Raw genomic sequence first — 72,089 nt, 5'->3', positions numbered from 1 at the left:
ACCCAATGTTTCACTGCCTATGATTTTGTTATTTAATTCCAAGCAGGCTGACAGCACGGGAAAGCAGATGCATTGTCACGCTTGGGTCATGAAATAGAAGAACAGTAATCTGAATGCCCTTCAATCATAACCTCTGACCATATTTTAGGGGCTGTGACTCTGAGAAATCTTTTCTGGCAGGTGTGTCTGCTGCACAGCATAGTAAAGAAGCACAAGAGATGCTACGAGGCAAGAGAACAAGGTTATAAATAATATGCATCATGTAAAGAATAGATTATTTGTTCCCAGTTCAGTTTTACAGCAAAATGCATTATACTGGTGTCATGATCATATTATGACAGGGCACACAGGAGAAAAGAAGACACTAGAGTTGGTTAGACGTAATTTTTGGTGGCCCACATTGCTGACAGACACAAAACAGCTTGTACAATGGTGTGCTATTTGTGCTCAGAACAAAAATCCACATCAGGCACCTGCTGGGTTATAACGTCCCTTACTAATTCCTCTGCACCCTTGGCATACAATCTTTCTACATTTTATAGTGGAATTACCCAAGACTGATCACAGTTATACTACAGTGATGGTCACAGTGGACATGTTCTCTAAAATGGCTCATTTTACACCATTGTTAGGTATACCTACACCTAAAGCACTTACAGATATCTTTTTGCAGTCAATTTTATGTTTACCTGGTTTACTTTCCATCATTGTGAATGATCGGGCCTTCAATTTGTTTCTAAATTTTGAGAGGCCTTGTGTGGAGTATTGCAGATAGATATCCATTTGTCACCTGGCTACCACCCACGGTCAGATGGTCAAACGAAAAGGGTAAATCAATGTCTGGAGTAATATATTAGGTGCCAAGTATTGAGTAACACTACAGAGTAGGAAACATTTATCTGGGCTATGGAGTTTGCCTACAATAATGCACAACACAGCTCTACCAAAGTAACTAATTTTCAATGTAATTATCATCTACACCCTTTATTTCTATTACTGCCTTCCACTTCTAGTACTAATGTTCAGGCTGTTCAAAAGTATATGGATCAGATACAAAATATACAACGAACAGCACATATTAATTTGGATCAAGCAAAGCTGACATATAAACAGAATGCAGGAGAACACTGAAGAGCAAGTCCTGAATATCAGGTGGGAGATCAAGTACGGTTATCCACAATATATCTTAAGTTGAAGGAACCACAAAAGTTTAAACCACAATACATAGGCCCTTAACCAATCCTCAAAAGAATGAATGATATTGCCATGAAACTGGAATTACCGCCGCAGTTAAGAGTGCACCCTATTTTTCATGTGAATTTGTTAAAACCTCTTACTACTGGAACTGTTCTCCCTAAAGAAAAACTCAGTGGTGATGATAGAAGACAAACCTGGATTTGAAGTGAGTGCAGTACAGAATACATGACTGATTCATTGGTAGGGATATGGGCCCAAGGATCGCACATGTGAGCCTTCGTGTCATTGACGGTACCCTGACAAATCCAAACCTGTAGAAGGCATCTTGTGGGGGTGTACTGTCAGGCACTGCAACATAATGCAGCAGCCCCTTTAAGGTGGAGTGTGTAGTCTTTAAGGGTATGCGCTCCACCATGACGACTCCTCGTCGTCAGCTCCCCTTCCCCCCATGCTCACCTGTGTGGAGCCGTTGTCTTCCTTCAATTTGCTTTCCTCTGAGTGCTTAGCGTTCTCTCACGGCAAATTTCTTGCTATCCGTCATAGTCATCTGGTTCCTTTTCTTCCATTACACTTCCACTGCCAAAAACCTGGAAAAGACAAGACAGAGCCATTATTCAAGCTGCAAACCTTACAGATCGTATCATTTACAGTTTATACCAAAAACAATGAAGGACTACTAATCTGAAGGAATCCTGTTGTAAAAGAATGGTTAAGTCAACCATTATTTTCTGCTGTTGTTTCTACCTAAGGAAAGAAAATACATTTATTATTATTTTTCAGCAGTGTTTGTTATACATATATCAAGGACTCTCAATAAGGTTGCTAGTTGTACTTGTTTAGACATTACTTACGGCACAGTGACTTTTTAGTTAGACTAATGACACAGAGTGTTTGTGTTTTAGAAGCTGAAAGACTATTACGCCTAATTATCATTATTTGAACCCTGACCCATTATAAGGGATATATGTTTGATTACCTAGGTGTGTAAAGCACATATACTTCAGTAGATGCTATTTGTTATTTGCTTACCAATACCTGAGACAATTACCTGTGGAATTAATTGCCTTGAAGGTGCTTTTAGAAGCATTGCATAGCCAATTCAGCCTACAGGAACTAGCACCTAGAAGAAAGGGAGAAGGGGCATTAGGGAAATCAAGAGTGGAGTACTTAAAATTGTGAAGAATTTAAACTGAGTATTCTACGTACTAAAGGTTTTTCTTATGTTTACAGAAAACTGAAAAGACACCTGACCACACGGTGGGAGTCTGGTCTGGTCAAGGTTCATCCCTTCATCCTGGTAGGTCAGGCATGACTTCTTTTGGAGTCCGTTTGATTCATGGGGAAGTTGGGAACCACGTTGTGTCCATTTCACTCCTGCAGAAAGGTACAAGCCTGACAGTGTGTCTCACCCTGTTTGTGTTCCCTACTGACCAGTATGCTGGGTTCTTTGACAAAAGCAAAAGGAACAGATGATCAATGGAGTGCCGAAACCGGCCCCAGGACGCTTGATTCCAGTCCAGGGAGGACCTGGCCTAGCAGTTTGTGTGGACTATTCCCATGGGGAACAGGGTCAAGACTGATTTGCGCATGGCTGGGTCCAAACTGGGGTGGCATGGTGAGCAAAAAGACGATGGATTAAACCTAGATCTTTGTGACTGGAGTGAATGTTTGCATTGTTCAGCATTCCGTCCATCATCTGTTCTTTTTGTTTTTGTCACCATAAGTGGGAAGGTTATGCCCAGACGTGGTACCCATGCTCACTGCATCGCTGGGTTCAAGGTAGCCTGGCTGATGAAGGGTGATACCCTGAAACTGGTCCCAGGACCCTTGATTCTGGTCCAGGGAGGGTCTTGCCATTCAGGCTGGACTGTTCCCATGGGGAACAGGGTCAAGGCTGATTTGCATATGGCTGTATCCAAACTGGAGTGGTGTGGTGGACAAAAACACAATGGATTAAACCCAGATCTTTCTGACTGGGGGTGAATTTGCATTGTTCAGCATTTCATCCATTTTCTGAGGCAGAGAGCAGGGCCAATAAAACCTTCTTGGCTCTCTGTCAATGACTGGTTCATGGGAAATGGTGTGAATTATGAGGTTAGATACAGTATAACACAGATCTTATAATCTCATTGAAGATTGAATGCCAGTCCAGAGTCCTTAACTGTGAAAAACCCCAACACAATACTAATATCGTACATGTATATGCACAGTAAAAAGCAATGCAAATAGTAAGAAATCACACTACATAAAAAACACAAACTGTGAACACTGGCCTCTTAAAAGTTACTGTTGATATTAATTCCAACATCATGCTCACTGTCTGTTTGTAATCTAAGGTTCCCAAACAATATTATAGAGATCACTTTTTACCTTTCATACGAAACAATGAACTAATTTTATACTAATGTTAGGGACTAGTTGTTATTGGACTAACAATTTCTGTGCTGGAAGGATGCCAGACACCATACTCACTCTTTAGACCATTAGACCCATCAGCCTGTATCTTCAATCCACAATCTTCAAAGCAATTGGGACGTCATTCATGTCTGGATTAAGTCCACCCTGTCCCAGGCATCACTCCATAGACAGGATCATGCACTACCTACCCAACGGAACTCAAGGCTACTCACCTTGGCTCAGTGCAAATATCAAGTGTGGGGGGGTCTGCAGTGTCATAGGATACACTTTGCTGGTTTGTTTTTAATATACAAAACATGCAGGCCAAGATGATACGGTGGAACACCCTTAATTTATTTTTACTTATTTATTTCACATTTTTATTGATACATGTACAGCATATCATAGGTATAAAAACATGGGCCCTCATTACAGCCCTGGCGGTTGGTGTTAGGCCAGCGGTAAAAAAAATGGAATCACGACCGTGGTGGAAACCGCCAACATAGACAGCCACGGCAGTACAAACAAACAGTGTGGCGGTAACCGCCAACTGACAGGCGGAAGACAATGTACCGCCCACAGTATCATGAGAGGCCAATCCGCCACCTTTTCCGGGGCGGATTCACCGTGAACAAAAACACGGCGGAAACAGGACTTGGAAGGGAAAACGCTCACCTCTACACACCCCACGAGGAACCAGGACGCCATGGAGCCGGAACTCCAAATTCTACCTGCCATTGTCTTCCTGCTCCTCTACCAGGAGCACAAACGCCGGCGGCGACGCCCACAGTGAGTACTGCACCTACGACACAGGGGAGGTGGGAGGGAAAAGAGAGTGACACACACACGCAACATGCAAAAACCCTACCCCCACCCTCAACCACTACAATACACACACAAATACATGTTGATACATTACATTTACACCCCCCAACCCCCCATGGAAGAACGCAAGGACAAAAGGAAATGAGGTGAACAATTGTAATCAATAAAAATCCATTACTCAAAAATATATGTACACTATTAACAAATATATACACCAAGAATTCAAGTCCATGTACTGCACCTACATAGTCCGTGGACCACCTGGCCCTAAATGCATGGGCGAGGCCCACACAAGATACCCGATCAAAACAGAGAGAACACTGCAGGGGCATCAGATCTAAATAAAACAGGCACCTCAGGGGGGAGGGAAGGGGTGGCATCTCAGCCGGATGAGGGCACAACGCCAGCTCCACGAGGGGTCACCATGCCCATTGATGTACCCTGGGGAGTGCAAAGCCACGGTCTCTCAAGTCTCTCCAGTGGGTGGTTTGCCCACTGCTTTATCCTGGGGAGTGCAAAGCCACAGTCTCTCAAGTCTCTCCAGTGGGTGGTTTGCCCACTGCTTTATCCGGGGGAGTGCAAAGCCACAGTCTCTCAAGTCTTTATAGTGGGTGGTTTGCCCACTGCTTTATTCTGGGAGTGCAAAGCAACAGTCTCTCAAGTCTCTCCAGTGGGTGGTTTGCCCACTGCTTTATCCTGGGGAGTGCAAAGCCACAGTCTCTCAAATCTTTACAGTGGGTGGTTTGCCCACTGCTTTATCCTGGGGAGTGCAAAGCCACAGTCTCTCAAGTCTCTCCGGTGGGTGGTTTGCCCACTGCTGCATCCTGGGGAGTGCAAAGCCACAGTCTCTCAAGTGGATAACAGTTCTCCACTGGTTCTGCAGGGGGCTGTGTGTCCAGAGTGCTTCATCCTGCCAAGGACTGAGGTAGTGGATGCCTTTCTCCACTGGTTCTGGAGGGGGCTTTGTGCCCAAAGTGCTTCATCCTGCCAAGGACTGAGGTAGTGAATGTGATACTCTACTGGTTGTGGAGGGGGCTTTGTGCCCAGAGTGCTTCATCCTGACAAGGACTGAGGTAGTGGATGCCTTTCTCCACTGGTTCTGGAGGGGGCTTGGTGCCCAGAGTGCTTCATCCTGTCAAGGACTGAGGTAGTGGATGTGACACTCCACTGACGGTGGGCCTACATGGAAGCTGTCTAGGCCCCTGAAACTGACCACCAGCTTCGTACGACTGACCACAGGGGATGGCAGCCATGTCTGCGGTGGGGCCACTGGCACATGATGTGACGTGGCCGCTGGCGGTGCTTCAGGCGGCCTCTGTAGCGGCGGTGCTTGCGGCGCTCATTGGCCAGCGGTGCTTGTGGGAGGCTCAGTGAGCGTGCTGCTGGCGGCGGTGTCCTGGGCAGCGGTGCTGGTGGCGGCAGTGTCCTGGGAAGTGGTGCTGGTGGCAGCGGTGCATGTGGCGGTGCCGGTCTAGTCCGCCGTGCAGGTTGGCGGCGACTTCCCTTTCTTTCTCTGCCCCTTCCCCACCTTGGATGGTGGCGCAGCTGTCTTGCCACTCACAACTGTAGTCCTGGGAGAGGCCTTGGTGGCAGGTGTTTTGCCCTTCTCCCTCCAGGCTGTGGCCAACTTCTTATGTTTCTGAGGTGGGGGACTGTCCTTGGCCTGGCTCCTTGGCACACTGGCTGCCCTGCTTCTTGGCGCACTCCAGAAGCCGGTTACTGCTGGCACCACGGTTTCCAGTGATGTGGTGGCTGAGGTGCTGGGTTGGGACCTGGAAAGGCGTGCCCTAGGGGATGGAAGGGGTGGGGGAGGTGTAGGGAAGAGGTCACATTTAAGAGGAAAAGTTTTTTTGACTCACTGGGATGGGTAGATGGAGGGGGTTTGGGAGTGGAGGAAGAGGTAGTGGTTGTAGGAGGTGTTCGTTTGCTGACTTTGGGTGAAGGTGCATGGACTGTCGGGTGGGTGTGTGACTGCGTTTGTGTAGTTTGGGAGGTGGGCTCACAGACACACTGGTAGAGGACACAGGGGATGTGTGAATGGTAGTGGGGGTGGTGAGTGCACGTGAGCGGTGTGTGGTGATGGGCGTGCTGGTGATGGACGTAGTGGCTGAAGATGTAGTGCATGCAGGTGTGAGTGGAGACGTGACAGGGAGGGAGGAGGAGGACGAGGGGGACACAGTGGAGGCAGTGGATGTTGGTATGTGTGCATGGGTATGATGCTTGTGTGAGTGCCTGTGGGATGTGTGGTGCTTATGTTTGCCAGAGCTACCCTTGTGTGTTAAGGTGTGTTCATGCTGGTCTGATGGTGTGCTGAGGTACTGGGGATTGGGGCTGGGTGGAGGAAGTTGGAGGGGGGAGGCTGGACACAGGGACAATGGCTGCCATCAGTACTGAGGCCAGAGTCTGAAAAGCTCGCTGTTGGGCTGCCTGACCAGAATTAATGCCCTCCAGGTATGTATTTGTCTGTTGCAACTGCCTCTCTATACCGTGGATGGCATTCAGAATGGTAGACTGCCCAACAGTGAGGGATCTGAGGAGGTCAATGGCCTCCTCACTGATGGCAGCAGGGCTGACAGGGGCAGGGGCTGAGGTGCCTGGGGCGAAGGTGATGCCCACCCTGCTGGGTGAGCGGCCACGGGGCACACGCTGAGGGGCTGCTGGGAGGGCGGTGCTGGTAGGGGGGGGGGCGGCTGTACCTGTAGATGCGGGGGCACAGTGGGGCCTGCCACCGCAAGGGAGCTCCCATCAGATGAGGAGTCGGTGTCGCTGGTCTCAGCTCCTGTCCCCGCCGTGGAGCTCCCCTCGCCCTCCATCCCACTGGTGAATTCGGAGTCCGTAGTGTCGCCCTCCAGGGCCATGTGGGATGCAGCTCCCTCCTGCTCTGGTAGCACTGCTCCTCAGCGTGATGATGCCAATGCACACAAGAACAGGGAGACCACAAAAAGGGGGGGAAGAAAGTAGAAACACATGTTCAGTGCATGCAATACCGCAACCGTTGGCGGACACTACAGACACAGCAGCCCTCTGCACTACGCCATGCACTTAGAGTTCCCTAATTAATCACAGGGCCATGGGGTACAAGGCCTATGCCTGATTGCTGCACACATGGAAGTCACAGGAGCCTGACTAGGGGTAGATGGCTCTGAACACTGGTTGGGGGGGGGGTGCCACATGGCCTGCCTTACGAAGGGACCTTGCCTACAAAACTCGCCCTGGCCTAGGGGTACCCACAGCCCACCTCCCCCACCCAGTCACCTCCCATGTGAGCTGAATCAGATGAATGTGACTGTACTCACCCTCTTGTGGCTGCTGTGATGCCCTCAAGTGCCCAGCCAACTCCGGATATGCCACCGCCAGGATCCGGAACATCAGGGGGGTCATGGTGCGACGGGCACCCCTCCCACGTTGGGAGGCCATCCCCAGTTGGGCCTTCGCCGACTTCTTGCTCCAGCGGCGAAAGTCCTCCCATCTTTTACCGCAGTGGGTGCTCCGTCTGTTGTGGACCCCCAGGGTCCGGACTTCCTTGGCGATGGCATGCCAAATATCCTTCTTTTGGTGGGCGCTGACCTACAGGAATAGTACAGGGGAAAGGAGAAGATATAACCGTCCAGACCGTCACAGTCATTGGCCCACGTTCCTACCCTTGCCATGACGCACATACACTCACCGTCGTTCCATGCATGCCTCATTCCCCCCCCATCTCCCATCCACACCACTCCAAACAGGCATTGCCCATACAGCATGCTCACAGTGTACTCACCTGTTTGTCTGGAGGACCGTAGAGTAGCGTGTACTGGGGGAGGACCCCATCCACTAGTTTGTCCAACTCCTCCGATGTGAAGGCAGGGGCCCTTTCCCCAGACACTTGAGACATTGTCGCTTCCAGACTGAGGTCACAGCAGCACTTGCAGTGTAGGTCCTCTCCTGTCGAAGACCAGGTATCAAGTGAGTGAACAGAGAGAAAATGGCGGTCACGTCTGCGGCAGTGCGTACCGTCACCGCCGGCGTACATCGTCGTTGGCTCCTGGGACCCATAGGGTCCAATGTTAACCAATGCAGGATTGCGCCACGGTCTTCGACCGCCTACCGCGACGGTGTACAACGCCAGCGATGTTACCTCATATCCCCTTGTCCTACCTTACAGGTCAGGAAGCTGCCATTTCAGGGGGCCACATGGCATTAATAATAACTGTGTCACACATATCTAGGCCTAGAATACACACTAAGACAGGCACATAGCGGATTGACAAATGTGTGGAATAAAGTTGCTTATTTCGTACCTCAGTGTTGGCTCACCCTCTTCTCGCTGTTCTCATCCATAGAGCACGTCCGCTGGGGCACGTGAGGAGATCGCAGCATCCTCTGATGTACAGACCGCTGGTGGACCTGTCGACAATGGAAGAGCGACATGTAATTGTCAACCTACAGACTTGACCCTGCCACAATCCATGAACTGTGTGCCCAGTTGGAGCCAGACCTGATGTCAGCTATCCACCATCCCACAGGTATCCCCCCTCTAGGGCAGGTCCTGTCAGTACTCCATTTCCTGGCAAGCGGGTCTTTTCAAACTACAGTGGCCATAGCATCAGGCATGTCCCAGCCTATGTTCTCCAACGTGTTGTCCAGAGTGTTGTCTGCCCTGCTGAAACACATGCGCAGCTACATCGTTTTCCCTCAGGTGGAGGATTTGCTTACAGTGAAAGGTGACTTCTATGCTTTGGGACATATCCCCAACATCATAGGTGCCATTGATGGGACACATGTGGCCTTGGTCCCCCTCCCCGCAGGAGTGAACAGGTGTACAGAAACTGGAAGAGTTACCATTCGATGAATGTGCAGATGGTGTGTTTGGCCGACCAGTACATCTCCCATGTGAATGCCAAGTTTCCTGGCTCAGTGCATGACGCTTATATTCTGAGGAATAGCAGCATCCCTTATGTGATGGGACAACTCCAGAGGCACCGTGTGTGGCTATTAGGTGAGGACATGGACTCTATACAATGTGAATATTTGTCTGGGTATGGGGTTGTCCCTAAGGATTAGTGTGTTTCTAACAGTTGTCCCTCGACATTTGCAGGTGACTCTGGCTACCCCAACCTGTCATGGCTACTGACCCCAGTGAGGAATCCCAGGACAAGGGCAGAGGAACGCTACAATGAGGCACATGGGCGAACTAGGAGGGTTATAGAGAGGACCTTCGGCCTCCTGAAGGCCAGGTTCAGGTGCCTTCATATGACAGTTGGTTCCCTATTCTACTCACCAAAGAAGGTGTGCCAGATCATCGTGGCTTGCTGTATGCTGCACAACTTGGCTTTGCGACAACAGGTGCCTTTCTGCAGGAGGATGGTCCTGAAGGAGGTGTTGTGGCTTCTGTGGAGCCTGTGGACAGTGAAGAAGAGGAGGCAGAAGAAGAGGATATCGACAACAGAAACACTGTGATTCATCAATACTTCCAGTGAGACACAGGTAAGAAGACATCACTGCCTCCTACATCTGATACACTTGTTCTACCTCTCATCTGTCTGTCACTTTCACCCAGTGTATGGACCTTGATTTGTCACTTTCCCTTTCAATTTCACAGATGTGGGTCCCACTGTGTGACCTCTGCTATGTTACCTCATGGACTAGAGCTGTGTGACATCGGTATGTTGACAATACAATGGACATTGCTATTTCCCTCAGTTATTGCAAATACACATTTGTGAAAGCACAGACTGACTCCAGATAGTTTTGTGATTTAAGGGTGTTTATTTAAGTGCTAAATAGTGGAGGGGTCGTAAAATGGTCAGGGGTGATGGTGGAGGAATGTCCATGGCAGAGTCCAGTCTATTAGTCTCACAGGTGCATTGTCCAAAGGGGCATAGGAAGTGGAGCTGGGGCAGTTTAAGGATGGACAGGGTGACTAAGTGGGACAGAAGGATGACAATCAGGGTCGTCTCATTTCTTGGCGGGGTCTTGGCATTGTTCTCTGTCTTTGTCCTGGATCTCAGGGACCGCATGTGGAGTGGTTCTCCATCTGCAGGGGGTGGGGTGCTGGTGTCGTGGTCCTGTGGCGGTGCCTCCTGTCCACTAGTGCCAGCGGAGGTGGTGCGCAGTTCATCGTCAAGGCTAGTGTCAGGGGCCCCTTGTTGTGCCACAGTGTCCCTCCTGGTATTCACGAGTTCCTTCAGCACCCCTACAATGGTGCCCAGGGTGGTTTTGATGGATTTGAGTTCCTCCCTGAACCCCAAATACTGTTCCTCCTGCAGCCGCTGGGTCTCCTGAAACTTTGCCAGTACCATTGCCATTGTCTCCTGGGAATGGTGGTAGGCTCCCATGATGTTGGAGAGGGCCTCGTGGAGAGTGGGTTCCCTGGGCCTGTCCTCCCCCTGTCACACAGCAGCCCTCCCAGTTCCCCTGTGTTCCTGGGCCTCTGTCCCCTGAACTGTGTGCCCACTACCACTGCCCCCAGGTCCCGGCTGTTCTTGGGGAGGTGGGTTAGCCTGGGTTCCCTGTAGTGGTGGACACACTGCTGCTTGACGTGTCCTGGGGACAGAGGTATGGGCCCGCTGGGTGGGTGCTGTGCTGGTGTTTTCAGAGGGGGGAGGCTCTGTTGTGGCTCGTGCCAGTGTGAGCGGAACCGACTGTCCCGAGGTCCTAGATGGGCCGGGCTGGTCATCTAGATCCAGGTGGACAGAGCTGCTGTCATCACTTGGGCCTCTTCTGTGGGTGGAGTGGACATGTCTGGGACCTCCTGTCTGGTGACGTTGGGTAGGGGTCGTGCAGGGGTGTAAAGGCATGATTATTGCATCTGTGTGTGCCATGGTGTGCAATGGGTGTGTGACCCTGTACCCCAGTGCTTCCATTCCTGTGTAGGACCTTGTGTGCTAACTGTGTAGGGGTCTGTGTGGGTATGTGTAGTGGCCATGCATTGGTGATGGGTGTCCATGCTTTGTTGTTGCATGCAGGGCTTGGTGTTGGGATGTGTGGTTTGTGATAGTGGGACATATGTGAGGAGTTGGAGTGATGGGGGTGAGGGCGAGGGTGGTGGTATGTGATAGCATGCAGGTAGGGTGGGGGATGTAATAGTTAAGAGTTGACTTACCAGAGTCCATTCCTCCAGCTACTCCTGCGAGGCCCTCAGGATGCAGTATAGCCAAGACCTGCTCCTCCCATCTTGTTAGTTGTGGGGGAGGAGGTGGGGATCCGCCGCCAGTCCTCTGAACCGCAATGTGGTGTCTTGAGACCACGGAATGCACCTTCCCCCGTAGGTCGTTCCACCTCTCTCTGATGTCATCACTAGTTCTTGGGTGCTGTCCCACTGCGTTGACCCTGTCCACAATTCTGTGCCATAGCTCCATCTTCGTAGCTATGGTGGTGTGCTGCACCTGTGATCCGAATAGCTGTGGCTATACCCGGATGATTTCCTCCACCATGACCCTGGGCTCCTCCTCTGAAAACCTGGGGTGTCTTTGTGGTGCCATGGGGTGGTGTGGGTGATGTGTGAGGTAGTGTGTGTTGTGATGTGTGGGGTGATGTTTAGAGGTGTGTTGTGTTTTGTGCGTGGATGTGTATGTGTGATGGTGTTGTGTGCCTCTGTATGCTGGTGTTGTCTTTGCTGTGCTGTCTCTCTGGCCTTCGTCTAAATTTGTGGTAGTAAGGGTTTGTGGGTGATGTGGGCGGGTGTTTTATATTGTATTGGGTGTGTGGGAGTGGTGTGTGTATGTGTATCAGGTGTGTGTATTTCGAATCGTCCAATGTGGTAAATGTGTGTGTATTTTGAACGCGGCGGTGTGTACGCCAGTGGTTTACCGCGGTTGAAAGACTGCCGCGTGGATTCGTGGGTCGTGATAGTGTGGGCGTATTTCTGTTGGCGTGACGGTGGAGGTTTTGTTATCGCCAGTTTATCACTGACCTTTGGTGTGGCGGACTTATGTGGGTGTCTGGATTTTGGCGGATTCCGAGCTGTGGGTCGTAATAGCTGTGGCAGAATTCTGCGGCGGTGTGTTGGCGGTCTTCTGCATGGCGGTAAGCGGCATTTACCGCCAATGTTGTAATGACCCCCATAATGGCTATGTTTGATTGTGATATCTGAATAAGAATAAGAACAATATTAAGAAAGCCAAACATATTAGTAAGGACATATAAGTGTGGCAAGATGGTAAAGTTGCTTCTACACTTATGAGAATTGTTAGAAATGGGGTCTCTAGTTGGCCGTCAGTTTACACCCTGTCCAAGAATGGACCCTCACGTTAGTCATGGTAAGGGGGTTAGACTCCTAAGATAACACTTGCTCACCCCATTAGTAGCTTGGCTCAGGCAGTCGGGATTATCTAAGAGGCAATTTGTAAAGTATTTGTACACACACACACGCACACACACGCACACACACACAGTAACACAAGGAAAACACCACAAAAGTACTCCACATCAGTTTAGAAAAATAGCCAATATTTATCTGAATAAAACAAGACCGAAACAACAAAGATCTAACATACACAAGCAAAGATATCACTTCTAAAAAGTAGCAAAGAGTCTTAATCCAGAGGAATCAATGGTTGTCTCTTTTTAAAACACATTACCTGGGATAGGTAAAAAACAAAGACGATGCAGGCGACAGAGGAGGTGAGGCGCTGGAAAACAAGGCAATGCATCGGTTCCTTTCTGCACAGGGGAGGTGATGCGTTGGTTCCTTACTGACAGGGGAGGTGATGTGTACATTCTCTCCTCGCAGGAGAGGTGATGCATTGGTTTCCAGTTATGCAGCCTTGGCTCCTTGCTGTGGTGCAGGGTCGATGCGAATATGACGCCCATGGACGATGCATGTGAAAATCCAGGTGCACTGTGACAATAGAGCTGTGGTGGAACAGGTGCTGCACCGGTCCTACACGTGCTGCATTGATCCTTCCACTGTAATGCAGGCACTGCGCTCAGTCCTCAGCCGGAAGGCAGGCGCTGCGTCAATTCATCTGCTGCAAGTCAGATGATGCTTTGCTTTTCAGCCGTGGTGATCCGATGCTTCTTCCTCAGGACACTAGTTTCCACTTCCAAGGGCCCATGGACTGGACTTGGCACCACTTGACAAGACAGGCCTCTCAGCAGAAGAGTTTAGGCACTGGCAGGTGAAGTCTTTGATGTCCCTGAGACTTCTTAAGAGGAGGCAAGCTCAGTTGAAGCCCTTATACAACCTTGGAAAGCAGGATGTAGAAAGCAATGTCCAGTCCTTTCACTCCCAGGACAGAAGCAGCAAGCAGCAGGCCAGCACAACAAAGCAACAGACAAAGTGGCAGCTCCTCCTACAGCATACAGTTCTTCTTCCTGTCAGAATGTCCTCAGTCCAGAAGTGTTCTGAAGTGTTCTGAAGTGGAGGCCAAAACTTACACTCATTTCTGCCTTTGAAGTAGGCAAACTTCAGGAATTCTTTGTAGTGCACCAGACCCTGTCTTTCTTGCCCTATCCCCAGACACACCCCAAGGGGTTGGAGACTGCTTTGTGTAAGGACAGGCACAGCCCTATTCAAGTGTAAGTTTCAGCTCTTCCTACCTCTCTAGCTTAGGAAGACTCATCAGAGTATGCAGGGCACACCTCAGCTCCCTTTGTGTGACTAGACAGTCACACAAAGGGAGCTGAGGTGTAGACACACTGAATTCACACTGTGTAGACACACTGAAATCACAAACAGCCCAACTGTCATCCTGCCCCAGGTGTGTATTCCATAGCCAGACAGAGGCTCAGAACGGTTAAGCAAGAAAATGCCCACTTTCTAAAAGAGGCTTTTTCAAACTTACAATTTAAAAACCGACTTCACCAAAAGATGTATTTTTAGATTGTGAGTGCAAAGACCCCAAACTCCATATCTCTATCTGTTCCCAATGGGAAATAACACTTAAAAGATATTTCAGGACAATCCCCATGTTAACCTATGGGAGAGACAGGCCTTGTAATAGTGAACCCCGCATTTAGCAGTATTTCACTATCAGGAAATGTAAAACACAACAGTACATGCCCTACCTTTTAAATACACTGCACCCTGCCCATGGGGCTGCATTGGACCTACTTCAGGGGTGACTGACATGTATGAAAAAGGAAGGTTTGGACCTGGCAAGTGGGTGCACTTGCCAGATCAAACTGGCAGTAAAAGCTGTCCACAAAGACACTGCAGTGGCAGATCTGAGACATGTTAACAGGGCTACTCATGTGGATGGCACACTCAATGCCGCAGGCCCACTAGTAGCATTTGATTTACATGTCCTGGGCACACATGGTGTACTTTACTAGGGACTTACTGGTAAATCAAATATTTCAATCATGGATAAACCGATTATCAATACAATTAAGACAGAAAGCACTTGTGTTTTAGCACTGGTCAGCAGTGGTAAAGTGCCCATAGTCCTAAAGCCAGCAAAAACGATATTCATCACAGAATCAAAAACAGGAGGTCTGAAGCAAAAAAAGACAGGGGGAAGCTGCAGAAAGGGCCATTTCCAACAAGAATGTTTTGCTGAAAATGCTCCAGGAAAAGAATAAACAAGCATCCAATCCAAATATGATGATCAGTCTCCCTCCTGACTAGTGTAGGCAAAGCCTCTGCCGCCCCACAGCACAGAACAAAAGCTAGGGTCTAATGACCTCAAAGCGTAAAACACATGGCATTGCTTCTAGCAAGACACCTGTATTTGCCCCAGTGGAGTCCTGTCTAGTTTTATGTTTTGTATTTGTGTTTTGCCAGTTATGCATAACTTCCAGATAATAAAGAAATTACAATTTCATTGAAAAGAGAGAAATATGATTATATGTAAAATGTCAGACAGCTCTGGTAATACATTGTATACATATTTTAATTCATACTACATTTTTGGAAACCCACTGTCAGTTTTAAAGCTATGAAGCTACCCACTGCAGACAGGGGCCCATATTTATGAGACATTTGCTTTGCCTTGCATCACGCAAGGCGACAAAAGGACAATGCAAAGGCTTCAGTAATATTTACAAAGCAACGCAAAGCCTGATGTGTGTGGCTTTGTAAAGAAATGTAATGCAAGGCAGCTGCTTGCTCTGCGTTACGTTACATTTCAGCTTGGGAGACATTCCATGGGAGGAGCATGGACATTCCTAGGCACCCACCCATGGACTTTGGCAGATTCCCAGATTTACAAAGATGCAGCACGTGGGAATGCGTCAAAATGCTACGCCTTCCTGAGTGAGGAGTAAGGAGGAGGACTTATACTTACACGAACTCTTACTCCTACTTATGTCCACTGTTTCTCTTAATTTCACTTATAATTATTCCTGTTTGCTCTTATGAACTTTTAATAACTTAATAATACTTCCATACACTCCTTCTCTTAAATCTGCTTCAGCCTCTTACACCAACATACTACTGCCGTTACTCATGCTGGCTCCTAATGTTATTCCTACTTCTACTCTTACTCCTTCTTATGCTTACTCTTATTCCTTCTCTTCACGCCAACTTACTCTTGTGCCTACTCTTTCTTACACTTTTTCGCACGTACTCCTACTCTTGCTTTTACTCACGCCTAATCTTGGTCCAGGTTATTCTTTCTGCCACTTCCTTCCCTTCATGGAGGTACATATCCATCCACCTGCATGCAAACATTCATCCACCAACCCATAACCAGCAGTCCTCCATCCACCCACGTGTCCATCCAGCTATGCATTGACAGCCATCCATCTTCTCACCCACCCACAAGCAGCTAACCATCCATTCATCCCAGTATACATCACAAGGATGTAAATCCATCCATACTTCCAACAAACATCTACCTGTCAATGGATATGTGTTGTGTGTGTTGTGTGACTGTCAACACACCATACAGCCCTTACAATGAGGAACATATACAGACGGCACAAGTTGGGGATGGGTGCTGGCTTTAGGAGAGGCTCCCCATTTCCGAATACCCCGAGGAAGGGGGAGGCTGGGAGGTGTTTGTGGTGTCATTTTTTTCGTCAGCAGTGTGACTGGTTTACATATGCAAACATTTTATGGTATCTCGTTCATTTGTAGGGTGACCCCACGATGTTGCTAACACTAACAAACTATCGACCCCAGTGCTTAATTTGTAAATAAAAAGATGCCGGTGCCCAAAGCCCTCCACCTAAACACACGGCTGCTGCAATTGAATGTGTGAACACGGAATCCTGAGGCAGCATAATCCTGAGGCCATCTCGGGCCTCTTCAATCGATGTAAAGCCACTCACTGCCCCTTCTTGCAGCTTTCTTCTTTCTCCCTTTGTGGCGCTTTTTCGGTTTTCCCTTCCTCCGTCTTTCCCATATGTGTCTTTTGCCGGCAGCAAATGCTGGAGGCAGAAGCATAAGCCCTGGCCTTCAAAAATAAGTGCTGGTGCTTAGCACCGGAAACAACAAGAACAAATTAAGCACTGATGATTCGACCCTTAAGTTAAATGTGTCTGTCAAAGTAGCTTATGGAAGATTGTAACATTGTGTCATTAGTAAGCTAAGCCACATATTGATATGTGGAAACACACATGTGATTTATAAAACGTAAGTGTGAAATCAAAAATGTTCGGCTCTTATTCATGTGTGATTACGTTTTTGTAAAGCACACAATGAATCTGAAGCCAGTTTGGAGTGCTGATGAAATTTACAAATGGTAACAAATCGTATGTACCTTTTCACACGTTTTTATGTATCACAAACAAGTGCCTTTGACTTCAAGTCTTCCCTAATACCACCATGATGGGTTCCAAATTTAAATGCTATCTTCAAGAGTGTGTACCATTTTAATAAATGTCTGAATTCCTTTGTTTTATATTTATTTACACACCATGTATGTCTGTCGCCATCATTTCATAAAGTGGCAATACTTAAATGTCTATTAATGCCCAGATTACGCTTCAAATGTAGACTCGCTAGGGGCTTATTTAGGTCAATTTTTATGGGTTTTTGGTGCAGGGCATCGCAGCAAGTCACCTGGGTCAAAGGGAAAGGGCAGAATGCACTGTATCTATGGCATACAGCACATTCTGTCCTTTCCCACTGTGCTGGCGCTGTGTTGGCAGCCTAGCGCCGTCATGCAGAACGCAGCACACATAGAAAGAGGTACAAAAACAAGGAGAAATTAAGATATTTCCCCTAATTGTGCCTCCCCTGGGGAGGTGTAAGGTGTTGGCACATCCCCAGGTTTACAAGGTCTTGTAAATCTAGAGATGTGTCAAAATCCATGGGTATTGCCCACCACCACTCCTGTGGAACGCCTCCCTTGCGCAGAGTAAGGCAATGCAGTGATTTGCGCTGCTTTGCCTTATTCCATATCTATGAGGCCCCTCAAAGCCAGGCAAAATGGCTTTGTGTGGCCTCATAGATATACTTTTGCGCTTTGGACCACCATTGAATCACAAAAGTGATGTGCAAGGGAATCGTAAATATGCCCCTAAGTGTTCAACAGATGGAGTAAAGACAGACAAGCTGGAGGAGGACTTTATGTGCGCCACCCTTGCTTTACTTCGACCACAAAATTTACAGATATCCGTCAGCCCCATAGAAATTTGAATACTTTGGCAGGAGCTGCTGTAATGGTAGCTCCTGTCAATGTAGGAAAAGTTTGAAGGGCAGCTCCGTCAAACATGATGGCCAGCCATCAAACATTTCCCAAGTTTTTTATTCTTTAAAAACCAACCCCAATGTGTGAGTTTGTATTTAAAATAATAAATAAACAAATGTCCCCAAAATCATGAGAGTTTGCTCCTATAGTGTGGGTTTAATTTTTCTTTTTTACTCCCTCTCATCATGACGGACAGGAAAAAAAATAAGTCTTCTGACTGCCCACCCTTAAGAGGGTGGACAGTGGGATGGCTTACCTCTGACAGCAAGCTACTGCCTCGGGCCGTCAGAGGAAGGTTTTACGCCAAGTAGTAAACTTTGGTTCATCGACGTAAACTTGGCAGTCTACCCACCTCTAAATTGGGATGCGAACCAAGAGTCTGGCAGAAAGAGTACTCCATCATGGTTGCGATGGAGTACTTACTCCTACCAAACTCTAAATCTGCTCCTTAATAGCTAAAATATTCAATCAATCTATCCCTATCCATAACACTAGAGTAAATGCATGAGATCACAAGAGCCCAAACTTAACAAACGTAAGGGAAAAGGAAGCATATATCCCTAATCTCCCACATATATACATTTTGTCTCGGGTCCGAGAGTAGTGTGCTACTCGCCGCAAAATGCTTCAACGCCTCATCAAGGGTAGTAGGCGCCATATAAATACAACTTACAATTACAGTTAGAAGGCTTTGGATTCACATAGAAGTAAATGTATATGTATATTTATTTTCCATACGAATATCTTCCATTCATTTATAAAGTAAAGACTTTATCTCAGCTTTGACTGTACCAAAGGCCCATTCCGTTTTAAATGAGGCATACGATAATCTTGTGGCATTACTTCCTGTGACATCATCGCATCATGTGACGCCGTTGTGTATTACCCATGGTAATTAGTCTCCTCACTCATTTTATGTGACTCGCGCCCTAGCACACAGCTAAAACAGTCCGGACCTATTAGTTTGCCTCTGCTTGTTTATTTCTTGCACTTGTAATTCATACGCTCCTCTCCAGGGACGTAGATCACGCACGTGCAGCCCTTGTGTCGCAGGTTCAAATCCTTCAGGGGGTTCCGATTTAAGCCCAAGGCCAAACATTAATAAGAGATATGGGGGAATCCGTGAGAATGGATGAGAAAGGGGGGTGTAGGACTGATTCTTCGTATGTGCTCAGGAAGGCGAATATGGGGGTTAAACTGACTGAAAATGAAATACGTTGTTTAGAATGCTCTCTTGAGCAGGTAAACGCAGCAAGAGGGCGGCGCCCGCCTTTCCCGCACTTCCCTGTCCAGAATCAGAACTTCCCATCACTGGATGACACCCCCTCAGCAGAGTCTGCGGGGTCACTGAATCCCGTCACCTCGTGAGCTCAGCAGCCCCCACTGACTCACCCTGAGCGCTCAGAGCCAAACCTCTCGAGGTGCCTGCAGCCTGGCCCTGGGATTGGATGACGGCATTTATACATCGGGGGGCTCTCCGTGACTCTGGGGTGAGGAGAGGTGTTCTTTGGTTGTAGGACTGCACAGGCTACACCTTTCCCCTCAGGCCCGACAGCCTGACTTTGAGATTGGGAACGGGGCACACCCTGGCCCCTGAGCACTTCTGTAACTAGAACAGCACAGACAGGGGCGTAGATTCAAGGGGCGTGCTTTCAGTGTGGCACACCCCACGTATACATGTCTTTTCTGACAAACAGTTGGGTAATGGTGCTTTCAGTCGAGTATGGTGAGATGTCAGTTGGGTTTCGCTACTGATTTTTGCATACACACAGACAAAAGCACACACACTCTCTCTCTGTATTTAAAGTCATTACAAATATCGGTTATTTGAGAAAATATTGTGTTTTCTGTATTAGTACTCCTACCTGCCCGCATGCCACTTCATTTCCACTACCCCATAGACCCCTCTCATCACCCCGCTTGTCCTATAAAGTATTTACACAAATGCCAGCCTCATTGTCGGAAGATCTGATGCTGCCCCCCCCCCCCCCTCCCCCAATCTTACTGACCAAGCTACGCCCCTGCGTACAGGCGGAGGAGGGGACAGTCCAGGGCCCTCAGCGCGTGTATTCTACACAGTGGGATCAGGTAAGGAGCGCGCATTAACACCCCAGGATCTGCGGCTCTGACTGTGGTGTGTGACTCTAGGTGCCCACAGGGTGAAGAGGGGGTACCTCCCCGGGCTCTCAGTGTCTGAAATCTGTGACTGGGCTTGGGGGTGAGGCGAAGGCACCGTGGGCCCCTTGTCTCTTGCAATTTGTGATTATAGGTCTGCACCCACAGACCGCCTCATTGCCAGCAGTCAGAAACTTTAGGAGTGCACCTGGTGGGGAAAGGCAGTGGGGCACTTCAGTGCCTGTAGTCAGTGATTCTAGGATCGCACCGGGTGGGGCACCCTAGAACCTTTCGGTGCCAGCAGTATGAGACTCTAGGACTGCTATCTGTGACTCTGGGACTGCGCGGGCGAGGAGGGTCGCCCCAGATATCTTTATCGCCAGAAGTTTGAGACCCTAGGATTGTACCAGGTGATGAGGGGGCCCTAGATACCTCCGGTGCCAGCCGTCTGAGACTCTAGAACTACACCGGGTGAGGAGGGGGACCCTAGATCGCTTCAGTGCCAGCCGTCTGAGGCTCTAGGACTGCACCGGGTGTGGAGAGGCACCCTATAACCCATCAGTGCCAGCAGTCTGCGATTCTTGGATTGCAACCCCGAAGGAGGGGGGGACCCCCGACCCCTCCAGTGCCAGCCGTCTGAGACTCTAGGGTTGCGCCAGATTGGAAGGGGAACCCTACATCCCTTCAGTGCCAGCCGTCTGAGACTCTAGGGTTGCGCCGGATTGGAAGGTACATCCCTTCAGTGCCAACCTTCTGAGACTCTGGGACTGCGCCGGGTGGAGAGGGGGCAGTGGGGCACCCCGACCACTAAAATGCCAGCTGTCTGAGACTCTAGGATTGCAACGGTTGAGCCGGGAAGGGGGCACTCCGACCCCTCCAGTGCCAGCAGTCTGAAACTCTAGGGTTGCACCGGATTGGAAGGGGCACCCTACATCCCTTCTGTGCCAGCCGTCTGAGACTCTAGGGTTGCACCGGATTGGAAGGGGAACCCTACATCCCTTCAGTGCCAGCCGTCTGAGACTCTAGGGTTGCACCGGATTGGAAGGGGCACCCTACATCCCTTCAGTGCCAGCCCTCTGAGACTCTAGGGTTGCACCGGATTGGAGGGGGCACCCTACATCCCTTCAGTGCCAGCCCTCTGAGACTCTAGGGTTGCACCGGATTGGAGGGGGCACCCTATATCCCTTCAGTGCCAGCCCTCTGAGACTCTAGGGTTGCACCGGATTGGAGGGGGCACCCTATATCCCTTCAGTGCCAGCCGTCTGAGACTCTAGGGTTGCACCGGATTGGAAGGGGCACCCTACATCCCTTCAGTGCCAGCCCTCTGAGACTCTAGGGTTGCACCGGATTGGAGGGGGCACCCTACATCCCTTCAGTGCCAGCCCTCTGAGACTCTAGGGTTGCACCGGATTGGAGGGGGCACCCTATATCCCTTCAGTGCCAGCCCTCTGAGACTCTAGGGTTGCACCGGATTGGAGGGGGCACCCTACATCCCTTCAGTGCCAGCCCTCTGAGACTCTGGGACTGCGCCGGGTGGGGAGGGGGCAGTGGGCCACCCAGACCCCTCCAGTGCCTGCAGCCTGACAGCGCGGCTGCAGCTCCCAACAGGTCCCTGCTCCTCCCGTCATGCAGAGAGCCTCCTCTCCAGCGGGGCAGGTCTGTGGTGTCACGTTTCACTTCCCCCAGTGGGCTGCTCCACACTCCTCCCCGCCTGGCCTCGCGGCGGAGCCTGTTCTGCGGCGCAGGTAGCTCGCTGAGCGCACAGCAGGCGCAGCGCTCACCAGGACCGGAGGATGGAGGCGGCAGCGGTGCTGGCGCTCTGCGCCCTGGCCTTCCCGCACCCCCTGCACGCCAGGGTGCTCCGGGCCGACGAGGACGGCTTCGCCGAGTGCAGCCTCTTTTTCAAGGAGCAGAGCCCGCCGGAGGGCTTCGCCGATCCCTCGTCCGTCAGGATCTGCCAGAAATACAACGGGGAACCGCGCTTCGCCACCCTGTACAGCACCGAGCACAAGATCCCCTTGTACTCCGCCTTCAAGTACATCGAGGCCGCCGCCGGCAAAGATGAAGGCTGGCTCGTCGAGCCCCAGGTAAGAGTATCTCCTGCCTGGCAATAGGCCCTGGCGACAGGGGGGGGGTCTATTGATATAGCGCCCAGAAGGTCACTGTGAAAGTTATACCTTTCATTGTAATGTTTCTCCCTCACGTACCCTGTGTAAGAGCAATTACATTGCTAAATATTACTTCTTGAGTTGACTTTAGAGGGGTGAGAGTTTAAATCGACATCTGGATTACAACCTGTTAGTACTGCATGGTGCAAAGACGCTTGAAGCAAGTGCATGCACCCCATGGACTGTCTCTGACGCTTCCTTTGGAAGATCACGTCTTTGTGTAGGGAGCGCATTTGGCCTGGCACGTAATCTTGTGCCCGGGGGTAACAGGCGCTATATAAATGTGATTACCATACAATACAACTGTCTGCCTTCGACCTGAGAGTCCGCATCTGCCCCTCCCTGTTCCACTGAAACACATAAACCCGCACAGGGTGTGACAACCGGGGGAATTTAGCACTTCCCCGAAGCTGCTCGCACCAATAAATCATCTACCTGAGGCACCCCTATTGCAGATGACACCCCAACCCCGGCCCTAGTAATCCACTCACTGCATCGAGGGTGCCACAGAAGCGAGGGCAGTAGGCCTCGCTACCTCCTGGGCAGTAGCAAACGGCGGTGCAGAGGCCATCTTTCATCCATGAGACCCCGACACTAAATAGGTGCAGGCCCGCGGCGCCCTAACGGAGTGCATTTGAAAGGCTGGGGTTAATATATGAAACTGTCTCACAAAGTGATCCCTGAGTCACCTCTCAACAGATTCCGCCGTTCCTCTTGTTACAAGCTGTGACTTATTACTGGCAGGGGGGCTTGTACCACGCGCCCTGAAGTATCCCTTGCAAGTGCATCTTAGCGCTGTATCTTAAAAGGGGGTTAACATGACAGACAAACTGGTACACATGGAGCTGGCATCCTCTCAGCTGTGTCTCTGTTCCATCCTCCGTGGTTCTCACGAGCCAGTAGGACACTAACCAATATGTGCGACATCATTGGACTTCTCTACCCTTACACACACCCCACAACATTCTAAAATCCGCTTTTTTGCATAGTGCTTAAATTCCGGGTTAAACGGCGTCTTGACGCCACTGCTTTATGCTTACCCTGTTAGGGCACGTTTGTCAAGTATTTGGGCATCTTCCATTCTTCACGGCCTTACATCCTCATTCTTTACATATGTTGTGTATCATCCCTCACAAGGATGCCTCAAAAATACACATTCTGCTTCTGCCAGGCATGGGCCTGCTGACTGTTGTGGTAAACCTGCCCAGCGCCAAGAAGCATAGCTGAGTCGACTTTCCCATTTTAGCAGCTGCGTTTCTTCCCTGCGCAGTGCTGGGAGGAACCCACTGCTGGGCGGCTGCCTCCCCATCTCCCTCCCAGGCCTGCCAGCCATTTCTTGGATCGCGTGACGTGACAGTGTTGAAAAAGCATGTTTTTGTCGGGTCAGGAATTTTATAGGCGAGCCTGCCTCCCACTCACGCCGGTAGAAAGCCGAGTAATCAGCCCGCAGCCTGCACTGGGTGGGGCTGGCTGCAAAAGCACTGCAGCGAAGAGCAGCTGACAGGCCCATCGGCCCAGCATCCCCGCTCCCAGGCTGCAGCAGGCGCACAGAGCTGGTATTGTTCTGCAACAGTGGGGACGGTGCACGTTTTGTACCTCGGAATACGTGACACAAATACTGCGTGCAGTTAGCTGTGGCAATGCGTGTGTGTTTGGGCTTCTCAATAAAGCTGTATTGTGTCTGTAGACCGCAGGGAGCTCGAGAAAAGGATGGCTTTCCTTTGGTGTGTGGTCAGTCCCCCTTTAGATAAGCCCCATTGTCTGGGCTGGCGAGCTGTATGTAGGCCGCCCTGACCTCCCCTCCCACCCTGGCTGAACGCATCCCTGACCTGGGAAGTGTTTTAATAACCCTCAGGGGAGCCTTGGCAACGCAGTAGGTCTCACCTTTGTGACCTATTGGCTTTGCCAATGCTTTTTGCCGATGCTGTACAGCATCAGTAAAAAAGAAAGACGGAACATGCGCTGTGCTTATGAGCATGTATGCGTCATGATGCCATGTGGCTGCAGCCACATTAAATAGGCACGCACATGCTTCAACAAATATGCATACACCAAGCGAATGACGAGGTGGCCATTTTATTTTTTAAATTACCAATTGAAGATGGTGTACTCCACCTAAGCAGTAAATAGAAACAAGTTTTTTACAATGCAATAGGTCTTGCATTTACTTGAGTAGGAGCTATTGGCATTGTAAATGTGGACTTTTTTGCCTCATTAATTGGTCAACCCTGCCGCATATTTTGGTCCTTTCTGCCACATAATTCCAGTGGTCCTGCATATAACTAAAGGGCTAGTAGGCCTACTGAATAATTTTTTTAAACAAGGCCCTTTAAACACAAACTACTCCCAGGTGCAAAACATATTTACTTGGCAGCTGGTACAGGCGACTTTGCCTGCGGGGCAATTAATAAATAATTGTATTCCAAGAATGCATGCTTATTGGATCACTGCCCCTTTACTGCAGACTGGTGAGTCAAACAAAACGCCCATGATTTTTCACATGCTTGCGGAGAGTCACCTCACATGATATTAATGATCCTCAGTCAGTCTTGAACTGAAATATTAGTTATAAAATATTGACCATTGTACAGCATAATCAACTGTAAGCTTTCTTCAAGGTTAGTTTTATAAATACACGCACACACATCTCAAGTTTCACAGACTCAAACATGTGCAGTTCATCTAGTCAGGTTTCTGCTTTGTATTCGCAGCTTGTATCAAGTTATAAAAATAAAACAAGTCCCAGAATGCAAAGCTGAAACATAAACTAAATGAGCGAATCACGCATCGAACTAGAGAGCTGGACAACTTTACGAATACTACTCCAAGGGCTAGTTTCCAGCTTGCATCACATTATAAAAATAAAACTACAAGTCCCAGAATGAATATATTTACTGCAAAGAACTTGTACTAAGCAGATCAGATCATATAATGTATAAATGTCAAAATAACTCTTGTGATTAATGTTCTTTTTGGAGAGAGAACGTACTTTTGTCTAGTGGAAGTTTGGACTCATTATAAAGTAGCGCAGAGGGTTAATGTTCTTTCTGGAGAGAGAACATACTTTTGTTTAGTGGAAGCTTAGACTCATTATGAGGTAGCGCAGAGGGTTAATGTGCCTCCTGCAAAGAACATGTGCTAGGCAAATTACAAAGTGCATATAATGTAAAAATGTCAAAATAACTCTGGCGATTTATGTTCTTTCTGGAGCATAAACATGCTTATGTCTGGTGAAAACTTAGAGTCATCATAAGGTAGCACATAGGGTTGAAATGCCTGCTGCAAAGAACGTGTACTAAGCAGATCAGAATGAATAAATGTAAAAACGATACAGTGGATCGAGTTTGCGCTCTGAGCACCATGGCAGCCAAGAGAATGTACTTTTGTCTAGCGGAAGCTTGGAGTAATCATAAGGTAGCACACAGGGTTAATGAGCCTGCTGCAAAGAACGTGTACTAGGCAAACCACAAAGTGCATGTAATGTAAAAACGTCAAAATAACTCTGGCGATTTATGTTCTTTCTGGAGAGAGAACATACTTTTGTCTTGTGGAATCTTGGAGTCATCATAATATTGCGTACAGGGTTAGTATGCCTGCTGCAAAGAACGTGTACTAAGCAGATGAGAGTGCATAAAGTGTAAAAATGATACTGCTGAGATTGCGCTGTGAGCGCCATGGCAGCCAAGAGAATGTACTTTTGCCTAGGGGAAGCTTGGAGTCATCATAAGGTAGCGCAGAGGGTTAATGTGCCTGCTGCAAAGAAGGTGTACTAGGCAAATCACAAAGTGCATGTAATGTAAAAATGTCAAAATAACTCAGGCAATTTATGTTCTTTCTGGAGAGAGAACGTACTTTTGTCTTGTGAAAGCTTGGAGTCATCATAAGGTTGCGCACAGGGTTAGTATGCCTGCTGCAAAGAACGTGTACTAAGCAGATGAGAGTGCATATAGTGTAAAATTGATACCGCTGATTAAGTTCGCACTGTGAACGCCATGGCAGCCAAGAAAATGTACTTTTGTCAAGTGAAAGCTTAGAGTCATCATAAGGTAGTACAGAGGGTTAATGTGCCTGCTGCAAAGAACGTGTACTAGGCAGATGAGAACACTCTGAGCGCTGTGAGCGCTATGGCAGCCACAAAGCACAGACAAAAGAAAAAGTAGTTAGCTGACGCTGAAGTATATCAGCAATCGTACAATTATCCCTGTAACAGGGATGGTGTTCAAGGCGGTAACCAAACCGCCCCAAGGTGGGAAAAACGTGAAGCATTTACCAATGACATCAAGTGGTTTTTGAAAGGCAAGCCCACGAACGAATGAAAGTGATGGGCGTGATGTGGGCATGGTTAAAAGCCCACAATACTTACAACAGGTCAAAGCGATTGTGTGCCCCACCTAAAAATGACGTACAAAAGCAGACTGACCCGGTGGTAGCAAATAGGAACTGGCAGGCAATCCAAAGCAATCTAAACAAGCATTTGCAATGCAACGGGTCTCGCGTTTGCTCACGTTAGAGCTGATCGCGTTGTAAACTCCTAACCCGACTTTTCATCTATCGGCAAAAGTGCTTTTGTGTACGTAACCTGAAAAAGTGAAATTAACTGTGTAAAGCGCTCGACTTCTGCCAAGCGAAATCGCGCTAGGAAAATAGAGAAAAAGTAATCCACGATCCGACAGAAAACAGCGAGCCTCGCATGTTTTCTGTACTTGGTCGCTGCGCTCGAGGAGGGCTAACCACCGGAAAAGGCATGACATGTACATGCCTTCCACTAATGAAAGCAAGCAGATTTTACTAGGCAAGCCCACTAACCAATGAAACACACTGACGTGAGGTCGACAGGGCTCCGAGCCCTTTTCTAATAACTAAAGCGTCTCGCTGCGATACGCATGCGCGAGCGCATGCAACGCAGGCTCGACCCTAAAAAGCCTCAATGGTGCAGGTGAAGGAAGCAACAGGCAGTGGGAATGGGGTGCATTAGGAGCTCTTAGGCCAAGTGTGGAGGGGTTACTAAAAATAAAAAAAGATGAGGTTGGGGAGAAGGGAGCAAGACGGATCAGGTGGTGGGACGGGCATTGAATGGTAAATCAGCACACAAGGGAGATAGGGAGTGGAGGTAGGCAGCTTCGGACTGGGACAGAAAATAGGCCTAAGTTCCAAAATAAACGTGCCCCCATTTGTGAATTTGATGCCTAAAAAAGTGTTCCACGTTTGCAAATTGGGGCAGTTTTGAACTTCTAAAGACAAGCTGTATACGTGTTTTACAAGATAAGGAACTGCTTAGATTTGAGCTTGCTGCAGATTATATTTGTTTTAATATCAGGGAAATCAACAGTAAAAACTTGCCCATCAACCTATCAAAAAGGCCCACAAGCAGCCAAAAACACCCCACAGTCCAGCGCATCGGGCACTGCCCTGCTTCCCTACATTATTTTCAAAGAACAGAGGTTCTCATTAGTGATGCAAATACTAAAATAATACAACTGGTTCTAAATGCAATAAGGCTGCATACAGGTGTTAAAGTCATAAAAAAAATAAACAAAAGAAAAATAAAGCAAATTATATAAAAGAACCATCACCCAATGTAATGGTTACTTTACCACAGCTTAATTTAGGGCTAGATGTGCTGACCCTTCTGCTTATTTGTTATGTTCAAGCCTTCACATTCAGAGAAGGGGACCACACTCAGACCACTTCATGCAAGGTTGTGTAAAAGACTGTGAATCCGGTTACATGTTAAAACAAAAACCACCAGGAGGTGGTGGAGGTGATTGTGGTCAAAACCTGATCTTCTCATGCTAGCAGAACTCCTGCCACATGGTTCAAAGTCAGAGCCTAGGTAAGCATGACAGCACACATCACAAGCACACACAGAAACCATCAGCATAACTCCAGGCACAACACTCAGCTTGAAGAGTGCCCCGCGTCACGTTCAGCCAGTGTAGCCCTGGCTGTAAGTCAGAGCAGACATTTCCTGTCCATTTCTGAGCCAATGGAATTATGTGGCAGGGGAGGGTCAAATTATGCAGCAGGGTTAATTAAATTATGCAGCAAGAAAAGGCAAATTATGCAGCAGTATACCATAGACTTTGTGATAATACTACTTCCTTTTTTCATTCTTAAACTGAGCATTACCTGTACCTCGTTAGTACCACTTTAAACACCCAAATTTAGCAATAAGCCACAGAAAGGTGACCAGTCAACCTTTGCAAAGGGACTTTCACTGCACGGCAACACGTGTCACTGTGTTTTTACTAACTTTTGAACCGTTTGAGCTGGATTTTTTTTTTAATCTGCATATCATGAGACAGGTGATGGATTATGTGGCAAATCTACAATTATGCGAAAAGTGCTGCAGATGCACAACCGTACAATTCCTGAGGCCCTCCATATAACCCCATGCCAAGTGCAGCCCCTAGACCCGGGCTCATAAACACAGAAACGGGCCTGCCTGTCCCTCCTGTACCTCACAGCGAGAAGCTCGTCGTGCTTTGCTGCCATCCCAGGGCACCTGCTAGAAACAGGAGGCAATGCAGTAAAATGTGCCTATGAATGTCACCGAGCGAGACGAGGTATTTAAAACGCAAACAAGAATGCCACGGGCACAGAAATGACAACCACTGAAGAGGCTGCAATAATGTAAGTATTACATGTGTTTAATTAGCTGATTATCGTCTGGCTTGTCAGGCTAATATTATTTAAGCTGCGGTCTGATGCAGAAGGGCAGCCATATGCAATAAAGTGCCACAATAAGGTTTTCTAGACTTAGGCGTAGTTCAGAGGGAAAATGTCAACTGCGCAGAGATTCCAGTCCTGGCTCTTTCAGCCCCTTTACTCCTGACACTGGTGTACAGAACCTCCTGGGTGCGCAGTCGAAATGTTGAACAAATCAGTGGCTGAAAGGGCCAATAACCATACTCCTCTGGGGACCAAGACTGCAACTAGGGAGACTGCTTTATTTAAAGGTCCGAAGATCCCCTGGGTCTGGAGGAGCTCCTTACCACTGATGTTGGCCTGATTTTGTAGGGGGGGGGGTCCAAGCCCTGTTGAGACCTACTTGGGATGGGCAGGTGAGGGCTTGTAATCAATAGTCTGCAGGGCTCCATTGCTCTGGGAGATGATAACTGCAGTAACTGGGAAAGGGCTGGGGAAGCCCGAGTTACTCAAAAGGCCCAGACTGCTTGGCCACACCCACCAAGTATATCTGTTTTATGAAGGAGGGCATGAAATGGGTATGTGCAGGTTGGCACCATCCGGGAGGACAGCATCAGACCTAGGAACGTGAGACCACCATCTTGTGCAGCACGAGCAGTTCATTCGAAAGCCCGTCCAGGTGAACACATTTGAACATACACATACACACGCCCCCTTCCAAAGGAATTGTTTGATTCATGTGCCAGGCATGACGAGAGCCAAAAACCCCAATTATGGGGGATTGAGCACACCTCTTAAGAAGGGGAGCTATCACACACACCCCTCAGCAATGCAGGTAAAAATGTGTGTCACGTCAGAAAATCATATAGGCACTACTAAAGTGCTACATACCCTAGCGGGTCCTTTCTGGAAATACAGTGAAATGTTGGTTTGCCATAATCTTACTTAAGCATAACTTCAAAAAATGAGCACTAATGGGAAATGTAAGATGCACGTTGTGTTAATTATAACAAAGCACGTACATGCAAACTATTAAGGGTATAGATAACCGAAGGGCTATAGCACATGTACACATGGAGGTGTGCCCATCCAGTTATTGCACAGACCCACGTTTCATGGTACCGCCTCTGTCCTGGTGGAACGACTCCTCGGCCCCTGACATCGCCATCACCATCCCTGACGGATACAAGATCACCAGAAGAGATCGCACCAACGGAATCGGCGGAGGAATAGCCATCGCCCATAAATCTACCCTCAACATTCACACCCACACGGACGACACCCTCAAGACAGCCGAACACCTCCACTTCCAGATTCACACGGACCCCAACACTACCCTCAGAGGAACCCTCATATACCGCCCTCCAGGACCAAGAGCCCCCTTCAGCGACACCGTCTCCGACCTCGCAAGCACCCACGCCCTCGCCTCTCCAGACTACATCCTCCTGGGAGATCTAAACTTCCACCTGGAGAACAACAATGACGCCAACACCGCATCACTGACCACCAACCTCTCCAACCTCGGACTCCGTCAACTGGTCAACACTCCCACCCACATCGCCGGACACACCCTTGACCCACTCTTCACTTCAAGCAACCACATCTCATTCAGCCACACCTCCGAACTCCACTGGACCGACCATCACTGCGTACATTTCACCTCCTAGCTCCACTCAAGAGACCCACCGCCAACCAAGGAAAGAAAAAACCAGCCTGGTTCACAGACGAACTAACCTCCTCCAAACGCACCTGCCAGAAACTCAAGAAAAAATGGATCCGCGAGCGCAAACCCGACAACCTTGCTACCCTCAAGGAAGCCAACCGCAAACACCATCAACTGATCCGACTCGCCAAGCACTCCCACTTCACAGAACACCTCAACAACAACGCTCACGACTGCAAAGAACTCTTCTGCATAGTGAAGGAACTTTCCAACCCCAACGCCAACGACGTCCCTCCTTCCCAGGAACTCTGCGACGATCTCTCCACCTTCTTCTACCAGAAAATCGCAGACATCCACGACAGCTTCAACACCTCACCTCCGCCAGACCCCACCCCCAACAACTCCTCCCACGCCTACCGCATCACCTCCTGGACTCAAGTAGACGACGCCGAAACCCGAAAGACCATGAACTCCATTCACTCAGGATCTCCCTCTGACCCATGCCCACATCACGTCTTCAACAAAGCCGACGCCACCATCGCCCCCAAACTCCGCAAGACCATCAACCTCTCCTTCAACACCGCCACCTTCCCGGACAGCTGGAAGCATGCAGAAATCCAACCCCTCCTCAAGAAACCTAAGGCTGACCTCAACGATCTCAAAAACTTCCGACCGATCTCCCTCCTCCCTTTCCCAGCGAAAGTCATCGAGAAGATCGTCAATGCACAGCTCGCCCACTTCCTAGAAGACAACTCCATCCTAGACCCCTCTCAATCTGGCTTCAGACGAAACCACAGCACTGAGACCGCACTCCTCGCCGCCACAGATGACATCAGACAACAAATGGACAACGGCTAAACCTCAGCCCTGATCCTCTTGGACCTATCAGCCGCTTTCGATACAGTCTGCCACCGCACCCTACTAACCCGTCTCCACGAAGCCGGCATCCAAGACAAAGCCCTCAACTGGATCTCATCCTTTCTCTCCGGCAGAACCCAGAGAGTCCGACTCTCACCCTTCCGCTCCAAAGCCACCAACCTCATCTGTGGCGTCCCCCAAGGCTCCTCACTTAGCCCAACGCTGTTCAACGTCTACATGGCTCCCCTCGCACAACTGGCCCGCCAACACAACCTCAGCATCATCTCCTACGCCGACGACACCCAGCTCGTCCTCTCCCTGACCAAAGATCCTCTCACCGCCAAAACCAACCTCCACGAGGGACTGAAATCCATCGCCGAGTGGATGAGCAACAGCCGCCTGAAACTTAACTCCGACAAGACGGAAGTCCTCATCCTTGGGCGCACCCCCTCGGCCTGGAACGACTCTTGGTGGCCCACCACCCTCGGCCCCCCACCCACCCCAGCCAGCCACGCACAAAACATCGGCTTCATCCTCGACTCCGCTCTCACCATGTCCAAACAGGTCAACGCTGTCTCCTCTTCCTGTTTTAACACCCTCCGCATGCTCCGCAGGATCTTCAAGTGGATTCCAACAGGAACCAGAAAGACGGTGACCCAAGCCCTCGTCAGTAGCAGACTCGACTACGGCAACGCACTCTACACAGGCATCCCAACAAAAGACATCAAACGACTCCAACGCATCCAGAACGCATCCGCCCGCCTGATCCTCGACATACCCCGCCGGTGTCACATCTCCCCCCACCTGAAGGACCTCCACTGGCTCCCCGTGGACAAGAGGATCACCTTTAAACTCCTCACCCACGCACACAAGGCACTACACAACACCGGACCCTGCTACCTGAACTCCAGACTCAACTTCTACGTTCCCTCACGCCAACTACGCTCTGCCAACCTTGCCCTCGCCATCGTCCCCCGAATCCAGCGCAAGACCTCTGGCGGCAGATCCTTGTCCTACCTCGCCGCCAAGACTTGGAACTCTCTCCCCACCTCACTACGCCAGACCCAGGACCTCCTCACCTTCAGGAGACTCCTCAAGACATGGCTCTTCGAACGATAGCAGCAACATCCCCCCACCCCCCCAGCACCTCGAAACCCTAACGGGTACATAGCGCGCTTTATAAATCTATTGATTGATTGATTGATTGATTGTCCTCAGTGTATGAACACTACATGAACTAACGCAGTGGTTCCCAACCTTTTGACTTCTGTGGACCCCCACTTTCTCATTACTGGAACCCAGGGACCCCCACTAAATCATTATTGGAATTCGGAGGCTCCCCAGTCAGTCATTACTGAAAGCTGGGGACCAAATCTGATGATATTATTTAATTTTCTAAGCAGTCGCAGACCCCCTGAGGAGTCTTCGCGGACCCTCAGGGATCCCCGGACCACAGGTTGGGAACCACTGAACTAACCCATTCCCACCCCATAGCAGCCCTTTTTCTCTACACTCACGCTCCATGCAGCTCAGAGTGTAGTTCAGTGCACTCCGGAGTCCAACAGGGAGTGAGCTCCCTCACCTGCCTAGGAGACAATCACCCCTGCTGGGGTGGTCCTGGTCAGTAGATCCCAGTGTGTCTCCGACAGGGGCGTAGCTTCAAGAGGGGGTGCTTCACTCCCCTAAAAAATGTATTCTGTATTAAATAGCTGAGTACAAGTGATTTAAGTCAGGTGTCTGTCAGATTTCATCTGGGAGTTTTACATAAACACAGACAAAAATAGACACACTCCTTCTCTCATCTCTGTTTTGAAGGCCTTAAATGTTGAATCATTTGAAAAATATGTTGTTTTAAATACTATTAAAAATATACACTAAGCACCCCCTCCCCACACACACACACACACACCCGATACTCATGTAATATATTTTCACAAGCTATAACGCCCCCGGTCCATTTGGTACTGATCAAGCTAAGCTCCCTGGCCTCAGGCATGGAGCCTGTGGTCACTCAGCAAGGACATTGCCCGCCTGGGAACTCAGGCTCACAGATGTACTCGTATGTAGCCTGTGAGCCCGGGCTACCGAGCTGCGCCCACATTCCTGAGCCCACTTCTAGCTGGTTGGAAACAGAAAGGAGCCAGGGGTCAGAGTCAGGTCAAATACTGATAACAAGCCGTGGCCTGATAAAAGATTCTGCTAGAGGAGAAGATACCCAGGATGCCTCAGTCTGCCTTTGGCAACCCATCCAACAACGTGACTATCCAGAAGAAGAAGAAACAAAGCGTATTAAAGGCTTCACAGCATTAAAGTCTCGACATTAGCATACTGTTAACGAGATCGTTACCTCACTAGCCATTTATTGTAGGAGACTAGTGGCATCAAAGTGCGACCGGCAGCATAGCATTGTATTGTACTGTATATAGCGCTTCATGCCCCTGGTGAAGCTGCGAAGCACTTTGCGTGAGTGCTACTCATTACTCTGTTAGGGATACTTGATTGGATGGGAGTTGGCTCATAGTCGCCTATGTTAATGGTCTATGTGAAATTGTTGTGTGTGATAACCACAGTTATGAACTTATTGTGTTATTTGTTGCTTCACTTCGGCGTGTAGTGGAGTGAAAATGAAAGAGAACAAGCATTGGCAAAGGCAATTGGCCTTGCCCTTTGACTTTGCCAATGTTTTTTTCTGACGATGTTCGGCATCTTTTCCACTCCAAGAGGAGAGTATTGCGCATACAACGTGAGACCAAACTCTTATAGCTTGTGAAGTAATGCCAATTCAGCGCATCTGTCTCCTCATGTGACCATGTTTTGCAGAGTCTGGATAGCATCTTAGGCAGACCCGGCAACAGGTTCATGGCACTATAACCATGTAACTGCAACAGCACCCTCCACACAACCTACCTCACAGTACCGAAATCCACCTTAGCTAAACTGCACCACACGCGCATAACACAACATAAGAACTATATAACTGTCCAATGATAACGTTCAGCAGCACAGACACCACTGAGCAGACAAATTGAAACCGTTCACCCCAGAAAACACAACTGCATAATATGTTAACTACTAAGATCCCTGGCAGAATTGGTCAAACAATATTCTTCTTTAAAAACAATTTGAACCAATAATAAACGATGCACTGAACAGACCACTGATGTCAGGTCAGGTCGCTCCCCACGCCGCGCAGCTCCACCAGCTAGTGCGCGTGTCCCTCACTGCTCCTGCAAGTTCGAGCCTGCCTGTAAGTATTCTGAGTCTGCTGTCTTCTTCCTGTTTGCCTGTTTTTGCCTTTTCCCATTCCTTCTCTGTGCCTCTGTGTCTCTTTCTTGCCCTTTGCCTCCTGCTTTTTGCCAATTTCACCTCTTCCCGCCTCTGCGTCCCCGCCCCCCTCGTTCACTCGATCGTCCCCGCCTCCCAGCTGCTACTCCATCCCACCTCCCCTACTTAATGGCGGTGGCTGTGCAGTGAGAGAGCAACCCTTTTACCCTGTTGTCAGATCAGGTCGCTCCCCACGCCGCGCAGCTCCACCAGCTAGTGCATGTGTCCCTCGCTGCTCCTGCTCTTTCGAGTTCGAGCCTGCCTGTATGTATTCAGTGTCTGCTGTATTCTTCCTGTTTTCCCTGTTTTTGCCATTGCCCCTTCTTTCTCTGTGCCTCTGTGCCTCATTCTTGCCCTTTGCCTCCTGCCTTTTGCCAATTTTCCTGTTCCCGCTGATGCGTCCCCTGCGGCCCGCCCCCTTGTTCGCTCGATCGTCCCCACTTCCTGCCAGCCAGCTGCTTCTCGCTCGCACCTCCACTACCTAATGGCGGCCGCTGCACGGTGAGAGAGCGATCCCTTGACCCTGTTGTAAGGTCAGGTCACTTCCCATGCAACGCAGCTCCACCAGCTAGTGCGCTTGTCCCTCGCTGCTCCTGCTCTTGAGTTCGAGTCTGCCTGTAAGTAATCTGTGTCTGCTCTCTTCTTCCTGTTTTTGCCTTTTCCCCTTCTTTCTCTGTGCCTCTGTGTCTCTTACTTGCCCTTTGCCTCCTGCCTTTTACCAATTTCCCTCTTCCCACCGCTGCATCCCCTGCGACCCTGCCCCCCTTGTTCATTCGATCATCCCCGCTTCCCACCTCCCATCTGCTCCTCCCTTCCACCTCCCCTACTTAATGGCGGCCGCGCCAAAAGCGTGCCTAAGGCAAGCCCGTCCGCGCCCGTCTGTGCCCAGCGCCGGAACCCCTGGTTCTCACTCCCCCCACAGACGGAACACACAACACCGCTATGACGCCATCACCCTCCATGCCCCCAATGCTGGCCATTCATCCACCTGCCACCAGGCCACCCCGAGGCTCACCCGCGGACACTTCTCCTGCCGGGGCTGCAACTTCACCAGCCTCCATGCCAGCGACCCGCCTGCCAGGGCAGGATGCAACCATTTCAGAAGCATCCTACTCAACACCCGCTCCATCCAAAAACACGCCATTGAACTCTGGAACCTACTTGACTCATCCTCCCCAGACGTCGCCTTCCTGACCGAGACCTGGATGAACCCCTCCTCAGCGCCCGACATCGCCATAGGCATCCCGGATGGCTACAAGATCACCCGTAGGGACCGCACTAACAGACCAGGAGGAGGCATCACCACCGTCCACAGGAATACCCTCAGAATCACGACCAACACCAAAGACACCCTCAGCGCCGCCAAGCACCTACACTTCCAGATCCACACTGATCCAACCACCACCCTCAGAGGTACCCTTGTCTACAGACCCACCAGACCCACACCGTAGTTCAGCGACTCCATCACTGACGTCATCACCACGCACGCACTCGCATCCACAGACTACATACTCTTTGGAGACCTGAACTTCCACCACTAGAACACCAACGACAACTCCACCACCCTGCTCAACAATCTCACCAACCTCGGCCTCAAGCAGCTTGTCACGACACTCACCCACTCCGCAGGTCATACGCTCGACCCCATCTTCTCCACCAGCAAACACGTCTTCTTCAGCCACACCACCAAACTCCACTGGACCGACAACCGCTGCATCCACTTCACCATCAAGAAACGCACAACGCACCACCACCGGCAGTGGATTTTCCGCCGCAGCTGGAACAAGGACACCGAAGACCAGCTGATCACCACCCTATCCCGGAACCCACCAATCGACACCACCAACACAGCTGCCCGCAACCTCAGGCAATGGATCGACGACTGTGCCAACACTCTCACCCGATCAAGAAACCTTCAACTGACACACCGACAGAAAGGCCATCTGGTTCACCACTGACCTCCAAGAATCCAAGCAAGACTCAAGAAGAAGTGGCGCCAAGAACAGACACTGGACAACCACACAGCCCTCAAGAAGAGCCATCCGCAGACACAACCAACTCATCCGAACCGCCAAAAGAACCTCCTTCAAAGAACGTATCAACAACAACGCACACAGCTGTAAGGAGCTCTTCAACATTGTGAGGGAACTCTCCAACCCCGGTTCCAATGCCAGCGACATCCCGCCATCGCATGACCTCTGCGACTCCCTAGCCACCTACTTCTACTGCAAAATTGTGGACATCCACGACAGCTTCAATACCCAGACCCCCGTCAACCACCGACACCACAGACCCACCACCCCCCAGCCACACCAATCTCCTGCTCTCCTTGACCCACGTCAACAACAACACCATCAAAATCATGAACACCATCCACTCCAGCTCACCATCTGACCCCTGCCCTCACCACATCTTCAACAAAGCAAGCTCCATCATTGCACCCCAACTTCGGAAGATCATCAACAGCTCCTTCAATACCGACACCTTCCCAGAGAGCTGGAAACACGCTGAGATCAACGCCTTCTTCAAGAGACCCAAGGTGGACCTAAAGGACCCCAAGAACTTCCAGCCCATCTCCTTGCTCCCCTTCCCGGCAAAAGTCATCAAGAAGATTGTTCACAGACAACTGACCTGCTTCCTCGAGGAGAACAACACTCTGGACTCATCCCAATCCGGATTCCGCAGCAACCACAGCAGCGAAACCGCTCTCATTGCCTCCACCGATGACATCAGGACCCTCCTTGACAACGGCGAAACTGCTGCCGTCATCCTCCTGGACCTCTCGGCCGCCTTCGACACCATCTGGCACCACAGTCTACACACAAGCCCCAACGATGCCGGGATCGGCGACAGAGCCCTGGACTGGATCACCTCCTTCCTCACCAGCAGAACTCAGTGAGTCCACCTCCCTCCATTCCACTCTGAAGCCACCAAGGTCATCTGCAGCGTACCCCAAGGCTCATACCTCACCCCAACCCTCTTTAATGCCTACATGATACCGCTCACAAACATCGTCCCGATCACACGACCTCAACATTGTCTCATATGCCGATGACACTCAGTTGAGCCTCTCCCTCACCAAGGACCCCGCCACCGCCAAAACCAACCTCCTCAAAGGAATGAAGGCCATCGCCGAATGGATGAAGAACAGCTGCCTGAAACTGAACTCTGACAAGACTGAGGGCCTCATCCTCGGCTCCACCCCCTCCGCCTGGGACAACTCCAGGTGGCCTGCCGCACTAGGAACCGCACTGACACCCACAAACCCTGGCTCCAATGCCAACGACATTACGCCATTGCAAGACCTCTGCGACTCCCTAGCCACCTTCTTCTACCACAAAATTGCAGACATCCATGACAGCTTCAATACCAAGACCCCCCGTCAACCACCAACACCACAGACTCACCGCTCCCAGCCACACCAACCTCCTGCTTTCCTGTACCCACGTCAACAACAACGACACCATCAAAATCATGAACACCATCCACTCCTGCTCACAATCCGACCCCTGCCCTCACCACATCTTCAACAAAGCAAGCTCCGTCATCGCACCACAACTACAGAAGATCATCAACAGCTCCTTCGAGACAGCCACTTTCCTGGAGAGTTGGAAACACGCCGAGATCAACACCCTCCACAAGAGACCCAAGGCGGACCCAAAGGACCTCAAGAACTTCCAGCCCATCTCCCTGCTCCTCTTCCTGGCAAAAGTCATCGAGAAGATTGTCAACAGAAAACTGACCCGCTTCCTCGAGGAGAACAACACTCTGGACTCGTCCCAATCTGGATTCCGCAGCAACCACAGCACCGAAACCACCCTCATCGCCGCCACCGACAACATCAGGACCCTACTTGACAACGGCAAAACCGCAGCCCTCATTCTCCTTGACCTCTCAGCCGCCTTCAAGACCATCTGGCACCACAGCCTACGCACAAGCCTCAACGATGCAGGGATTGGCGACAGAGCCCTGGACTGGATCACCTCCTTCCTCACCGGCAGAATCCAGGGAGTCCGCCTCCCTCCATTCCACTCTGAAGCCACCAAGATCAGTGAAAAACTAATTTAGCAGTATGTCAATCTCAGGACATATAAACCAGACCAGTACATGTCCTACCTTTTAAATACATTGCACACTGCCAGTCGGGTTGCCTTAGGCTTACCCTAGGGGTGACCTACATGCATTAAAAGGGAAGCTTTGGGCTTGGCAAGTGGGTGCACTTGCCAAGTCGAAATGGCACTTTAAAACTGCACACACATTCACACTTCTGTGTCCCCTTCTTTCACATTCATGTCCCCTTTCAGGTTTCTCTCTCCCCATTCCAAGGGCAGGTTACTATCTTTTTTTACAATATACTGGGATGTCGTTCTTTATCATCAGCTCATACCTTCTAGCTGGAGGTCTCCCAGTGTTATCTTTTCTCCGTCATTCATCATCTTCCTATAACATCCTAAAACTGCCCGTCCCTCTCGCTTACCTAGTGAAGGAATGCTTTGGGAGGGTAGGTTTGTCCCTGTCCCTTAATGGGGTTAGGGGCAGAGCAGAGAGAGAATGTTAGAACGTTATTGTGTCCTTTTGCTGGAATTACGATACTGTACTAGAGTTACACCATCAAGTTATTGTGTTCTTGCTTTATGGTTTTATTATAGTAGGATAATGTATTTGTGTATTCTTGTACTACTGTACTATGATTATTTTCTCTACGCTATGTTAACAATAGCTGTATGCCATGGACGCAGATATTCTCCTAATTTGTTTATTATTCTTACGTGTGTAATTATGTCAGACTTTCAGATGTATACGATATGCAAGTTTTGAAGGCCTATGATCTGCTCTTTTGTATATTGCTTTGGACTATGAAAACAATAAAAAAGTACAACACAAAATAAAAACTGCACACACAGACACTGCAGTCAGTGGCAGGTCTGAGATGTTTACAGGGCTACTCATGTGGGTGGCAATATCGATGCTGCAGGCCCATTAGTAGAATTTGATTTACAGGCCCGGGGCACACATGGTGCACTATAATAGGGACTTATTAGTTAATCAGAACTGCCAATCATGGATAAACCAATCACCAATACAGTTTGACAGAGAGCCCTTGCACTTTAGCACAGGTCAGCAATGGTAAAGTGCCCAAGGTCCTAAAGCCAACAAAAACAGATCAGAAAAAATAGGAGGAAGAAGACAAAAAGTTTAGGGATAACCCTGCAGAAAGGGCCAGGTCTAACAAAGAGAATAACACATACCGCTGGGTGGTTTTATGAAGGTAATAAAAATGTCTAAAGTGGTAAAGCAAAAAAAAAAACACAGGCTGGGTGCAATCCCTTAAATTGTTTTAGATGTGACTCGGTTCCTGTATTTTGTGATAACATGTCATCAGTGGTTGGCACAAGAAGAGCGTCAGACCCTAAGCGCTGAAAACAATTTTTTGAGATTCTTCTAAGTACAGCAAAAATCCCCACTAACATACCCACATGTTGAAATGAGAAATTACCTTTCACCGGACACAAAAACCTCTTTTTTGCACACATGGGTAGGAACCTACCCATGTTTGCCATTCATTGTTTACTCTACAAATCATAGTAGCAGCAAAGACAATGTTAGTCCGCAAACTTAACCAGTCTGATAATATAAATTAGCAAATTCTGCCCCTGTTGCAGTTTGCGTCACAGAGAAGGGGAGAATTGCCAACTCCCTGAAGCAGGGTTTCCCTGCAGCTTTACCTACCAGCAGGTGTTGTCATAATAGTGCTCTAGCACTGAGTAGCCAAAGAAAGATCCGTTCGGTCCCTGATAGATAATGGGTGATTCCACATTGATGTTGTATGAATAGACCGTTCCTAGGCACAACACAGCCATCATCACTTCAAAGATGCCCACTAGTCTCCTCCTCCCACTCACCGCCACAGCCATCTTTTACCTTGAGCTCCGCAGACACAGCTGAAAGTTTAACAAGTAATGTGGCAGGAGGGATGTGGACGAGGACGGGAGCACCAGGCACCAGGAGAAGTGGGAGGGGCTGGAGTGCCTCATGCCCTCCCCGGCAGAACAGCACTGCATTGAAACTTTAAACAAGGGGGGAAGAGCAGCGGAAGCACAGCAACTTTGTAGCAGAAGCCACGAGGGAAGGTGCTGGAATGCCTCATGCAATCCACAGCAGAACAACATTGCAATGAAAATTTAAACAAGGGGAAAGAGCAGAGGAAGCACGACGGCTGTGATGCGGGCATCACGCTGCACAAGGGAAACTAAACGTGCACAGTTCGGGGAAGTGCGTGTTGAAATTATAAAAAAATAGCCCCTGAGCCAGGAAATAAAATGAGAGAAGTGGTAGAGTACAAGTCCTGAGGGGACACTCCATGGGAGTTAACAATTGACAAAAAGGTGGGACAAACAGAAAGCATTATCCACTTAGAAGCAATGTTTTTCAAAGGATACTAACATATGCCAATCAAAATCAGGGGCGAGTTGTAAGCCCATAAAGTGAATACAGCATGTCTCAAAGCTAGGCTCAGCCTAAAAAGTACGCTTGAACCTATGAGGTGCTGATGTGTATGGATGGAAGGGTGAAGGTGTGCAGTTGCCCTATGAGGGAGTGTTTTGGTGTTATGCGTGATTGACAGAGGCAACTCAGCGACATGCTGCTCATGCGTGGAGTGGTTCTGCTTTTTTACTGATTTAACTCTGGCTAACTCTGATAAGGTCACTCTGCCAAAAGTGATAAATGCTTCTCTCTAGGTTTTGGAGTTTAAACTGCACTTGTCAACAATGGAAATCAGTTTAACTCTTACCTGCCCGTGTTTTTACCAGCCCTCTTTTTGTAAAATTCTACTTTGGACTTAGTAGGTTATTCCTGACTTCACAGTGTAATCTAAGGATCAAGAGAATAAGGATCTGACCAAACAGTGGCCAGAATTTATAATCAGCTGTCATGGTATTGTTCATAAATGTGATAACATACCCCTGCTGTACATTATAAGGATATTACAAGTCACTCATGAGTTCTGTGAACACATAGAGGAGCAAGGATGAACATTGAGTTCCTTTATAAGTTCATGGAACTACTAGGTCCTCATGGTCAGACCACAACCCTTCACCCAAACCATTTACATTCTAGATGTTGTGCCCTTTCACATTAAAGAGATAGGATGTTTGTAAACATGAAGAATACAATTAGAATTGTTAGTGCAAATTTTTAATTCTGAAAAGCAGTTAGATACTTTTTGCAAAACATATTAGGTTCAGTTTAACACACAGCAGATTTTTTAAACCATCCTGTTGTTCAGAATGTGTAGAAAGAAGAAGATAGATTCTGGCTTTCCTATAATCACCTAAAGTCAGAAGAACACAAACATGTTGACATAAATATACAATTCCTGCTTATCAGTGTTCATCTAGAAAAACAGAGCAGAAGAAGGAAAAAACATGTTTCGCTTTCCATTTTAAACTGCATCTATAATTCCCTCCACTGCTTCCCCTGGCAGTACGTATTGTGACGCCAGAAGTCAACTGTAATAAGTTGTTACAGTTGAGTGGCTACTTCATTGCTTAATTATAGGCGGCTAGTTGCATGTAATATGGAGATTAAAGAAGGGCATTTGTACAGGGATTGTAGGCTTCCATACAATATAATCCGATAAAATAAGATTGATGGCTCAGATTATACTTCCGGCTGGATTCTAAGTGCAGGCCAAAGCCGCCTAATATGATGGTTTATTGTCTGAATGAGGTAAGGTAATATAGCCTAAGTTATCCTTGAAAAAAAGATTACCCGTAGACTGCCGACAAACTACAGTAACTTTTACACCATAATTGGTCTATCTAAGCGGATTATCAAAAAGGCCTCAGATACTAAAGATTCAAGAATAAAGACCACAGACTTTAGGCCACTCTATTAGGATTCCTGAAGTTATTTTGTCCCAATCCCTAACTTTCTGATCAACTCAAGCACAATAGGTGTAAAGGAATATTTACTGCAAGGAGGTAACCTTAGGCACACCATTATTAGTTCTAAAAAGTAAACTCCTGTAGGTGTTTTAGTAGTCCTGTTTGATATCCCTTCGATACTGTGCAATGTTATAGTCTTTGTATCGATTTTGTGGGAAGAATAGAGGGAGTGAGGAGGACTCACTCCATGACTCAGTAGTCATGCATGTTTTCACTGTGCTTTTTAGATGGTGACTTGGGAATTCTGGACGGTGTTCCCGACCTTGCCATGCCCAAAAGTGCTTTATGCCACCTTTGTGGCTCTGATGCTCAGTTATGGGGTAAAAAGATGTGCTATGTGAGTGAGTACCGCAGGCTAATATGTTTCCATGAGGACATGTAGCCCAAAGGCGTTCTTTTGTACATCTTACCATAATAAAGACATTTCTCAGGGACAGTATATTAGCAGTAAATGGGCACTGTATTTTGAAGTACCTGTGGTCAGCAGAGTGTTTTGACGGGTATACCTCAGTGCAGAATGAGCAAGTGACTGAAAATAGTACTTCCTGGTCCACTCTGGCCAGCATGTATTGCCTACCAGGACTGTGACTCCTGCTTCCCCAGAATGTTAGGACTGGAGGGATTTGTGTGCTTACCTTACTAGTTAAGAACTGTTTGGTAGGTTAGACTGTAACTTTAAAGGAATCTCCACCTTGGCAAATACTGTAGCCAAGGGGATGTCCTCTGGTGATCTGCTGAGTGTCCATCTCCACCCCTGTTGTCAGCTCTGGCAGAAGGGGACTGAAGCTGAACAACAAGTATCTGATTGGCTGAATATCTGTCTGAGTGGAATGCACAGACCCCAGTGATATTATAAGATGCCTGCCTTCACCATGGGACCAGGACTTTATATGTTAATCATTATCAAGAGACTGAACTGAACTTTGAGCACGATGCACTTGGAGTTGTTTGAATTCTTTCAAAAGTCAAGTGCTGCACTGATTCTGAGTGGTCGGCTCCCCACACAACTGACTTTTCACGAGGTGTAAGGTGGCCCTCGGTGTTTGGAAAATATGTTCAGCTTTGATTTCCATTGGACGCTCTATGCCCAATCTGACATGTGAATGCATCAGGAAAATAAAAATGTCATGCCCTCCCACCAGTGGCAGGCCATCCTCAAAGGATTGAGCCAGTGGCTTGCATTACTGTGAACTCTAGTTAGATTACTCTGTCTGTTGTCTTGGTCCAAGCCAATTACTCCAAAACAGAGAAAAAAGCTCTTGCCACTACCGCCATCACCACCTAACAGTAGCGAATAAATGAAGGCCACTTGTACTTGTTTCCAGGAGCAAGAAAGAACTCAGGAAACAGCCAGTGTGAACTTCTATGCTTGCAGCTTGCACAAGTTTCTCTTCTCTTCCCTTTGACTTGAGTGCTGCGTTGTGTGATCTGTGCAACATTGTGGATCTTCTCACGCAGGCACCATAGTTCCCCTGTGACAAATTTACCTGACCATCAAGGTCCCAATGACATCCCTAAGGTCATACATTTACACCTACCTTTATGTACTACATCAACATCTACTTCCAGTGTTGAGGACCACTGACACCAGAATATTGGATCATTGAGTGTAGTTGTTGCACACCACTGTGGCGCCTGCGTGAGGCAAGATCTCTCCCCACTTGTGTCTGAGCCCTCGCAGCCACATGGAAAAGCCAATCCCCATACGTCTTTCTGTCTGCAGAGGCATTTATGCCTGTTGCAAACACACACCTAGAAGCTTCCAACTTTCCCTTGCAGACTAGAAATTGTATGCTTAATCTTTTAACTGCACATAGCATTAATGAGCTTAAATTCATCCTCACTGCTTGAGAGAACCTCACTAGTCACATTAATTGAAGTGAAAGTAACTTATTGTAAACTTAACTGTGAATTAAAATCTTATACTTACCATTGGAGTCATAACACTGATTGAACTCAGCACCATCATTAAAATGTAAGCCTTGACGTAAAGCCATCGCTCCTACATGAGGTTCTTGCCATTCTGTGAACTCTCAGTTGTATTTGGTTCCTCGTGTAGGACAACAGGCAATACCTGCTAGTTTGCTTGCCAAGATTCCGAGATGACTGGCCTGACAACTGTTTCTCCTTTTTAAAGGAAAGAAGCTGACAAATGACAATGCTTTAATCATGATGCGGGTCAAGAGGCTCACGTCATCAACGTTGTTGTGGAGGAGATCACACAGTCCCGATTGGCATGCGGAAAATACATATGTAGTCCACTTTGAAATATCCTTGTGCTAACTACCCTGAGGACCTTCCCTGGTATCTATGAAGGGACCAATGTGATTGTATGAAAACACCTCTATATGACACCAATACCAACACCAATAACTATATGCCAACAAATAGTCCCTGGTGGCATCAATCGTCTCTAAATCTGCATGCAGAACAACTGTTTGACATAGCTTTACTATGAGAGGAAAGCTTCATACGTCGATGGCAATACATAACCCCAATTATCAAGAAAACCAAAGATCATGAGGCTGAAGAGGGCTTGAAAAAGATCTCAACCCCTGTTGGTTGCACACACTGGGCCCCGTGAATTATCTTTTAGGGGAAGGAAGGCATAAACATCAATCTGGCTCCCTTTGCCCCAACTAGTAGAACAAACAAGCATTGTCAAAGCCAATAGGTTTTGCCTTCTTGGCGTAGTGGCTTAGCCAATGGTTTTTATCCATGCTGCAAGCATCTCTGATGCTGTGCAGTGTCTCATTTATTTATGTTTTTTTAAAAAGCCTTCCTTTGACACAAGCACTGCATTATTTTGTGAGCCTACAAAATCACTCAGGCTCTTTACGTTTCTTTTTTAGTTACCGATCTGAATTGGAAGCTACACTGTGGAGGTGGGAGGTACGTGAAAGCCAAAGCAACACGGGGGAGAGTGGCAGGGATTGGAAAGCAACACGAGGGAGGGCAGTAGGTACAGGAAAGTAATACAGATGGCGCAGGTGGGGGGAGGCAACACTGAGGGTGCAGAAGGTAATGGATAGAAGCACACGGGTGAGTGCAGAAGCACTTGTGCGACGGAGAGCAACACAGAATGCAGATGGAGAGAAGTGCGCACGCCCTCTCATGAAGTCCCTAACAAAAAAAGTAGTGCTTAAGAAGCAAGCACTAGAAGTAGCAAAGCCAGCCAATCAAAGTCATGGCAAAAAGCCAATTCTCCATGAGAGTGACAACCACAAGATTGACTTGCTGAGACATAAATAAGAACCAGGCAAACAGGAGTGAAAAGAAAGCCAACTCATGGGTGCACTAAGTCCCTCTACGTTCTTGGTAAGCCATAATAGTTCTTGAAGCAGACAGCTCTCAACCTAATAATGGTACCTCTCTGTCTATAACAGCTTGTTCTTGTATGGAAGAAAATAGAGGTCTGGGTGGATATTATTGCTTGAGAGTTATGCAAAATTCCAAATTAAATCCTTGCACTGTTACCAGTACCCAGGCATCTGTCAGAATGCAGCAATTATGAACAAACAGTCATACCTTGCCCCATTTTTACTTGAGGGACAGAGAGATGCATGTTACCTGTGATCTGGAGGCTGGGTTATAGTTCGAGGTGTTTCTGCCAGTGCCTCTGCCATATCGAGCACATCTTCCTCAAACTGTGGATAGGAAGAAAGAGTTCCATTGAGGATGGTCTTGCCACCCCCTCTTCCGCAGACAATTAAGGGCTCTTTGAGAGCCTTGAGGGTATGGTCAACCCAACAAGTGGTTTCACCCTTGTCAGACCCCACCATAAAGGGCATTATGAAACACCTTCATCAAAGACAGGTGTATCATCTCTAGCACTTTAAAAGTGTGCACAAGTTTGCCTTGATTTAGTGTCAACTTGGAGGAGAATTGATCTGCGCCTCTCGGATGATATGGTGCAGTTAGCATTTCCTAGAAGAGAGAGAGAGAGCTTACTGAGCCAGTCAGTGTATCAGAGGTTTTTGATATTGCCTCTGTTTTTCACCTGATAGGCCATCTCAAAGATTTTTGTTATTGAGCCTGACAAGTCAAGTAATTCATCTTGATACATTTTCACAACCTGTTGATACCTTTTGTGTGGTTTCTGGTGAACTTTTTTATGAAAGTCAACATATATCGGTCAACATCAGGTGTCAGCGCCACTTTTCCCAAATGTGAGGCTCTTGGACATTGTGCTTTGAGTCTGTTGCAAACCTCTTCTTCAAAAGCCTTTCATTGGCAAGACTGGGTATCCATGGCCTTGGCTGGTGCAGGGAAACAATCGGCTGACGTGGGTTGTATTATGACCAGGTCGTGTTTCCGCCAATGATTGAGCGGGTTGATACTGTAATTTTCCATCTTGTATCTTTCTGCTTTAAGCTCTCTCAGTAAGCAGGTGCCAGAATTTCTAGGAGCCTGACAGATCTGATGAGTCATAATCTGTGTTCGAATCATCCCTACCCTAGGGGTGGGAAGGCCCTACATTGATGGCTTCTAAGACGGCACAGGGAGTGCAGTACTCAGGCTTTCACTTTACCTTTTTGTCTGATTGTCCGGAACCCTCCTAACTGTGGGTCACTCTGAAGATCAGGCCCTTCCTTAGAGGACATACAATTCTTTAGCTGCTTGGTGAATGGCTCCATGGCTTATGATAGTGCCTAATGAACTGAGAGTGTTATCTATAGCCTCCGAAAGGGATTATCGAAGTAGCAAAATGAGGGGACCTTCTAAAACGTTTGCTCCTGATCATCCAGTGAAACGGATCGACTTGACGCAACGAGGTATTCATTAGCTTACAACTTTTCAATACAGAAAAATACACCCCTTTATTACATTTGGGGTTCAGTGGCCACAATGGCAGAACAAGAGAGCTGCCCAGGTGAATAGTAACCTTAAGGGGTCGCGGCATGATGACACATTAGCTCCTACAGGCAATAGCAGTGCCCTGAATTATTTGCAACTGATCAGCTGCATTGCTTTGTACTTTTCCTCATAAGTATCATGGGAGTTGTGGTTTAATTTACGGTTGATACTGATGAGTAAAAGAGAACCGTAATCTGAGCCTCAGGTCCTGGCACAGAATTGATCTTTATAAGTGGTGTGAATCTGAAAGATGATTTTATATTATTTAGTAATCTCCAATTTGCGCTTCCTGTTTCTTCCCACGTGCTCTCCTGGTGGGAAGCTTATTTTGGGAAAGATGGTCAACCACGGAGTGACCACTATGTAACACCCCTCAAGGAGCCTTAGTTATTTATACTTTTTTTGCGCTGCATTTGCGTCATTTTTTTATGCAAATTTGGTGCAAACTCAACTCCATGTTTATATTTTTACGTTAGACATGTTTAACGTCAAAATATAGGAGTTTGCACCATTTTTGGGATGAGGGAACCTACTTTGCGTCAATGAGATGCTCGATAGGCGTTCCCATCCAAAAAATTGTGCTAGCCCCATTGCCCCATATTTACCCCCTGTGCTAAAATGACGCATGGGTGGGAGGAGCGGCTAAATAATAGTGCTAAGCTTGCTTATCACTGTTATTTAATGACTGGGTCAGACCAGGCGTTAGGGGACCTGTGGACCCATTTCCATGGTAAAACACCATGGAATGGGTTCACAGATGCCCTCGCCAAGCCCCAGGAACACCACCACCAGAGGGACACCGGAGGATGGGGGGCTCCATCCCAGGTAAACCCAGGTACTTTTTTTTCATCGGGGCCCTAACTTGGGACCCCTGCATGGCAAAGGGTGCAATGGTCATGCCCAGGGGACACTTGTCCCCTGTGCAGGCCATTAGGGTGGTGGGCATGACTCCTGTCTTTGCTAAGACAGGAGTCATGTTTTTGGTGGTTGGTTAGAGGCATTTTTTTTTCCTCTAACCAGGCTAGCATCATTTTCTGATGCACATCCCCTCCTTCCCTACCGCCGCCCCGCCCAGCTACCATCTTTTTTTAAGACGCTAGCCCAAGTTTAGTGCCGGCTTTCTCCATTCAATAAATATGGCGCCCGTCTGGTGATGTGGAATGGCGCAAGCCGGCACTAAACATTTTGCCGCTAAACTGCGTTAGTGCAGTTTTGCGGCAAAAAGTATAAATATGGGCCAAAGTTGTCTAAGCATAGCACATTACTGGGAATTGGGATGGAAAGGGAACTTTGAGCTTCCAGCATGCCAGAAATATAAAATAAATACTGAAAGTGAAAAGGGTTCATGGTGTATGGGAAGCATTAAGAAACATTTTTTTTGTGTTTTGCAATTCCAGGTTAGTGCAGCAGTTAGTTAATATTATGAAAGCATTGCTTGCTTTTCTAGCACAAACCGACTTATTTCTCTGTCATCAGTCGAACTTGCTGGGGAGTAGTTATTGGTTCAGTGCAAAGCTAAGTTAAAATGTTAAAAAGGCCAAAGCCCAAAAAAGGCTATTGCATGGAACAGTGGTTCGGGAAGAAAAGATGGTTCTCATAAGGGACATCCCAGTACTATAGGGTGTGCTGCATTCTAGATAAATCTCACTTTTTAGGTAAACATAATTTTCAGTTCTAGATAAGATCTCATTAAATTGCGCACAGAAACAATAGTTTTCTGCAGTATGAAAATGAGCCCATGTTTTAAATTACCTCTAAGATGATGAAGAAATATTAAGGGCCAGCTTTCTTATTCTTTCACGTGGTGTAACACAGCACGCCACCTTGCTGCGTTGTGCTGCGTGAAAGGGAAAGGACAGAAATGCACTCTGCTCAATCCTGTCCTTTCCTAGTGCTATCTCACTTTTGGCTGCCTAGCTCTGATGCAGGCATCCTTGTGTCATGGTGCAAGGGTTCCTGCATTGTAGGCAGGATTGCTTTTATGCAGGACGGTTCCCAGCTGATAGGGGGAGAAGCAGCCAAGAACAGAGCAGTGTACAGCGGTCCCACTGACGCCTGTTTGACGAGGGATCACTTGGGCACGCAATTGCAGACCGCGACGAGAAGCGATGAGCCAGGACTTGCCATCCATAGACAGTCCACAGGGGAGGTGAGGTGAAGGAGTCTCGAATCTGGTTGGTGCTTGGGGGATCAATTACATAAGGCCTGCAGATTCGCCGCGGCCCACTGACTGCGGAGTGACGAGAGGCGGTGAACCGGGACCTACCCCCATGGACAATCTGCAATGGAGGGGAGGGAGGCTTACTGCCACCGGTAGCGAACCTGGCTGGTGCTTAGAGGGTTGATCATATGAGGCCCGCAGATTCCCCTGGGAATGGCCCTTCTTGACGTGGTGGATTGCTCCCCTCCCAGCGGTGACTTTAGCTCTGATCTCTCTGCTGGTGCACCCAATATGGAGGGTACAGTTTTCAGGCTAATGCAGATATTTCCGGAATCACATGTGAAGCGCCTCAGTGGTTGGAGCACATAGTTGACCTTCCTGATCAAATCATGAATCCAAACAAATGTTAGCTGCACGGCCATGCTGATTCATCAGACCCGTCCTAAACCCTGGACCAGGCTGTTGTTTTAATTCCATCAGGTATTTCCCCGGCGGGCTGGGGCCTAAGATAGTGGATTGATGGATGGAAAGAGAGAGACAGAGCGAGGAGAGCAAGGGATTACATTAGGCTGCTTTGAGCATCTGTGCCAGGGCTCGTTTTGGTTCCCAGCCCCACCCTGCAAAACCCTTAAAATGCGTTAGTCCAAAAGAGGAAGCCACCTCTAACAAACAAAAGATCGTGGTTCTGCTTGGACCAAAACTCAAACAGTGCAACCACTCACACTCATATGAGTAGTTAAAACAGAACATTTCTAAGTAAAACTGTTTTCAGAAATTGGCGGTTCAGTGGCGGGGAAATGTTTGATGATTCTCGTAATGCATTCCAGACACACTGCAGGGGCCTTATAGATTTCATGCACTGTTCCCATAATTATTTTTTTGCATTTATCCCCAAACCACTAACGTTTTGTAAGAGCGCCGATGCATATGGTTTTCATCAAATTAAATAAAGGAAACAATGCGCTGGTGGCCGCGGCCTACCGGAAGGATGTGTAAATGTATAGAATTATAGGTGAATAACAGTGAATTACGGGGATGTTTTTCACCCAGGGGTTCTGAGTGTCATGAAATAGACAAAGCTTGAGTTGTCTATGATGTCACTCAGAAACCTGAGGTGAAGAACATCCCCATAATTCACTTTTTACCCATTTAAACCTTTATGTTATGTATGGCCCCCAGAATGATCTGCCCTTGCCTTCAACTGCTGTGCAGAGTCAGAGAATGGGAGAGCTATAACATACCATGCCCTCTGCTCCATGGTGCAAATGTGAAAAATAAATACCTTACTTGCCATCCTTAAACAAAGCTCGCCACCTTCCCTCCACCTCTGCTGCAGCTGTGCTTTCTGCTTCAGTCAAAGGAAGCAAGCAGCACTCTCAGTCTGGCCTGGAAGACAGTCGGTAACTAGTGTTGTTATCAACTGTGGCTACGTCATAGCAGTGAGTTATGACCCTCAAAAACTGAAGTAAATAGAGGCTCACTGTGAGAGCCATACATAACAATGGCATTCACAGAGCATAGATCCCTGGCACAACAAAGGCGCTTTTATTATACTTTACATTCATTCACAAAAGACTAGGCCTAAGGATAGAAGGAACACAAATGCATAGTTGTGGATAATGATAGAAAATCCAAATAGGAATTAAACACTAAATAGTTAAAGTGCAGGCACAGTAGTGACCTCTACATTATTTAAAGCACTCGTGCGATTGTCTTGGGAATGTTCTTCTGTGTGGATCATTTCTGTAGTGATTCTCCTAAAAGGGAGGCTCAATTAGTCTTAAGACCCTCTCCATCCAATAATGTGTGCAAATCAATAAAGACATAAACGTAGCCCCGAGTGGAGGGGGGAGGAAGGGGCTTCAGGCACTTTTGCTGACCCCCGCAAGCTCGGAGAGGGTTGCTAATGAAGTAATGACGCATTGTTATTGATATATGGCGTCTTCGAATGATGCTCTCCCAGCAGGTCTCGTCTCAGGTGACATGGCCGTAGAAACATTTAGAGAGGAGAAGGCAGATGGCCCACCCTAACCCGGTTCAGCAAAGGAGGTAACTACAAGGGGGTGGGGAAGTCTGGATTAGTTATGGGCGCCGGCCAATAGGAAGCTACAAAATAAGTGGTTGCCATGTCCCTGCGAACAGGAGTTTTTTTTCTCCAAGGACTCCTAAGGTTTCTTTTTTAGATAGTCCAACAAAAAACAGGAGCTCTGTCATTCAATACTGAAACTATTTTAGGTTTCTTTCCCAACCTAGTTTCAATTTCTAGTTAATGATTATAGGGCAAGAAATAATTAACATTAAAACAATCTGACTGACTGTTTGGAGTCCAAATGCACATCAATGGAAAAGTAATTCTAAATCGTCTTTTCTTCAGACTGTCAGTCCCCAAAACAGACGTGAATTAATAGCCGCTATTGTACATTATCAGTTCTCTTTTCAGATTCTCAAGCGAGAACCTTCTTTAATTTCCCAGTAAACTTGGAACATCTTTTTAGTGTAAATATGTTAACCTTTTTAGAAAATGAACATTTAATTCACCACGTATTAGATAGATACACAAGTGTAAATTGGATTATACTTTGTTTTCTGAATATACAAAAATATACATACCTTCCTGAATATAGGTCAGATACTTCGTAATTATATATCTATTCATTTTAAAGATGCACATTCTAAATATACTACAAAATGTAAAACTCATTTTCATGTATTTTCCATAACGTTTGAAAATTGTCAAAATGAATTTAGAGTTCCTTTTGTGTGACAGAAATTCGTTTCATAATTATCGCATGTTCCATTATTAAAAACGAAGCAACGCACATTTCTTAAAAACATGATGCCATTATCCAGATGGTAAAGGCAGAGGGTGCGCTGCCAATGTGTAAACTGAAAACGTCCTCAGTGTGTCAACAAACCTATGTGCCCTGGTAACATCTGAGGTCATGTTTGGAAGTAAATAGCTCATTACATCAGTGGGATAGAAATGCTTTCATATTGATTCCAGGGACCATTTACTAAATAATCAATTTTAGAATGATCATTTAGGAAGTATGTGTAGCTGGAAGTGTTTCTCCTAGACAACCTCTAAAGAGAGCGAGAGAGCGGAATTGATACTAAAGATAAAAATACATCATCATGAAATGTACTTATAAACCATGGCAAGCCATTGCCTGGAAAGCTCTGCACTAAAAATTGTGCATCTCATGATGAAGTCATATCTATGCGCCCCTTAGGCTCATGACCCTGACCTTGAAGTTGATCGAAGTCTCTTATATGGGTTCTTAAAGCGCGGAAATTATTGACACGCTGCCATGACACTGTTTCATTTGATCTTGACAGAGACGCGGACTCTCAACAACACTGGAGGGTAGTAATCTCAGCCAGTGCTTAATTTGAGGCTGTGTCTGCCAGCTGGGCCCACTGTGACTGGAACTTATTTTTAGGGACCGGCATTTATTTTTCTGCATCAGATATTTACAGAGCGCTAGAGAGGGAAAAACACACATATCGGAAAGATGGAGCAACAGAAAGACGGTAAAATGTCGCAAAGATAGAAAGCTTGGATCTGCGAGAGTTAAATCGAAGAGCAGGTCAAATTCTGGGGTGGATTAAAGAGGCATAAGGTGGATAGAAGACTGCCAGCTGTGGTATTCAGCTGCCTACGATTTTAACTGCACCGGCACTCTTCTTTTACAAATGAAGCACTGGTGTTATTTCAGGAAATCCCAGAAGTAGAAAGAGTGACATTACATGCCACCTCACCCTGGAATGCATCACAGAAAGCGACATCACACACGCCTCTGAGCTGCGATGATGGACATTTATTCTTAACAGGTTAAACCAATCAGCAAGTATCTGAATGCATACTTGCTTTTAAAGGGCAGTGGTCAGACCCATCAGAGCAGAGGGCTTACATCACCGCCCCGGGAGGGTGTGTGATGTCAGCTGATTGCCTGGCTCTCTACCCCCCCCTCCCCCTTGGCTGCTTGTACTGCATCTCTTAGTGTGGCAAGAGGAAAGGGGCTGTGAGGTATGGAGGGCCTTCGTGCTGTGCAGGACCTGTGAGTATCAGCATGAGGGAGAAGGGACTTGTAGGTAGGAGCCTATGACCTGCTGTGCAGACAGCAAGGAACCTCTTATGGGCCTGGTAGAGAGTGTTTAGTTCTGAGGGTCTTCAGGGCAGGTTGACGCAACTCAGTCGAGGGTTGTGGCAAGTGGTATTCCTCATATGACACCGGTGGTGGGGTAATGCTGGCGGGGTAATGCTAATGTGTGGGAGGATTCCAGAGGTAGAATGACTTTGATCAGTAAAGCAGGGAAAAAGTAAAGTTCTCTGGATCTCATGGCTACAGGGGGCCCGTGAGATGCAGATGTAGCAACACAGTTCTTGCCTGCTAGGGGAAAGCGAAGTATATGTGTGAAGCACATGTCTTTCTTTATGCTGGGGAGTGATCTCCATAGGCCTTACGTCACTGGCTGCCACAGACTGTTAAGTTAGCTACTAAATTGTACAGGTTCCACCTCTTGGAGCTAATAACGAGCCACAATCCAGATGTTTCTATGCAAGATCAAAATGTTATGGGAAGAGGCAGATTCGTGTGTGTCAGGTTAGTGGGTTGGAATATTATCCTTTCCCATTGTGGTCAGAGATGCTGAATACCTTGAACAGAAAAAACTCAACCTCACTGTGTGAGTTTGTGAAATAACACATTATCTTTTTGAAGGCAACAGGCTATGGGCACGTGACTGAGTGTAGTGAATGGAGTTTTCTTCAAGCTGGTGTAGGTTGAAAGCTTTGTGAGCAGTGCGTAGTGTGTTGCTCCTACTGGGAGAGTCAAGGGTGATGCCTTGGTTGGTGATAGTGGCCTCGCTTGGTAGCAGGAGGGCAAGGGTTACAGCTGGGTAGGCATTGGTCGTAGGTCTGTAAGTGTCTAGAGGTGTTTTTGGGGGTAAGCAGTCCTTTTGAGATAAAAGTTTGCCTATAGGGATGATACGAGGAAAGACTTGGACCGCAGAGCTGAGTGACATGTGTTTGATAGAGAGAGGGGATGAGAGATATGGTTTTGTGGCTTATGTCCTTTGGAATGTCTTGGAGGGTCTGCTGCCTACGGGGTAAAGGGTGGGTGTAGGGACCCTTGCTGGTATCTGGATGACCAGTATGATTTTTGGTACCCTAAGTTAGGTGCTAAAGTTGGGGATACTAAACTGTACAGAACACATAGTGAGATCAATAGAACAACTCTCAATAGGCCACCGCCACTTGAAAACTCAGATAAACAGGGTTGCCAAGTCACCAAAGGTGTCCCGGAATCACTGTAGATAGCTGCATGTACACTCACTTTTCAGGCCACAGCCCTCCTGAGTCTCATGGCAATCTCATCCGAAAATGTGTGATAGTGGTTGCTCTTTTAGCTCTAAAAACTGAGGGTATCTTACTTAGCCAATGCTTTTTTTCATCTTATCTAAGTCAAGTAAAAATTCACTCCATCTAAACAAGTATTGGCAATGTCAAAAGGGCAGGCAGTCCTATAAGTGAAATTGCTTCCTCATTGATTGGCTAGTCTGTGTGTATGGCTGTATGGGTGGATTATGGGGTGAATGGGAGAATGAGTCAGTGGTTGGATGGGTGAGTGCATTGATGGTTGACTGAGTGACTGAGGGAATGGATTATTAATAGGTGAGCATTAGTTAATGTTTGTACAGGTGAGTGGATGGATGAATGGGTGACTGAATGATTTGGTCAGTAAATGAATCAGTGGAGACCGATTAGCGCATTCTTACGGGCAGAGGCTACATACAGCAGTAGTGATAATGATGGAATGAATAAACTGCAATGGACAGCCAGAAAACGAGTCAGAGGTCTCTAGGAAAAGGCCAGTTTTTCAAGGCTTTCCTAAGCCTAAGGTGGTATGAGATGGATATGATTGATCCGCGAGGTCCTTCCACACCTTAGCTGCTACAGGGGAAAGTGATCTATCCTTGGTGTTGAGTATTTAATGCGAGGAATCGACGTTAGATTTGCAGAGGATGAAAGTAGGGTTTGGGAGGGAGCATATCCGCTGAGATGGGAGCTGATAAATGTTTGCCCTGGTTCATGTCCGGACGTGAGACAAAGACAATGAGATTTTGAAAGGATGCACTCTTAGATAGGAAGCCATTGCAATGACCAAAGATGTTCGACTTTCATGCGTTGATACATATTTAAGACCAAGGCCCATATCTATACTTTTTTAGCGCCGCATTTGCGTCATTTTTTGACGCAAAAGTGGCAAAAACGTACAAAATACAATTATATTTTGGAAGTTTGCGCCGCTTTTGCGTCAAAAAATTACGCAAATTCGGTGCTAAAAAAGTATAAATATTGGCCAGTGTGCGTAGTATGACAATGCCAAAAATTACCAATATTATGCCAGTGCAAGCATTACATCAAGGTGGCCATGATTGTGCCAATACTGACAACAACACCATTATGTCAGTGCAAGCTTACACCGGGCAACCCCACTTGGGGCATGCTGGGAAATGCAGATAAAGCTGACAAAAGCGCATCTCTAGGTACACATGATCATCTTTAACGGAGGAAATAGTGGTGTCAAAGAACTTAGGCATGTACAGCACCATGCAATGTCTGTAACTCTGTGGGGCTATGTCACAAACCTTTCAGATTCCTGATGCAAGAGCCAGAAATGTGGCAGTGCCCACCAGGGGCAACTAACACTACCTTTTCCACATTAAAGCTGTAGTAGAACATTGGGAAAACCAGAATAAAACCAGATGGCTTGTTGCATTATAGAAGATATTTCAGGACCAGCTTTAGACTTCCTAATATGAAAAGAACTGTGAAAGGTAGGGGAAGCACTGGCCTGGCAGTTTAAACCTACTTCAGGTTTGGCAATCAAGTGTTCCAATCCGTGAATCTGGCCTCCTGATTGCTTCTCTGGCTGAGGTTTCATGAGTTACTAAGGAGCACCATCGGTTCTGGAACAACTCAAATTCTCTGTCACTTGTAGATCCCAGTTTGTAAAGACCTTACCCTCCTGCTACTCTTACAGCAAGAGGAGCCTCAGTGCATGGTCCTGTCTCCAACACTTTTGGAGCATTTCAGAAGCATACTAGCAGGGCATAACACTGCCAGTACGCCCATCTCAACACTGGATGGTTTTGTTGGGTTGAAACTTTTTCTGAACACCCTTATTCACTGAACGATCTCCTTTTATTTTAAATGAAACAGTGCAAAATGCAATTTCTTCTCTGGGGCACTTGCTTTCTGTGTAATCTTAGGTATGTCAGCAGTCTTTATTAGGCATTACACCATCGTACAAATCCCTTGGTCTAATGTTTGACTCCCATCTGACAATACAAGCGCACATTGCTAAAATCGTGAAATCCACCTCAACCTATTAATGATATCCTCATTTCATCCTTTGCTCTCCATTAAAGCTCTTATTCATTTGAGGAAAGCATGCGTTACTTTGAAGACTTTAATATTTTAATAACCATCTTAGCCAACTAAAAAGCTGGCACCCTCCAGGGGGTCACATACAACCAGAAGCAATTCTTGAATCTTGTTCGCAGATTCCCCTGAGAAAAAGAAGAACATTGAACCATTCTCCTGTGCTCCTGTAAGATTTGGAATTATTTCCAGAAAGTCTTCACTTCCTGCCTTCTGCAGAATCCCCAAGTCTCCCCTTGCAAGCTCACCTGGCATCTGTGTAATTTTGTCCCCTCCTTACTATTTATGTTCATAATGAATATTTTTTTCTTTATCTGCATTGCTACCATGTACGACATGTTATTTCCCTGCAAGGTTTTCCACTGCCCCTGTGGGCGACGTTCACTATATAAAGATGTCTGCAAAAGTAAATGGCCGTGCACCCTTTTTAGGACGAGCACACAAGGGCTTTGACCTGTTGTATATTTTGTGGGCTTTTAACAAAGCCCATCACTTTCACTTGTTTGTGGGCTTGCTTTTCAAAAATCCTTTGTTATCATTAGTAAATGCTTTACGTTTGTCCCTCCTTGGGGCGGTTTTGTTACCACCTTGCAGACTGACCCAGTTACATGGATAATTGCATGATTGCCGATACGTTTGACTGCGCGCGGACTTCTTTTTCTGTTTGTGTCTCTCCTTTGCACTCATGGCGGCCATGTTGCTTTGAATCGGCTCATTCATGTCAACTGTTTTACTTTTCATTTTCAATTTAAGAGTCGGGAAAAGACCAGATAGGAATTTTCAACGCTAATAGCTCTAACTCGAGCAAATGCGAGACCCATTGCATTGCAAATGCTTGTCACCTTTGCTTACATAAAGGGCATGGTGAGAGGAAATACTTTGTCCATGCATTGCTGCAATACACTGGCTGATGTTGCCATCTTGCCCCCACTCCAGCCAGTCCCAGGCAGTGAAAATGACCCACTGCAAGCCTTTAATAGTTATTTTTCAGTTGTATGGCACCATGTGGCGCCACATACAAAAACACTGAAATCACCCATACCTGTGAACTGCACATTTGGATTTTATTGTATAAACAACTACAGCTCTACAGTGCTGCTGCATCTAAATTGATTCACCCAATCTGAAACAGGACATTCTATTTACAAAGAATACAGAAAAATAAGCCTTGATAAAGTCCCGCTTGGGACGAAACACGTGTCGGCTGAATTGGATTATGGCTGAATTGGATTGTTGATCTACAAATTTATTTTCTACATCGGTCTGAAATGGATTATTAAATTACATGTCGATCTTCCACATTGGATGACAAGAACTTTCAGTGCAACAAACCAATGAATTGGACATTACTTGGCTACTGATGAACTTATTGCAGCATGAGGCTTGGACATTGCCAAAACACAAAATACGAGGCTGTGACTAAGTCATAGGTCTTGGGACAAATGTGTGGTGTTCTTGCTTATTTTTGACTTGGCTTTATTATATATTTCTTGTTGGTCTTTCACAAATCTTTTGTTGTACACATGCACATTTGATAGATATGCTTGGTATTAAAAGTATTGTAACAGTACAGTCTCGGATACATCATACACCATTGTCTTACAGCGTAGGTCTATTTTTCTCTTAAATCACAGTACGACTATTTATCAAATTTCTCAACAGTATTATGGATTCCATGTATTGAACTAGAAATTGTAATCCCTTTCACTTGTTTAGGTGTGCTCCATTCCTAATTTGAGCTATAAGTTGTTGGTACAAGTTCTCTTGTCCCAGAATACATGTTTGACAACAGGCATGTTCAGAATGTATTGAGCACCAATACTATACTCTACACTAATGGGAATGTGAGGCCATATAGCAAGGTTTTCTGTTGTCATGTTAATTAATTGATATGTATAATATTTGATGGTTCTGTGGCAACTTTTCCATCATCCCTTTTTATGACATCAATGTTTTTCCCCTGAGACAGTTTCTGCCTAATACCCAAGGCTAATAACCGGCCCACTGTTTCACCATACTCATAGCAGTCTCTTTTATGTGCTTGATATCTGTCTGCAATAACCTTATTATAGTGGCTATAAATCTGGGATTTAAATACCGCAACTTCCTGTTGAATTTGTACAGTATCCAGTTCCTGGGTAATTCCGGCAGCATGCTTACTTTCCAATGCAGACAACTGATCATAGAGTGCTTTTGTTCTCTGCTCCTGATGCCTCATTGTCTGTGCCACAAAACCGATAGTTTCGCCCCTCAAATGCATTCCAGACCATCTCCTGTGGGTACTGTATCTATTTAATTCAAAAAAATCCTTTATCAATTTCCTCATGTATTCAGTATATTGGGAATTAACCAGTAACTTTCTGTCAAATGTCCATTTTGCCTGAGGTTTGAAGCCACCTAATCCCAAAATAGCTAGAACTAAGAAATTATGGTCAGAAAAGAGAATTGGATGTTTGCGGATATCAGTTATAGCCTGCAAATTAGCTGAAACTAAACAAGAATCTAACGTAACATACTTCGTATGTGGATATACAAAGTATGTGTAGCCTCGATCCTTAGTATTCCTATCCCCCATACCTCCATCAAACCATGACTGACCATAAGAGAGATCAGAGCCTAGCATACCAGGGTTTTCTCCCTAATATTTAGCTTTCATTTTCCAGTCCACATCTAAATGCAAATTCACATCCCCACATGTAATCAGAGGTGTAGGCCATGAGGCCAATTCAAGTTGCAGCTCTATAAGATCCCCAGGGTCATCCTGATTCGATACATAGATCGAATATAGAGTAACACTGACACCAGAGATTGAGCACTCTACCATTGCCCACCTCCCCCACTTGTCTGCTAATTTACGTCTCTGAGGCTTTATATAATTTTTCACCAGTATGGCCACCCCTTATCATAGAAGTCTGTCTCGTAGTTACCAACAGAGAGTAGCCTGATACTTACCTGAGGGAATATGTGTCTCTTGCAGACGAATGAAATCAGCTGCAACTGATCTCAGTACTGCTGACACTCTTTCATTTTAATCTATCATTTATTCCAGCCACATTGGCTAAACAAAGAAAACAACTTACTCATTTAAATAATGGTAAATCCAATCAGACATAACAGTGGCAACATCCTGCCCCACAGCAGGTCCCCGATCTATAAAATGAACCCTGCTCTTGTCCCTTGATGTCATGCCAGAACCCATAGCCGGTTCCAGACATTTTTTACTTGGGTTCGCTGAATCAACCAACATTATTTCATAGTGGGATATGCTTTTTCTCAATAACCCAACACCCAAAACCCTCCTCTTCTTTTGTCTCCTCCACTTCCTACGTCCTCTAGCCACCCTAACTCCCCCCTCTGCCTGCTTTGCCCAACCACCCAGGGTATCCCAAGCCCACCCCAGCCTCTACCCCAGGCCCCAACCCTCCGATGGGAAGCGAACAGACCAACCATAGGTCTCTCGTGATGTATGCATCCTCTACACCCAGACCGAGAACGAGGAGCAATCAAAACATAGCATATAGAAAAACCACATTCGTATTATATCATCAGTTTTCATCTAGGAATTATTTTGCCTCAACTTCAGAAGTAAACTGACGAGTAATTTTATTCCACACCACCTTTAAGTGTGCTGGATTAGGAAGAAAGGGGTGTGCCCCTTTGTCCTGAAATGGTTTGATAACTTGACGCAAGCGCCATCACTGTTCAACCTTAAAATGTAAAAAATCCCCAACTGTTCGGATTGCATCCGGGTCTGGCTTTTTCTTAAACTGCCCGCCTTAACAAAAAGTTTCCAAAGTAAACAAATAACGCACAAGGTTTTCCTCCGTTCATCTCGGTATGTATCAGTGTCAAAGGAATTCTATCGGTTCATTGAATCTCTCGGGACCGGTCCCAATCTTCCAACTCAGGAAAGGCCTTTTTGAACAGTTCCACCTTGAAAGACTTGGGATCTGAGCCTTCTTTCCCCTTATATACACCTAGAAACCGCAGATTGTTGCAGCGTTGTCAGTTCTCCTGGTCCTCCAGTTCCTTTGAATATCTATAAGCTGAGCCTCCACCTGCCACTAGGTCCTCGCCAGATCCATCTGTAGTTTCATCGTTCGAGTCTCCAAAACCGATAGACGTTCACTTACGGAGGCACAAGATTTTGCAATTTTGCGTACAGACTCTTGCAGTTTTCGACCCTGTGGCTATCAAGACCTGTTTCCTCTCTATAGGACATAATACATGCATAAATTGTCTCCAGCTTGGGGGACCTTACGGGTGGATCTTCTTTTATCTTGGTCATCCTTGCCTAAAGCCAGGTCACTAGAGCCTGAAGCTGCCTTGGAGTCCCCCTTAGATAAGTCAGTATCATCGGATAGAGAAAAAATGCTCGGGGAGAGGGATTTATTAGCTGTTTCAACCATAGCTTTGCCCACCCCCCTTGCACCCAGTCATCCATCACAGCATTACCCTCTGATTCAATTTGTAATGACTTTACAGTGCTTAGGCCCCATGTAGACCTAATCTCCTGCTCTTCCAGAAAGAATGGAGATGGCTTACCTCCAGCTTACCATTTTGCTACCCGGGGTATTTTACTAGTCGTCCCCTTAGTAATGGACTAAGTTGATATCTGGGATACTGTATTGTCTGGATCATCCACTGCCGCTGCCTGGATACCACCCTGTGGACTAGGAGCCTCAGGGACAGTGAAATTGGTATTCCCTCCTAACAATTCATAGAGATTAAAGCCTCTTTTCCTGTAGCGGTGAGAGGAGGTGGGTTACAAAATAAATCCAAAATAGTGGCTCCGGGTATGATGGTTGAAGGGGGGGGATCCACTTTCCCTTTCTTGTCTCCAGATTCACTTTGGCACACTGCACATGCTCCCGATGTCAATGATGCCGCTGGTTCAGCACCTCCAGGCCGTATGGATACCGGCATCTGAACGTGCATCTGAACGTGCAACAAGCCTTTCTTTGCGGCTGTGCCGCTAGCTGCCTTAGACCTCATCCTTACAATATATTTGACCTGACAAGGTCCGGACGCGCTGTAGTTGAGCTCCTGCATTCTGAAAAAATCTTAGCGCGAGCTGCTCCCAAATGCGAAGGAGCTTCTCGCAATGGCTGGATACAAGCTGAGAGCAGGTACGTCCAGAGTGCTTTTCCTATAGCGCCTGTGCGAATCTAAATGTCAAATCCAGAAGCATAATGTCCTGGTCTGTGACGCTGTCCCGCCAACATATCCCACCTGGGGGTATCCTGAGCGGAGGTCTGCGTTACGGCCGCGTCGGCCGGCCTTCATAGTGCTTCCCCTCGCTTGGAGAGGGCCGTGGCCCATCCGGTCTCTCTGTGGCAGCATGGGTTTATCCCTGACAGAGGCACTACGGACCATGTCAGATGGGCCATTACTTTGTTTGATGTGACTGGCAGATGACCATTATCCTCCTCTATGCCTAAAAGGCGTTTCACTGAGCATCATGGGGTTTTTTGTCAACATTGGAATGTCCTGGTTTCAGCCCACGGCTGATCAATGCATTTAGGGCACTATAACTTACTCCATTTGCTAAGCTTCAAATTATGGGCCATGAATTGGGACCAATTACAACTATGAGGGGTAGAAGACAGGGTTGTCCTTGCTCTCCAATCACTTTTGCTTTCTATATTGATTTTTTTAAACAGCTAATTATTCAAAGTCAAGTTATTAAGCCAGTATGTGTAAGAGAATTTAGTACTAAGGTTTAAGCCTACGTGGAAGACATCGCGGTAATAACATCTGATCCTCAGGGTGCACTTCTCGAGATCAATAAACTGGCCTTTGAATTTGGGGTTAAGTCCGGTTATCTACTTAATCTTGAAAAAACTCAGATAATATGCAGTAATAACATTGAGTTGGTGGGCTATCGTAGATTGGATGTGGCTACATATTTGGGTGTTAAATTATCACCGAAAGTAAAAAATATGTCCCAGATTTATTTTGACCCCCTGCTCAAGAAGATCAGCTCAGACTGCTGGCGTATTCATGGTTACATCTATCTCTGAATGGACGATGCAGTGTTATTAAAATCACAGTGTTGCCCAAGGTGCTCTATTTATTTTGAACAATACCTCTGGAGCTAGATCAGATTAGGCTCAGGAAGCTGAACCTGATATCTACAAATTTCATCTGGCAATATCAGAAAACTAGGGTCGGGCCTTAAATCTATTTGATTTCCCAAGGAACATGGGGACATGGCGGTTCCAAACTTTCTATTTAATTATTGGACAGCCTTGCTTCAGCATATGGGTATTTTATTTTTGGCAGTACAGGATCGCCCAACAGGGCCAAAGTGAAAATGTCCATTCCCTATCCTCCTATTTATGAACTATCATTGGGCACTCGGGCGCGTGGCTGCTTCCTACATCAGATTGTGCCCAGTTATTATAGGAAGGTCAAATTCAAGGTGGTGGTTATGGCCTGGAATATTTGGCAGAAATCTTGTAAGCTGGTTAATGTCAAACAATAGAATGATTATACACCTGTCTGGCGGTCTCCGTTTTTCCTATGATCTTGCACAATGTTATTGTTAGGCAATGAGAGCAATCCTCTCTGAATAGATTGGGGAATCTTTTCTCAACAGGTCGGTCTTGCTCATTTAGTGACCCTCAACAAGATTATGGTATAGGTCATCATACCTTTTTAAAATACTTGCAAGTAGGAGAGTTTTTTAGTAGAATCAATCAGGATTTAATTTAATTGGAGAGAGTTCCTCTTCTGGGCGCTATTCTGCAGGTGGGATGTAAAATCGGTCCAAATTATAAAATTTTAATGAATACTGCTACAGATGATTTAGAGCATCAGGAAGCTAATTGGGCCCAGAGGCTGGGGAAAGAAGATATAGATATACAAGTGGCCTTGGCAATAGGAAGGAAAGTTGTTCTGTTGCTGGTCTTCGCACTCAGCATTATACAACTCTTTTCAGGCTATATTTTACACCAGTGAAGCTTTTTAGATGGAGAAAGAGAAAGGATGATGAATGTCCTAGGTGTGGTGCGGGTCCAGCCAATATGGTTCATATGTTTTATAGCTGTGAGAAGCTTCAGCCATTACAGAAAGAAATTGAGTCATATTGCCAACAATTGTTTGAAAAAGAGGTTCTAATCACCTCTGTGATGCTCCTTGCGTTCGATCAATCTTTCGAGGGGAGCTCTCAGAGGTGCATTTTATCTTTATTTCATTAGCTGTAGCTCGTCTTCTCATTGCAACAACATGGAAAGCCTCTGATCCTCCCACTGGTCATCGTTGGTTTGGGTGGGTATTGTCTGTTTATAACTTGGAGAGATCTTTATATAATTGTAAAGTGACACAAGCCAGGAAACTTGGGAAACTAATTTGGAGTGCTTTGATTAATCGGTTCTCTTGTCAGTCAGGGCTAGAAGGCGTGATCATGGATTAATCTGGACTAATATTATACTATGATCATTTGGTGTCTATGCATTATTGTATATTTTCTATGTAGTGTATTGATATGGATTTTGTCTCTTTTGATTATTGGATTTCGCTTGTTGATGTACAATAATTGTGGGAAATAAACAAAGAAAAAAATGGAAGTAAGCCTGAGCTACAGAACTAATAAAATTAGGAGACCACCTGAAGGAGAGGTACCTAACTGAAGCTGTTGAGGTGATAGCTAGTATTTGCAAAGCATGTCACCATATACTGTACTCTTTAGATTACCATATCAAGAAAGTTCTTACTAAATTATTTTCATTCTTTTACAGTTGGATGACCCTGAAAGTGGTGGTGAGGAAATGATGGATGAAGCTGAGGCCAAAGAAAGCATTGCTGATCTGGGATCTCATCAGAGCATATATGAAGACTACGCATCGTCAGATTATGAACCTCTTTCTTTGAATCCTGATTTCCTCAATGAAGGGGACTTCCATCGAGCTGCTCACACACTAACCAATGTGGTACCCGTCACTCCAACCTTCCGAAAGGGTTGGTCTACTGAGGTGGAGCGTATTGTCAAGGAAGCATTAGTACCTCAGTGTGAAAGCAGGGACAATCTTTATCTTATTGCAGGAGCTGTACCTTCTGACCAAACAATAACCAGCAATATAGCCATACCTGAATTCCTCTGGTTGGCTGCCTGCTGTAACGTTGCTGAGGCGTGGTCCATGGGATTTATTCAAAAAAATATAGACACACATCCTGAAAGTCTAACAGTGGAAGAGCTCAAGAAGCAGCTCCCTGGAGAGGTCCAACTTTTTGTAAACAGCTGTGGAGATGGCACTGAAAATGACCATCAAAGTCAAGTTTTGGGGACAATAAGTCAACAGAGGGCTGAAGAAGCAGAGGAAGCTATAGGGCCTTTCTTCCAGTTCATCAGATTCCTTGCACGTGTAGTATATGGACTTGTGAAAACTATATTCTATATTGTGTGGTTCATTATAAAACAGATCTTTAACATCATAGCTGGAGGCATCTGCTGCCTTTGGAATGGGGTCACCTCTTACCTGCTGGCAATCAGCAAGGTGCTGGTAAACATTCCTTATGATATCCTACGTGTGTTTGGGAATGTTTTCATGGGCTGTATCCGAACCCTTGATCATGTGCTGAGTGTTGTAGGCATGATAGCCAGGATACCGCTACGATTTATTCTTGACCTTGGAAGCTTCCCTTACTACACAATCTGTGCAATCCCAACCGTGGCAAAAGAGATTGTAACTGGACTCTTTGGTTCTTTTGGCTTGCTGTTTGACAGCATCTTTGGCGTAACGGGCGGGTCATATTCTGTGACATCATTTGCATGCAATAGGTTTGTCCAGAGGTTTTCTGGTCTGACTGGAGGCTATGATGAGTGATAGACCCATAAAAGTATTGCAGATAATTTTGGAAGTGAACACTTTACAATTAGCCTGTCGTTAATTCTTCAAGTGGCCATCTTTTTAATTTTTGTAACATAATTTCGCATACACTTCTAAAATGGTATTCATTCATTTCCACATTCTGTAAAGTGTCCAGAGTGACCAATCAGCTAGGAGGGTTATAGTCTCATCATTAAACCACATAGGTAACGCTGCACATTGTTGCATGTGCTGAGTTTATTTGATATTAGTGTGCAAAGGAACTTCTGACTGGATTGCTCCCAGCAAGAATGCAATGGTGCAGAAAGTGGAGTTGCCTGTCATGCACCTTTTGGCATTTTAGGAGAAAGGTGTCACCATTGGGACATTTCTCAGCTAGCCTTGCAAAAAGCCACTTTATATGGGATCTGCCTGATTGGTAATGTTGCAGACTACAGTTATAAGCGCACACGAGAGACACAGCCATGTATCTAGGGGAGACTTTATAGACTGGATTACACCGTATGCAGGAAGAGTGAAACCGTAGGGTGCCGGGTTATAATGTGTGTCATCCTAATATGGATGCCAAGTAATGTCCATGCCGAGAGAAGATGGTGTCTGATGTGGCCTTCACCAAGCTAACTAGTTTCTCATTTTGTCTGTAAGAACTCACAATAATGTAAAGAGAGTCTGTTGACACTGTTGCTAATACTTTTATGCAGCTCTAGATCACCAAGATCCCCATTGTAGACATGTGTAATGATAAACAGTTAACAGAGTGCAGGATTCTGCACATTTCTTCCCTTGCCTGCTGCACAGATATTGATTGGTCAGCATCCAACACCTCTACCAACTGTTTGGTGGCCTCCCTTAGTATCTCAAGGTGCACAGATTGGCTCTAACTAGTTAAATTCCTATTGATCAAGCATGGGCTGAGGACACAGTATCTTTGCTTCGGTTAAGCACCATACAAGCCGCGCATCCCTCACGTCAAGGGTAGTACTCCATTCCCTATTACCAGTGGTATTTAGGAAACTGGAATAGGAGGACTGAAAAAGTGTAAGTTCATTGTGGTCTGTTTATGCTGTTTTAGGGAGTTAGGGTTTTGTTTACTTGTGTTCAGGTGAAGCAGTATGACATTTTATTGAATGAAAATTGTATTTTAAGCAACAGTTGCAATTTATGTGTATATGTGTATTGCACTTTGTGCAATAGGATCACAATGCGATATCAGACATGTTTAAAAGATGAACTCTGGACTCGGGGAGGTTTTGTGACCTCGCCATGACCTTTTCCATCCTCTGCCTTTTGGTTATTTTGGGTTAGGTTTGAGCGATAGAAATACCATATACATACATATAGGTAAGGCAAAAGATGCCGTTTAAAAATATAATTAGCAGAGCTTTGCATCCCCAGGTGCACCAAGGCAGGTTCTTCTTATGTGGCCCACCCACAGCCAGCCCTTGTATAAGAGCTAAAGTAGAAGAGGGCTTGGGTGGTCTCCTGACAGGCAGGTGATGCCTCTGTCAGGCATTCGACCTCTAGTATATGCATGGGTAAGGACGGTCACAGAGAACTTAACTACGATTAGCTGAAATGCCCAAGCATCACCCTGGTGGATAACAATGCAATGTACTGGGGTTAGAATTAGGGAGGTAAGCAACTCAAATACATAGAAATGGGCTGTAAATACACATTCTCAGAAAACAAAAATGTGTTCTCGGTGGCCAGTAGAGTTTAAAAAAAATTCTCTCTCTCTCTCTCTCTGTGTATATATATATATATATATATATATATATATATATATATATATATATATATATATATATATATATATATATATATATATATGTATATACATACACTCACTAAAAGAAAGGAAAGGGGCAAATAATCCGAATGTATTAATGTATTACAATTTAGGGACAGTTTGTTTTTACAGTGTTATTTTTCAAATGGCTTTTGGATGTGCACTGAAACTGGAACATATGTGTTGTCTTATTTAATGTATGTTTTTTCCCACATAAATAAAATAAAGCAGAAATTAACCCTTAACTAATTACCACACAATGGCGTATATGGCTTCCCCAATTTTGTTTCTGCTAGAAAAAAACTTTTTACCTGGGTTAGTCATTGACAGGATCCTTGATGCAGGGATGGGCAAGAATAGGAGACTTGAGGATTAAAAGGAGCAACGTTGCCTGTCAATTACTGAGGCTGAGCCCTGTAGAAACCTGCACTGAAACTTCTGTCTTCGTGTCCCTGCTCTGTAGTGTAAATAGATGTGTGTTATTCTTATGACGTCTTTTCTCATATGAAAGTATTCCTGCCTGGGGGATGCCAGAGGAGTCCTGTATTTCTGTAAAGGGCATCTTATTTTGGGATTGTGAGTTTTGGCAGCAGCGTGTCATTTCCTCCTCTGAGATTAATAATAAAAAAGACTTCATAAATTACTGTGTTTGAAACTCGTTTGTCTTCACACTTTGAGCTTTGCTTGTTTCATAATTGTTCCCCCTCTACTGAATACTGAATGTTCAGCAATTACTTCTAACATGAGAGATCTTTAATAAGGACAAATATTAATCTCCTGTATTATGCAAATTGATGATTGGAGATTTAAAATTAAGAAGGTCAGTGATTAGGCCTTCAATACATTAAGCACAGTGTACCAGTAAAATAACATACTTCTTTTGCAGACCCTTTTTCAGAGGGGCGAATCAAACCTAATATTCCTTTGTGGCACTTAACCATTTCCACATCTGAAAATGACACTGGGAATAAGCCATTCTCTAGTTTGTCGAGTAAGTTGTAAACCATGACAGCCATCTTGAATTTCACCTGGAACCCCACAGGTGCAGGAAAGAGGGTGTGTGTTGTATTAAGTAGACGGAGGCATAATTTCAGTAAATCAGGAGTAGGTTGGGCAGGGCGGGGCTCTCACCTGAATGTTTCTCTATAACTACTACTGTGAGCAGTTGGTCCAGATTAACCGGTTTGCAGAGTCCTATGTTCCAGTGGTGGTACAATTAGTTTCTTCTGAATGCTTTAGTCTAACAAACAGCAGGTTTGTCACACTGCATGACCAGCTGGACTAAACTAACTCAGTTCCATTCTGTACGAGATTGTGCAATACATCACATAGTGCGTTTGCACTCTTTACTTATGTTCACATTGAAATACCCAATGGACATTTTGGAGTGTACCTACCCCAGCCAGCAAATGCCTGTAATGCTTTTCTGGGGTCCTGAGGCACAGGGCCGGACTGGCCATAGCAAGCATTAGGCGTTTTCCTGGTGGGCTGGATGGGTGGGCGCCGGTTTTGAAGCAGTGGGGTCCAGTTTTGCAGCAGTGCTGCGAACTCAGCTCCCAGAAACACAAGCAGCAGTGACTCACACTCTTCCCCCCACACTGGCATCCCCTCCTCCCCAGTGGCTAGTCTGACAAAATTGCCAAGGCTGCTTTGGATTCCCCGTCCGGCCCTGCTTAGGCAGCCTGGGCTTACTGGGCAGTGTTCTATGTGGGTACAGTAATTTTGACACTAATATCTCAAAGTGCTGATTTGGGATTTACTTTCCAGTACAAAATATGTTTTGTGCTGGAAAGCTAACTAAAAGAAAAGCAACCACCACTTTGCCTCAAGAGGGAGGAGTCCCATTGGTGCTGCATGTGCATTCTCCTGCTACCAGCTGCAGTCCTGTTGCATAGTTCCATCTCAGTCTTTTCTTTATAAGCTTTATCTGGATCACCATTAGACACTAAGGCCCTGATTTATACTTTTTGCCGCAAACCTACGTTAGTGCAGGTTTGCGTCAAAAAGTATACCATCGGCTAGCTCCATTCCTGGATGCCAGTCGGGCGTCATATTTAAGCAATGACGTTAGCCGGCGGTAAGGCCCAGTTAGTGTCAAAAGTATTGGCGCTAACCGGGTGGGGGAGGCGTAGGGGAAACTGGAGGTTGTGCTTGAAAGAATGACACTAGTCAGGTTAGAGTAAAACCTGATTAGCATCATTATTTCCACGCACAACCCCCATGGACATGACTCCTGTCTTAAGTTAAGACAGAAGTAATGCGCCCCAGCCCAATGGCCATGCCCAGGGGACTTAAGTCCCCTGAGCATGGCCATTGGGCACAGTGCCATGTAGGTGGGTCCAAGTTAGGCCCCCCTATGGCACTTTGCAAAACAAATACATATACTTACCTGGACTTACCTGGGATGGGTCCCCCATCCTTAGGTGTCCTCCAGGTGTGGGTGCGGGTGGGTGGGGCTGTCCCTGGGGGCAGGGAAGTGCATCTGTGGGCTGTTTCCATGGTCTCTGACCATGGAAAAAGGCTCACAGGTCCCCTAATGCCTGCCCTGACCCAGGTGTTAAATAATGGTGCTAAGCAAGCTTAGTGCCATTATTTAAGGCCCTCCTCCCATGCGTGATTTTTGCACGGGAGGATAAATAAGGTGCTAGGGCCTTTGAGTCATCTTTTGCCCGGGAACACCTACGTTGCATCTCATTGACGCTAGGTAGTTTTCCGCAGGCAAAAAATGACTTTAACTCCAATATTTGGTGCTAGACATGTCTAGCATCAAAATATAAATTTGGAGTTAAATTTGTGCAGGATTTGCGTAAAAAGATTAATCAAATCCAGCACAAACAGAGTATAAATATGCCCCTAAATGTAGGATTAACTATATCTGATTGTGTCATAGCTGCCAAAGCAAGTTTATGCTCATTTTCTAAATATGGTCCCAAATCTAGCTGATGAGCGATTAAAAAGTCCTACATAATGGTAGATATCCACGTCTTGGAACGGATTCCCTCTCATAAAGCATCCACTCTTATGAACATATTTCCAGGCACAGTATAAAAAGCTGCTGCTCAATTAACTAATAACCCTTTTTTGTTTAGCACAGTCAGATTTTGCAGTGAGGGTAGACTTATTAATATGCTCACCATCTGTAACTGGTAAACATGTCAATAACAGGTCATGAATGTGCTCTTCTACTGAGTTACATGGATGAAGCTGGATGGAAAAATGAAAGAAAGTGAAATATATGCGGGTGGATTCTATGAAAAAATGATAGGCCATGTGAAGGTCTGATATTGCATTTTCAGACCTTCAAACGTAGTTATTTTTTACACTTTTAATGACACAATTTCCCACTATGTTCTCAAAATATTCTTCAAATAGAAGAGCATCCCACAATCCTAGAAAGGACCAGTCTTACTTAGCACACAAAGTGAGTACTAGAATAGAGCCCTTTCAGAACATATGTGGTTTTGTTTTTAGCAACGTTTCGTGTTAAGTTTGCTATAAAATGGGCCACATGGTCTTATTCTTGCAGCACCAAACTCTCCAGAACTCCTGTGGTGGAAATCTGTCTTATTCCTTTCTTTCACACAGGTGTAACTTTTGTAGGTAGGTTTACCAGACAGTGCAAGCTGTCCGGCTGGAAAAGACCTATTGTGGGCTTATCAAGAACTCACATGGGGTTTACACCTCACCCATTGCCTACAATTGGTTAGCTTTATTGTCACTCTCAATTGCTTGTTTCTTTTTCAATTACTTTCCTCATCCATTTGGTGTTTGACCTTCCCATGCAGCATAGCCTGTTTACCATCCTCTGGCTAGGCTGACTTGTATTTTTCCACTGCTCGCCTTTAGGGAACTATTTTTTTCATGTAACTTAACCAACCCGTGAGAGTGCTTGTGTTTTCCAGCTCGTTTGCTTCTCCCCAACCCAAATAACACACCCTGTGCTCTTGTGTCACGGACTCCCTTGTCTTGCAAGATGTCTTGTGTATTTCTCCCTCTACCAAACTTCTACCTTCCTCCACATTCCGTGATGCTTTCCTTCATGCTTCTCACCCTGCTCCTGTGTAGCTCTCTGTTGTCTGCTGCTGTTCCCTCCTCAACCCATCTCCCGTTGCTTGCTCCCACCAGCTCCTTGGTTGACCACCCCACCTTCTTTTATATTTTTTACTTCATTATTGTTTTGAGGAGGGAGGACTAGGCAGCAGATTTCTGCTAGCCCCTCTGCCTTAAAGTAACCACTTTCATGTTACTTCTGTTTCATATTTTTGTATTTACTGATCTGTCTTGGATCAGAAAAT

The 72,089-nt window shown here is 46.7% G+C and overlaps 1 protein-coding gene across 1 annotated transcript; it reads left to right on the top strand.

Annotated features, from left to right (window-relative positions):
* Nucleotides 1–21,759: 21,759 nt before the first annotated feature.
* On the top strand, nucleotides 21,760–68,437 carry ENDOD1 (endonuclease domain containing 1). The gene is made up of 2 exons (XM_069202411.1): nucleotides 21,760–22,183; nucleotides 64,917–68,437. Exons 1-2 carry the CDS (start codon nucleotides 21,890–21,892, stop codon nucleotides 66,000–66,002), a joined length of 1,380 nt encoding a protein of 459 aa, XP_069058512.1. The 5' UTR covers nucleotides 21,760–21,889; the 3' UTR covers nucleotides 66,003–68,437.
* Nucleotides 68,438–72,089: the final 3,652 nt, after the last annotated feature.

Source organism: Pleurodeles waltl, chromosome 8, assembly GCF_031143425.1.
Source record: "Pleurodeles waltl isolate 20211129_DDA chromosome 8, aPleWal1.hap1.20221129, whole genome shotgun sequence".
Taxonomy (NCBI): Eukaryota; Metazoa; Chordata; class Amphibia; order Caudata; family Salamandridae; genus Pleurodeles; species Pleurodeles waltl.
The sequence above is the reverse complement of the archived record's forward strand: the minus strand, read 5'-3'. Positions and strand labels throughout refer to the sequence as shown.

Excerpts from the sequence above, each read along its gene's own strand:
- ENDOD1 (XM_069202411.1), top strand. The coding sequence starts at position 21,890 with ATGGAGGCGGCAGCGGTGCTGGCGCTCTGCGCCCTGGCCTTCCCGCAC. Across the intron at positions 22,184-64,916 it reads GCTGGCTCGTCGAGCCCCAG|TTGGATGACCCTGAAAGTGG; the intron begins GTAAGAGTATCT and ends ATTCTTTTACAG.